This window comes from Toxotes jaculatrix, chromosome 9, assembly GCF_017976425.1.
Source record: "Toxotes jaculatrix isolate fToxJac2 chromosome 9, fToxJac2.pri, whole genome shotgun sequence".
Classification (NCBI taxonomy): domain Eukaryota; kingdom Metazoa; phylum Chordata; class Actinopteri; family Toxotidae; genus Toxotes; species Toxotes jaculatrix.
This window is the reverse complement of record NC_054402.1, coordinates 4635543-4706351: the sequence shown is the minus strand read 5'-3', so window position 1 is coordinate 4706351 and position 70809 is coordinate 4635543. Positions and strand designations below refer to the sequence as shown.

General features: G+C 41.6%; 4 protein-coding genes and 1 long non-coding RNA gene across 9 annotated transcripts in view; 3 read left to right on the top strand and 2 right to left on the bottom strand.

The window, feature by feature from the left end:
* Nucleotides 1–17089: 17089 nt before the first annotated feature.
* On the bottom strand, nt 17090–33464 carry hic1 (hypermethylated in cancer 1). 2 transcript variants are annotated; one of them, XM_041046237.1, is made up of 2 exons: nt 32947–33464; nt 17090–26398 (listed from the first exon to the last, which is right to left on the bottom strand). In XM_041046237.1, exon 2 carries the CDS (start codon nt 26379–26381, stop codon nt 24183–24185), a length of 2199 nt encoding a protein of 732 aa, XP_040902171.1. In that variant the 5' UTR covers nt 26382–26398; nt 32947–33464; the 3' UTR covers nt 17090–24182. The 2 variants fall into 2 exon arrangements, with proteins under 2 accessions (XP_040902171.1, XP_040902169.1); XM_041046235.1 differs by lacking the exon at nt 32947–33464 and adding an exon at nt 31198–31325.
* On the top strand, nt 32181–36027 carry LOC121187120. 2 transcript variants are annotated; one of them, XR_005894575.1, is made up of 3 exons: nt 32181–32231; nt 35740–35781; nt 35922–36027. It is a non-coding gene; the product is annotated as an uncharacterized LOC121187120 (long non-coding RNA). The 2 variants fall into 2 exon arrangements; XR_005894574.1 differs by lacking the exon at nt 32181–32231 and adding an exon at nt 34089–34208.
* Nucleotides 36028–42315: 6288 nt separating this feature from the next.
* Nucleotides 42316–49113, bottom strand: tsr1 (TSR1 ribosome maturation factor). Its single transcript, XM_041047211.1, has 15 exons — nt 48953–49113; nt 47924–48027; nt 47611–47839; nt 47262–47396; nt 46652–47103; nt 46383–46527; nt 45626–45807; nt 44469–44695; nt 44164–44323; nt 43963–44073; nt 43683–43815; nt 43338–43454; nt 43018–43158; nt 42823–42897; nt 42316–42725 (listed from the first exon to the last, which is right to left on the bottom strand). The coding sequence occupies exons 1-15, from the start codon at nt 49077–49079 to the stop codon at nt 42547–42549; spliced, it is 2517 nt and encodes an 838-aa protein (XP_040903145.1). The 5' UTR covers nt 49080–49113; the 3' UTR covers nt 42316–42546.
* Nucleotides 49114–51434: 2321 nt separating this feature from the next.
* On the top strand, nt 51435–64528 carry taok1a (TAO kinase 1a). 2 transcript variants are annotated; one of them, XM_041045832.1, is made up of 20 exons: nt 51435–51721; nt 54584–54833; nt 55352–55423; nt 55537–55638; nt 55746–55791; nt 55933–56029; nt 56138–56251; nt 56363–56454; nt 56666–56759; nt 56872–56953; nt 57066–57233; nt 57391–57591; nt 57722–57850; nt 58211–58447; nt 58549–58677; nt 58822–59025; nt 59192–59431; nt 59662–59874; nt 59975–60157; nt 60441–64528. In XM_041045832.1, the coding sequence occupies exons 2-20, from the start codon at nt 54702–54704 to the stop codon at nt 60978–60980; spliced, it is 3075 nt and encodes a 1024-aa protein (XP_040901766.1). In that variant the 5' UTR covers nt 51435–51721; nt 54584–54701; the 3' UTR covers nt 60981–64528. The 2 variants fall into 2 exon arrangements, with proteins under 2 accessions (XP_040901766.1, XP_040901767.1); XM_041045833.1 differs by lacking the exon at nt 51435–51721 and adding an exon at nt 51729–51919.
* A 3289-nt stretch (nt 64529–67817) lies between these two features.
* The window catches only part of paf1 (PAF1 homolog, Paf1/RNA polymerase II complex component), a 5232-nt gene continuing 2240 nt past the window's right edge, over nt 67818–70809 (top strand). The window contains exons 1-9 of one of the 2 annotated variants that reach the window (XM_041047265.1): nt 67818–68063; nt 68927–68956; nt 69080–69172; nt 69271–69392; nt 69498–69564; nt 69645–69746; nt 69840–69945; nt 70297–70365; nt 70636–70739. In XM_041047265.1, coding sequence (XP_040903199.1) covers nt 68017–68063; nt 68927–68956; nt 69080–69172; nt 69271–69392; nt 69498–69564; nt 69645–69746; nt 69840–69945; nt 70297–70365; nt 70636–70739 — 740 coding nt within the window. In that variant the 5' untranslated portion in view covers nt 67818–68016. Of the gene's footprint in view, nt 68064–68923; nt 68957–69079; nt 69173–69270; nt 69393–69497; nt 69565–69644; nt 69747–69839; nt 69946–70296; nt 70366–70635; nt 70740–70809 lie in introns of both variants that reach the window. The other variant, XM_041047264.1, reaches the window with a different exon arrangement.

Below are 70809 nucleotides of genomic sequence, written 5' to 3'. Positions count from 1 at the left end.
GGGGTCACTGGATCCGGTGCAGTGCCTCGAATCGTGTTACAGCGTTTCCTTTTTTCCTTTCGTATAAACTGTGTGGAAACAAGTGAATTACATAAAATAATAAACCAATTACGCTGTGTTACGGGATCACACGGTTGGTTATGTTGTTGTAGTTATTTGCATTTCATTCCCTTGCTCTGCCTACATTACATAATTTACATGGTTTATATTTACGGCATATTAGACCTGCATGTGAATGCGCTCGCTGTGTGTGTCGAAGCGTCTGCATGGTTGCCTTTCTGTCTGTGTTTGGTACGTGCTCCATTGACTGTCCCCGGTCACAGTGGGACGCCAGTGATTGAAGCCGAGTTGAGAGAGGGGACAGACAGAAGGAATAGAGGGGTGTGGACGTGACATCCCCAGCTGGCCTGTGACATCACTCCAGCAGGGACAGGAAGAAGGGGAGCTCAGAGGGTAGGGTACAGTGGGTGACATCAGGGCTCTGTCTGGGTCTCTTAGTTTTCCAGCTGGGTAAACTAGAAAGAGACGCCCCCCCAGTAACAACCACCCATCCGCTGACCCCTCCATCTCAGCCTTTGTCTCCAGCCCACCACCCCTTCTTGAACCCAGACTTGTCCGTGATTACGCTGACGTTCACAGACACTACCTGCCTGCTCTGACTCACCGACGTATAATGCCATGTGTTTCCTCACGCGGTCTCCCCTTTATCTAACTCTCTCTTTTAAGTGTGTGTGTATTTATGTTTGTGTGTATGTCTGCTCCTCATCCGCTCACTCTGAACTCTAATCTCTGTTGAATGTGATCAAACAACAGTGGCCCCCTGCTGACATCCCCATTGACATCCCAATACATATAGTGCATATACATAAGGGGGACTGTTTTCTTTCTATGGACCACGGCTGATACCTGTCACCCAAGTACCTGGTTAGGGGCCCTGTTTGCTCATTTTTGGCATTCTTCATATATTTAAAGGTACAACTGATGATTTTTGTACATCCAAAACTGTCCAATCAGCTCACAGTGTTAGATTTCAGGGGATGTTAGATTTCAGGGAAGCTAAAGTAAATTGTTGAACTGTAAACAAACACAGTTTCAGTTCCCTTTAGCAAATTTGTGGGATTTGATGTGTGGATTTGTGGGGGACAAACAGTTTGAATTGGAATCAGCGAAGTGAGTTCTAATTTTTACCATTTCCACCTAGTTTGTATCAATAAGCTTCAGCTGGGACATTTTTTTTTCTTATTTTGGAACAGAAGTGTGCAGCTTGATCTCATTTTTATCAAGAACTCAATCAAGATCACTCTCATAGAGCTCCAAAAAGCACACACAGGCACACACACAGAGAGACATAATGCTGTTCTGTAAGTTCACTCAGTGTGACTGGGCTGCCAGTCACACTGAGTGTTTGGCCGTTGGTTTGCACATCTCCGCTTTGAATGTGAAACACATGTTAATGTGTGGGTGGGAGTCAAGAGAATAGAGGAGAGGGTATCCATGTCTCAATATGAAAACGCCCAGTCTGTCCATCTGCAGGAACATTTAATAAGACTTGCACACCAGCAGACCTTTTTTCCATCCTCTCTCTCTCTCTTCATCTCTCCTGCCTCGCGCTCTCGTTATCTTTGATCTCTCATCTCACACGCTTTCCTATGCAAATTAAGGTTGCTGGAAACTGAAAAAAGTATGCTTCAGTGTAGCTGTGAATGTTTGCGCCTGTGTAGTGTTTCGCTTTTCACCATGCTTTCTGTGTTTGTTTAGGTGTGTAAATGTTTGTGCTATGAACTCCACTATCTGTCATATGGTATAAGATTTCTCCGGTGTGTGTACTATGTACGTTCCACCACATGTGTTTGTTTGAGAGGCTTGTTATTGTGGGGTTGAATGTGCAAGAGGGCGCTGAGTGCGTGGCAGCCTCCGACCTGCCCCCCTCAGTGCTCTGGTGTGTGTCTCAGGACTCGGCAGTGGGTTTATGATGTCTGGCAGAGAGTGTTGAGAGTGCAGATGGCAGGAGCGAGAAAGAAAATGCAGAGGGAGGGAGGGAGAGGTGTGTGGTTGCATTAATACGGTCTGCAATTCTCGTTAGCACTAATCAGGGGCTTCCTGTACCGGGAGGAGCATGAGTTCACCTTCCGAAGTACCCCAGCACCACATACGTATACACACAGAGACACATGCATGCACACTTTCAGAAAACATAATACACACCACTAAGGCGCTCACATGCACACACACACCTGCACACTACCTTTCAATCCTATTGGCTACCACCCATCCCTCACTTCCTACCCACCCTCTCTGAATACTGTAGGTCCATCTCTGTCTCTGTTTTTCTGCCCCCTCACTCTGACCATCTATCCCTCTATGATTGTTTGGCTCCTCATGCTCTGAAACTGGCCATAAAATGAGTTGGAAGGAACTGCAAGCAACTGAAAGTGGAGCTTTTTCCACTCTCGGGGTGACTTAGCATATGCTCGGAGTCACGTGAGACCACAGCGTAGAGTTCACTTTCCCTCAGAAAGGCTCTCGTCCCAACGTGAACTCTGAGAGGTCGTGAACTTCAGCTGGAGTGCAGAGGAACTGGCACTCAGGGTGGAGATCAACAAAGACAGCCTAGTTGGCATAAAGGTAGTGCAGATGACATCCTGGAATGTTGAACACAATGACGCACTAGTGAGCGGTAAATCACTTGCTGACATTGGCATATTGCAGAAAAAAAGTCTGACAAGAATCAAGTCATCTGCATGCGCACAAAGTGTGTAATACCATCTGTGACCGTTTAGCAGCTCAGAGCCTGTGTGGCCATGATGGCATGTGGAATCTTTGGGCAATATGTTGACCACAGAAACAATAGAAACAAGATTCCACAATGAAAATGTCATAAGTACCCTCGCCCCTTTTCCTCTCCCTCCTCCCATCTCTTCCTCTCCTTTCTCCCAACTTTAAAAGAGCCCCAGGGTAAGATAAATTAATGTATTTAAGATGTGGAAATCAGATATTGAAATCTTTGCCCTCACCATCCTCCCCCTTCTTCCCCTGCTTTTCCCTAAACCCCCGACCTCCCTTACACCCCTCCTCCCTGCACTTCTGCTCTCTTTAATAGAGTTTAATAGTGCACAGGGAGACAGTGTGATAGATAGACTGAGAGAAACTGAATAGATTTGGTTTAAAGTTTTTTTTTCACAGTGCACATTTTGTGTAAAATCTTTTTTTTTTTTTTTTTTTTTTTTTACTGTGCCCTGGGCTTTGCAATTGATAGCCTACTCAAAACTCAACCATTACCCCCCTCCTCCTCCCCTTTCCTCCACACCTTCCCACCCCACTGAACCCTGGCCAGCCACAGCTGCCTGACCAGATGTGAAAGAGAAAGAAAAGGAGGAGAAGGAGAGATGGAGGACAGGGAGAGGCCACCTCCTGCGGGGAATGAGGATTGAAACAGAGAGAGATGGAGAAAAGAGGGGGAGAGGGAAATTTGCAGAGAGAAGATTGGAGATATACACAATGGAAAAGATGCAGTACCATAGCTGTGAATTTAATGTGAAAGAACAAACATATAGCATAAATTATTCCTCTTTAGACAGTACCTGGCCTTGTCATTAGAGACCACCTACTCAGAACACACTAGGTCTCAGTGTAGTCAGTTGACAGATACTGCCAAATTCATTATTTCTGCAGCTTCAACACCACTTTTCACACTTTCAGTCATCACTGAAGATCAAAACAAGAACGAACCTCTTCAAAAAGCAACCACAACACCACAGCCTACGGCATTTCATAGCTCCATCAGGCAGGTTAGTGGAGTCCACATGTATCCAGGCTTCTCCATGGGCAGAGCTGATTTATGTAGCAGCTCAGAGCTCTAAGCCCTGAGTCCACGCTCACACCGTACTCCTGGGGGCTGTCTGATTAGAGATGGGGGAGAGAAACCATGCACTCACACACACCGCCATTTGGTTCTCATTACACACATGTACATGCACATCCAGAACACACACACATGCACGCTCACACATGAGCACACGCTCACAAACATGCAGATGCAGACTTGTGCAATCTCAAACATGGAGTGCCATTCCTAATTTACCTGTGTATTGTGAAACAGGGCACTGGCATTGGGTTGTGGTAATGGATAATTTGAGCAACAGTAAAATATAGAAGTGGAGAGACAAAAAATACAGCAATTCTCTTAAGAAAGAAATCAATATACTTCTCAAGCAATATTTGACAAGATTCCTGATATGAAAGCATAAACGTGTTCTCTTCCTTCTTCAAATCCACTTTGAACTTGTCACTCTTTTCTCCATCTCCTTTTGTCTTCACAGCACCGTGTTCTGTCCAATAAAATATTGCTGGCTGAAATAGTCAGTCTCCTTGTGAAAAATAAAAGTTCATTTATTTGCTGCATGCTCTGCCTCAGATGGGCAGGTAGTTTGGGAATTGCCATCAAGTCAGGGGTGTCAGCCCAATGTTGTGCATTTTCAGAAAAACCTGATACAGAATGTAGTACCTCATGCTGTTTAACACAAGTGTTAATATGAGAGGACTGTAAACACTCGGCTGTAATCACAGACCGCAGCATGTGGTCCCTTTGACTGCAATGAGATGAGGAGATGCATGTGTTTGAGGTAGAAAGGAGAGTGCCTGAGGAGTGCAAGGCTAATTTATAACACAAAATTCTGAGTTTAACAGCTGACCAATATATGACAACCCGGGCAGGGTATTTGCAATCCACCAGGGTGTCTGTTGTATTCCGGATCATGGGCCATTTGCAGCACGTCATTAAATCCTTGTTAAAAGTCTGTCCACCAAGCACCCCTACCCTTGTGCATACACTGCCTCCCTCCAGGATGGCCTGTGGATGCGTCCAGTCCTGACTCAGGCTGTGATGTCTCCCCCTCAGGGGCTCTCACCTCACTGCCAGTGTCTCAGATAACCCCCACCGCCCACCCCACCCCCAACCACCCCTCAGACTCCTCCAATCTTCACTCCAACCCCAACGCCTCACCCCAGGTGACATCAGACCCCAGCAATGGGCGGAAACACGTTACACACGTAGCTTCACCGCGCTGTGCCCTTCACATCATCAGGGACATGACGCTGGAGCTCTGATGGGTAAACCAGATGCACAGATAGACAAACACGCCTATACATACCAGACACACATTATACACATACAATAAAGATAATATATTACAGCTACAGGCCTGCTGAACATGGAGTAAGAAGAGGGAGGACAAAATTTGATTTAAAAAATTATCAAATAACGTGAACACAGGAAAATAATCTCTTTTTAATAATAATAATAATTTAAGGTGATATGGAATAATTAAAGATTTCTTGGTATTTTCAACAGTTTTAATAGTTTTCAGTGCCGATACATTTCAGCCTCGGGGCGTCTGTCAGTAAATCCTGCACTAATGCAAGAACAGCCAGGTCTGTTAATGTTACTATGACAATGTGTGTTTTTTATATCACAAAGCACCTGTTCAGGGGTCTACCGTCATTTCAGCCATGGTCCCTCGTGATCACATTCAAGTGTGAAAAGAACAATGAGGTGGACAGAAAGGGATGAGAAGAGTCTGCAGGGGACGTAGTGGAGACAGATCACGATTTCTCTCCAAGGGGGTGTCGCTGTCTGACAGGAAGTGTAGGTCAGCGCTGGACGTGTGTGTATGTGCATGTCTGTCTGTCTGTGTGGCCAGGTCCACGCCAGCAGGTCAGGGCTGTACAGCCAGCAGGAAATGACCCAAAACATGTGCATGAAGATTTAACCCCATGAGTACCGTGCCATCTTCACATCTGAGATGATAACTATCACCATTTTCATCAGAGATTTCAATTTGAGTAGAAAGTAAGCAGTTAGTAGTCTGTTTGTATATTTAAAATTATCCGAAGTAAGCAATAAGCTATCTTTATTTTATATTAAGGATGTGAGAAGGACAGTGGGTGTGTCGGTCTGCAGGTAAAGTGTAAATTTGTCACGAGGACATTTTTTAAATCACTGATGACTATCTGGCTGCATAATGACGTAACTCTTGGAAATGGATGAAGTAACAAACTGTATACGTGAGCATCCAAATACACGTAAGAATATTTGGAATACTTGAGCGGAGGTGCTCTAAATTTAGCTTTCCTTGACTTTCCCTCACCCCCTCCCAACACTTCTGCCTTCCAGTCTGAAACAATGGCCCCCCTGTGTCCCTCCCCCATCCTCCCCCACCCAACACACACACACATACCCCTTGTGCCATTATTGGATGTTCTGCCTCTCCCTGTTTAGGTGTGTGTATGTGTGTACACTTGGAGTCCATCTGGCCTCTGGAGTCCCATAAGGAAGAGCAGAATGTTTAGTGGCTCCTGTACTCGCTTCTCAATGTTGTTTCCGTGGCGATAGGGACACTGCCTCTGTGGACAGGAAGTGACTCTCAGGGGCAAAGGAATTCTCAGACGGCGGGCCCTGACTGACGTTATGGGGCAAAAATATGCCATAAGAAGCAAGCATACAACATTTTTGGACAGGATATTGCTGCCTGTCAGCAGACACGTTTACATCAGTCTTGTCCAACTCCGATTGACCTATTAACTCATCAGGTTATGTAAGCAGAGCTGTGAATGCTCAAAGGCACCGGGTGTCAGCTTCGTGCGCCTATCTGTGTGTCTTTATTCTGCTGCCACACAGTAAGGGCATGGTTGTCTACAGTAGCACACACACAGGAGTTGATGGGGTGATCTCAGGTTCATCCTGTTTTGGTGTGCGACTGCAACCTTGAAACATGTCATTTTCCTGGAGTGTCACGTTAAAAACAGACGGTCGTTATCATCTGCCTTTTGTGAGGAAGCCTCGCTGGCAGCTCATTAGTTCATCCTCTCCTTCCTTATCTGCTCTCTTCTCCTCTCAGCTAAAGTCTTAACATATGAATAGCAATTAAAATACAGCAATCTCCTTAAAGCTTATAGTATGACATTTTGAGAAATATTACTTCTTACTTTCCTGCTCACCAATTAGCACAGTATATCGTGTTTGTTGAATATGTAAACAATTTGCCAGTTTACAGAACGTTATGTGTCGAGCTGTCTTTTGGTTGTGACCAGTAACTTTCTGAAGATTGCCGAGCAACTGCTCCTTGCCAAGAAATATCTCAACATAACTAACAAATTGCATTGTTTTTACATTTTGGTGTTTGTATGCATCAAACAAACCAGATATAATATGTTAACAAGCGAGCTTTACGGCTGTTGGTAGATAGATTTTGTTGCCTTTGGACAGAGCCACAGTAGCTGTTTCCCCCTGTTTCCAGGCTTTATGCTAAGCTAAGCTAACAAGCTGCTGGTTCCAGCCTCATATTTTAATGTACGGACATGAGAGTGGAATCAATCTTCTCATCTAACTCTCAGCAAGAAAACGAATAAGCGTACGAATAAGCAACCTTAAAACAAACTATTGCTTTAAGGTTGTTAAAGCCCTCCTGTTCTACTCTGCTTATTTTGGATTGTTCCACATGATATATTTGGTATCACTGGGAAAGTTCTGTGTATTTGCACAGCATGTTTTAGTAATGACGGCCCTCACACCAAGCTACTGCTTGTTAAGTGTTTTTAAGAAAGATGCCCTCCTCTGTAACCATCCATGCTGCTCTTCCATCTCTAATTTGCTCTCATCTTATACTCTCCAGCCACTTCCTCTGTCTCCGTGTTCTGCACTCACAGTACAAACGTGTGCATGTGTGTCTGAAGCATGTGTGTCAGTGTCCATCTCTCCATGGCAGCATTCCAGTAAAACTGAGCCAGTGAGGGGTCTGTGTCTCACATCCCTCTTCAATCAAACACAAACACACACGTCCGGCCAGCCTGGCCCACGCTATCTTTCCCTGCCTCCTCGTGCCAGATGCACACACCCTGTGCTCTCCCTCTGTTGCTCTCTCCTCCTCCTCTTCCAACATTCCTCCTCTGCCTCCTCTCTCTCCTCTGCTTGCTTTTCCCCACCCTCCCACCCCCCCGTTTCAGCACCCCTGTGCATCACATTGTCTCCCAGCTCTTCATCTTTCTCCACTTCCTGTGTCCTGCTCCTTGTGCCCCTTACACCCCCTCCTCCTTCCTACCCCGCGTCTCCGGGCTTCTCTCTCTCCTCGCGACGTGACTTTTAGCACAGACAGTGGGGCCGCTGCCAGTAAACTGGGGCAGAACTGGCTGAAGATGCACACTCGCTCACAGTGATGTCCATGTACAAGTCTGACTGTGACATATTGTAGACAAGCGGACACCTCGACACACAGAGTTGTGGCTGTAGACTGATGTCTGTTGCTGTCTTAAAGCAAATTAAACTCAGACACGTGGGAAATATGATCATTTGATTTCTTCCCAAAAGTTAGAAGAAAAGATCCTCACCACTCATAAATGTCTATTAAAATTACAGCTATGTGGTTACTTTAGCTTAGCATAAAGAGTTGAAACAGAGGAAACAGCTTTCCTGGCTCTGTCCAAAGATAACAAAAGGCATTTACCAGGACCTTTAAAGCTCACTAATTGACATGTTATCTATCGTTTGTTTAGCCGAAGCATAAAAATAGCATTTGTGCATAGACCCCCTTCAGTAAGTCACTGCACCCGGCCATGAAATAGTCCAGCGCTCAGCCCCACATAAAACCACAAATTGGTCTTTTTACACTTGCATTTTTGTACAGATTAAACAAAAATAGATGTGACGTTAATTTGTGAGTTCTATAGGTGCAGGACAATGTTTTTTTTTTTCACCATTGAATATAGCCATGGTAGCTGTCTCCCCTTTTTCCAGTCTATATGCTAAGCTATGCTAATCAGCTGTTTATTTCACAGGTACCACACAGATGTGAGAGTGGCACTGATCTTCTCACCTAACTCTAAAAAAAAATAAGAATGCAGATGCTTCCATACGTTCAGAACTATGATTTAAATTCTCTTTCTTGTTGCCATGATTCCAACAAGTTTCACTGGACAACAACATGCTTTCATCTTAATTTAATATAAATTTACCCACTGTGTCTTAGAAATTATCCAACTGGGGTTTTTTTTCTTCCACTTAATACCACTGATAGTATTTATAGCTGACAAGGGCTTTGAGCTCCTGTCTCAGCTGAGAAACACTTTTTTAACACAATCGTGGGAAAGAGAGAGGAGCCCAATTTGCCTGAAGAGAGCAGCAGAAAGAAGGAAGGAGGAGGGGGAGACAAGCTGCAGCTGGTACAGGAAGTAAGGATGATGCCAGTGGAGGGCATGAGAGCAATCAACAGAGTGTTCTAACAGGAGACACCAGAACTCATTCCACACTCACACGTGGCACAGTGAAGCACAGTTGTCCAGACATGTTGCTGTGTGTTTGAATTTGTATGTGTGCATATGTGTGTGTGTTTTTGCAAAATGTTATCAGGAGGTTTAAGATGGAGACAGAAGACGTTCGGACCATCCCTCTCTCTGTGTTTACACTCAGTCTAAACAGCAGACCAGCCACTGAGGCTAATGGGGTTCTAATCTACAGCTGGATGACACACACATGTCGTCTTCTGAGCTTCTCACACAGACACAGAAGTAACCTCTCTGTGCCACATGTGCATTTACAGCATGCTCTCACTCTTCCAATGACGTACCTTTTATACATTTTACTGTATGTGAGCAGTGTAAGTGCACTGAAAAAACATCTTTTTCTGGTATTTCTTATATTATTTACATTACATTCATCTGGCATACGCTTTCTTTCCAAAACAACTCACTTTTATCACCCACATGGGAAGCAATTTGGGGTTCAGTGTGTTGCTCGAGGATATTACCAACATGTGGACAGGGTGAGCCACGGATTAAACCAACAACTTGACAATTACTACAACTTCCCTCTTCTTCTAAAGAGACATTTGAAAGATTTCATCTTTAGACATAAATGAACAGACACACAAAGGCAAACACTCGTGAACAGAGAAGCAGATAGATGCACAAATATACAAAAACACTGGCTTTCCTCTCACCTTTTGAGTTACACCCACTGTGCACACAGACACGCACGCACGCATGCACACACATGCACACAAAGTGAAAGTGATGAAGCACTTGGTAATTTATTACCCTTGTCAAACTGAACAGAATACTAATGGACTGCTTTTAAGTGTGTAACTCCACGCTGAGAAGGTAATGGACACCCTGTTCTTAACAGCTCAGTGATTTTCTGTTCTGTGACACAAGAAAATACACACATATGCACACACACATACACACAGGCGGTATGTGTGCCCAGGCTCAGTCTTTGCCCGAGAGCACGTCACCTAACAAAACAGCATCAAAGTTCCAGCAAGTCTCACCTTCACACTTTGTGTCATACACAGAACACATCACACTGCCAACACGTTCACATGAGGCCAGTCATTAAACTAAAGGTCACACAACTTCAATAGGCCTAACACACACACCCTATATGTGTCTCTTACAGCAATACACACACTTATTTGAAAACCTTCTGAACTCAATTGTTTGCATGCCATCTCATTAGTTCGTTAAACTTTTTTTGCCTCCAGGTCTGCAGAATAAAGGCTCTCTCTCTACCTTTCCCCTAATAGATAAAGATCTCACTATTAACTCTAATGTTTGGGCTGCCTGTATTTATATATCTGTGTGTATGTGTGTGTCACCCAGCCAGGCTGGCCTTCTGCCCCTTTCCCCTAAGGCCAGGCAACTTTGTCCAGGCTTGTCTGGCCGCTGCACTCCTCTGTGCTGGATGTGCAAAATTTACGATGTGAAGTCCCAGTTTCGTTTACGTGTATGCTTCTCTCTGTTTCTTCCAGCATCTGTGAATGACTAATTCATGAACTTCTTATACCACTTTCTACTATCACCATGTGCGCTGGTATGAAATGCAACTTTCAGGAAAGTTTAGCTCATATTCAGTGTCAGGTTATAGGTGCTACGGGGTTCTGATGCACAAAAGGTGACTATTTTTACACTTTTATATGTGTTTCTTCAATCTTATATTTGCATGTTTTTGCAAAGTGTGTGCAGCACCAGAAATAGCAAATGTATTGTGTGAGCTGAAGAGAAACAGGATGGGTGGATTTGTCAGGGCAGGTGCCCACATGTTAGTTAATCTGCAGGCAGGAAATTGCACTGGCATAGATACACAAACACATACATTGCCCACAATATACACCCAATTTGTCACCCAGGCCCCCTCAGCATCTGAAGCAATACTTCCTCCTCGTACTTCCCTTGACCCTGCTCTGCCTCTAACACTGTCTTCAGTTCTCTTCAAATACACTTTCATCTTAGTCACACAACCAAACCATCCACCACTGCAATAATCCTCCTCATCACTCACAACACATTAAGTCACCATGTTTAAGCTTTGCAGTTGACTCCACTTCAGCTTAGCTGTTTATTATCAAATTAAAAATTATACAAGCTAATAACATGTGTTTTAACTATTCTTCTGAAGTTTTGGCTGCCAGCAAAGGACACACGCCCTCTTGTCTGAAGCCGTCACATATTACCTTCATGTGACCTTTACTCTTTCATCAGAAGTGCTAGAGTTTAAGTTTCTAACCTCATTTCACCTTGAAGTGAAACCGTGTAAGTATTGAACAGTGGCCCTTGTTGCCACCAGTGGCAATGACCGGATGATGACACACCGGTTTCCCATCATTTCCCAACTGACTCTCTTGAGTCAGTTGCTTTAAAGAAAGACATCATTGTTTGCGGTTAAAACTAGTGTTACATTAACAAGTAGAGAGAGGTCATGAAGTCAGCAGACTGACTCAGTAACATCAGTTAAGCAGCAGCAGCATTTTTGAAAATTTTGCTATTGTTAGCGAACATTAGAATGTTAGCCACCGTAAAATGCTAACAGCCCAATTAAGGCTGTAGCAGCAAAACTCACTGACTAAATTAAATACACTGTAGATGCAACAAAAAAAGCTATAATTAATATTTTTATATATTGTCAGTGGACTAAATGACCAGGGGTCGCTCAAAGTGATGAACCCACAGATAATCAGTTCCAGCCTGTAACTATTAGCTATATAGTCTCACTTTAAGATGTGTTTTTTTCAACAAGGATCTGGAATTTATTCTCATTTTCCACATGCACAATAGAAAGAATTTGTATAAGCCTCATATCATACTAATCTGCTGTTTTTGGGGAGGGTTGTTATTTTGCTCTAAATAATCAATAGCATGTGGTGTATTGATTGATAAACTTATCCCAGAGGGAAAATTGTTTGCTACGTGGGCACAAAACTGAAAAAGTTCTCTCCTGCCAACGTCATTTTCGGTCAAAGAGATACGCCAATTTAGTTGGTAAGTCATGCTTATGGGCTTTTTTCATGGAAACTTTTCTGTCATCATCTTTCTAGAAAATGGCTTTCTCATTCTTAACACCAGAACTATTTGAATTACTGATAAAAATCAAAGATACTGGCAGCGATTCAAGAGGTCTGGAACCATGCTAAAGTTGTATTCGAACATCATGGTTCATTCATGACCTTGGACTTAAGGTCCACTTACATTTTTCCACAGCAGCATTAATATTTTTATACTATGATACTTTGGAGCAACATACTCCAACATGCAGTGTATCCTAACATTACATTATACTACAGTGTTGTTTAAGCACAACTTTTATGGCTGTTTTTGTCTTCACACTGGCCCCCTGTCTACCACAGCAGGTGAAATAGGTTGGGTATCAGGACAAAGTAATAACTGACACGTAACTTAAGTATATGCATACTTGGCCGTACAGCTCAGCTGCATTATATCTCAGCGTTTTTCAACTTGTCAAAAGCAGAACCAGCCATAACACCAGAGAATCACCAGGGAGTAGGGTTGGGAAACAAATTCACAGAAAGGAGGAGAGGGAGAGAGTACCATATGTGGGTGAGAAACATGTTCTCATACAGGCTGTTTTTCTTTTGTTTCAGCTGCACAGCCCCACCTTAAATGAGGACGGGGAGCAGGGGAGCACACTGGACAGAGGAGGAGAGGGGAGAGGTGGATGGGAATTCATTGAAGAATTGGGCATAATGTGCTCTGGGCAGTCCCCGACCCAGCTGTTTTCCATTCAGCGGGAGTCCAAGCAGTGAAATGTAGCAGGGGTGGGATAGACAAGCAGAGAGAGAAGTGGAGAGGAGGAGGAGGAGGAGGGAGACAGTAAAACATGGCGTGAGACACAACATGTAAAGGTCATGATGATGGCCATTTAAGTGGAGGGATGAGTCTGTGTCCCTTTTCTTTCTCTCCATGTTTTCCTCTTTCTCTCACAAACTAAACTGAACTATGGACTCTTACTCTGAGAGAGTTGAGAGCTGTTTTTATATGCATGTAGTTTATTCTTCTACTGATAACCTACATCATTTTACACCCATTAAGCAGTTCACAGTGTGCAGGATACACACCACTTCCTCTCTGAGGCTCAGTATGTGGTTTCTTCAGATCCAGAGGCACACTCTCATCCCAACCTGGATAAAATTGTATGAAAAGCATACAGTCGTTTGTAGTAGCTACATGGCCACATTCATCCAAGACTCAAACTAAATACTCTAGACACATTCAATCTGTCAAGTAATGGTAAATAGTAACTATTCTGCTGATCATAATAAACACTGAAAACCTTTAAAGAACATGACAAGCTGACCAGCAGCAGCTTGAGTTGTGCTCTTGAAAACATTAAGCAGACTGCAGTTTCCACCAAGCAACACATGGTAGAAGTTGTCATTCTACATATATTAATGTGCAGCTATCCTGTACATGCAGAGGTTACTGAAGGTCACTGACAAAACCTGTACCTGTCACGTTATGAGTCAGAAATATGCCAGCTTTGTACAATTTGTGCTACAGTTACAGAAAACACAGATCATTGATATCTATTGTAAATATTCAAATACATTTAGCACATAATGTCTGCTGTGTACAAATCATGGATAAAAATCAAACAGTGAGACTGTTACTTTGCCATCAGATTTTCCTACTTAAATTAGATTTTCCTAATTTTCTTTTAAGATTTTTTTTTTCTTGTTCAAAGGTTGGATCTGTTTCTGTAGCAGTGAAGTCAAATTAAAAATTCAGTTTTAAAGCATGATGGTGTAAAATCCAGTTGGATTTACATACCTTATTGCATGCACAATCAGCTGAACAATTTTTCTTTGTTTTTCTGACTTGACTGAGGTGTGACTGACAGAGGAAGTGTCTAAATGTGAGCTCAGAGAGCATGAGCTGTGGGTTAAAAATTCAACTTGAGAGGAGAAACACATGTCAGATATGCAGGAAATTAAGACGCCTCATCTTATCTCATCTCAGTTCTGTGGTCGTTGAATGAGCCCAACTACACTGATACGAAACAGTGACTAGAACTTGTTCTCAGATGCTAAAGTTTTTGACTTTTTTACAACTATTAAGCAACTTAGCAAACAATTTTACATTGATGTCATAAAATTGAAAAATGCTGCAGGAAGGTCCAGAGATCATTTCTAGTATTCCTGGAATTCAAGAGAAGTCCCAGAAGTCCAAGCATGTGCACAGACCTGAATTATGCTGGAACTGCTCTTTAATGACATTGATACACTCAATATATATACGCTCAAACCCAAATGAACACACTCCTCCTTATGTCTAGACTTGCTGCAGACGTCAGAGTCCCTCACAGTTTAAATGACTCTGCAGTCAAAACCTTTGCCCTTCTCACATCCCATCTACTGTACATCTGAAGCATTAGGTTACACAAACATCCACTCCGCTGGAAACCCACTGTTTATCTACTCTATCTGTTCATGTTTTATCCGATTATTCCTTTTCAAGGTGAAAAAGGTCTGGAGCCTCCTCCAACATATGTTGCTCACACAGACCGTTAACATCCTAAACTGTTCCATCACTGAGCTAACACACACACACACAGGCAGGGAATCACTCATACTCACATTCACACTTGTGAACATTTTAATGTGACTTGCATGTCTTACTTACACAATTTTTTTTTCTAGGGGAGAGGGAAGTGGAGGCTCTGGGGAATGGTGGGGTCACTAAGACCTGGCATCAGCCCGTGTCCCCCCTTGACATTACCAGGCTGAATCAGGGCACCCACTGCCCGACACCAGACACCTCAGACCTTTGCCATTTAATATTTGATGCTTCCAAGTGGCAGAGAGGCAAAGGGGCAGGGTGGACGATGGCGTGTTGCCAGGTGTTCTGGCTTCTCAGTGTTCACAGTGGGCACTAAGGTTTCTGACAACTGCCCCTGATTTTAGGACATTAAGGAAAATGACCCTTTTGTACATCATGGGAAGAGAGAACATGAAAGAATTGGTAAATTTATTGCAGTAAATATCCATCGCAGTTTAAAGATTGATAATCTGGTTCAACTTTAACCTGATGTATTTACTTTCTTACTAGTGCACACATGAGGTTTTTTCCTGTAGGGATTATTACGGAGTTTTCCGCTTTAGGCCGCATTTAGACTGACTTCAGCTCAGCATGGAAAAACAACTGGGATGACAAAAAGATTGATCCTGGCTCATCTTGCAACGCACTGCAACGAGACATCATCCACGGCATTAGCCAATCAAATACATGCATAATGTTTGTCTTGCAAATGTTGCAACAAAAAATTAAATAATTGTTGGTATGATAACTTTCCAAGGGCGAAAAGTCTTTATAATAATCTTGTCTTCAGCATTATAAAGAGCTTTGGAGCACTTTGGCATCTTTGGCAACGCATAGATCTGTTTCTCAAACTGAACTTCCCGGTTTATATTTTATGTCACGCCAGTACCTGAAGAACCTCAACCAATGAAGCCCCTTGCAATTTTTTACACAGAGCTGCTTTTGGTCTGAATGCCCACTTACCCCCAAATACAGTGGTTTAGATTATCCGGCTAAACTTTTGGCTTGTTTATAATCTGTCTGATTATCTGGATGCTTGGGCCCAGTAAGACTTCGTTGTAGCGATGCAGCATGTTCCGACATCTCAGGATATAAATTTAGTGTGTGCAGTGTTCTCATAACCAATAGAAAGGATCATGGCAAGTTAATTCCTGGCCTTGGAAATGCTTACTGGCTTGAAAGTCCTGGAAAAAGCTAGTAAGTGGACTTTGAGTTAATATATTTTTTGTCAAACTTCGATATGATGGCCACAACTATGAAAATAATACCCATATTGTAATAAACTGAAATTTTCCTTTAACTCAGACAAAACTGTGCCTGTGTTCCAGCTTCAGGAACAGAACGAACTGAGATGTGATGAATGTCATGCTGTTCCTTTTGTTTTCACCTACCGTTCAAACAGCACCGGGTGGACGATGCCTTTCATCACACCTGGTGAATATGATCTCGCAGGAAGCACCTTCGCTTCATGAATGTTGATGATTTACAGCACCTGAGAGGAGAAATGCTAATTTGTGTAATGTCAGGACGTAATTTGTGGGAAGTTCCTTGATTCATATCAAACGTCTGGAAGGCACTGTGATTTCTTACGTGCTGGTGATAATAAGGTGATTTTCACACAGTGGAAAAGGATGTGAGTGTGTGTGCCTGCCTGGCTGGTTTTGCTCCTGCTGACAGAGTAATGGATCTGTTCATTGTTGCATGTGGACTGTGTGTGATGTATGAGATTCATTTGAAATTCTCTGTCTTAAATGAGGCACTCACATGTCTCCATATGGGAGAATATAGACTTGAAGGCGAATGTATTATAGGAAAATGAACAGAAGTTTTGTGGTCATCGGTGCTGTGAAATGGTCTTGGTCGTGGTCTTTTGTCTAGTATTTTTCTTTTAACCTGAAACCCATATCACGCACAATAAATGTGTCAAAAACTCAAATGGTTGCTGCGCTGGTCGCATACCTTAAGTTCTGGTATGGAAGCGTCTGAGATGGGGTGAATCTATTGTAATTAAATTCAAGAAAATATAGATTCATATTAATATTGATCAATCATATCTAAAAATATATATTTGAAGGATGTTTCTATATCATAAAATTTAATTTGTGTATTATTATTATGTATATTTATTTGTCATATATGTATATGACTTGAATGTGCAAAATAATAATAATAATTAATAATTAAATAATTTGACACATGTCATCATGAATCCATTATGCAATTCATTTTATTGCCAAGTTGATTTTGAGTATAGTAACAAACAAAGAAACATGACATTTTTCACATTGGCTTTTAAAAAAAATAAAAGCCTTATCAACATGATTTAATCAAGACACCATAATTAAATGAAATTATCATAAAAACCCACAATTGAAATTTACAAAAAAAAAAAATTAACTATAAAACATTTTGACATGCAATAAATACATTCATTTCACTAAAGCAAAGTAAGATCAATATTGACATGAAATGCAGAAAATGCAAAAATACTGTTTGGTTTAATGTATTGCTTTTAATTGTTTTAATGGTATAAACTGTTGTAAAACCACAAAATGAAACACTGGACATTTTTGATGTTTCACGAACATCTGCTTCATGCCTGCTGAAATAAGACTCTGTCTTCCTCTGAAAAAATCTAATCTCCATTGTAAATTTGTGATGTATGTATTTTTTTTCCCTACTATCTGTAGCTACTACTGTCTGCGTGGCAGTTTGTGTTACTGTTGAACTTCCTTATCCCTGAACCACAACCAGTCGAGTACAACCACCTAAAAACGTCACTGTGATCTTCATTAGATCATAATCCATCATTTCTACACAAAACCTTTTTCCAAAACCAGAGTAGATGCTTTTGTGTGTGTGTGTGTGTCTTGGTGTGCATGTGCGTGTGAGGACCCTGAGGCTCTGTAACATTTTGGCACAGGTTTCAGTGTGTGTTGGGTGGAAGGCGTCAGTGGAATCGCCTTTTCTTTAATAATGGGTTTTTCTACAAGAAGCGACACTCCAAACGGAGCAGGGCAACCTAATTAAATCTGACCTAATCTGAAGCAGCAGTCTGCCATCCAGCTGTGTGTGTGTGTGTGTGTGTGTGTGTGTGTGTGTGTGTGTGTGTGTGTGTGTGTGTGTGTGTGTGTGTGTGTGTGTGTGTGTGTGTGTGTGTGTGTGTGTGGGAGTGAGTGCGTGTGATATACAGATATACAATCAAATCTTCTCCCTGACCAACTTTCACTCTTCCAAATTCCCGCTTGTTTTGTCCTTGCTCTTTGTTTGCCTTTGAATTTAAACTTCTGGAGCAGAGGTTGTACACTGTAAACACAAAGATTCAAGCCAAAGTCCACTTAGTCTGTCTTGTCTTGTCCAAGGTAGAGAAAGAAACAGCGATCCAAGCTAAACAGATGCAGGAGGAGGACATGGGCAGCCAGAACCCCCTTCCCTATTCAACTACAAAGAGCCTACTGTGGGTCATGTGCTGATTGGGTGATAATTGTAAGGTCTGGAAAGAGGATGACATCTCAGAGGGCATGCTGACATGAACATTAAAAAAAAATTGGCAATGACCTGCAGAAATTAACAATGAAAGGGGAAAAAAAAACCTTAATTTCCTCACAAGATAATTTCCTTGCAGAGGAAAATGAAATAGAGTGAGCTGACAGAACACACAAGGCAACCAGTTTTCCTTTGTTATTTACTGAAGGTTAGGACTATCAAGCACAAGCTATTTTTCTCTCTGTTTCTGGTTCTTTTCCTCTCAACCCTTCTCCCTTACTTGTTCCCTCCATCTCAGCGCATGACTTGGCTGGCGCAGCCGAGGCCCAGCTCAATTGTGCAATTTCATACATGTTTACTTTACTGGCATCTTTCTGAGCATATTTTCCCCTGAACATTTCCCCTCACATTATTCTGCATTTCCTCTACAACGATATGCTGTCTTTAATCTCCCCTTTGTAAGCCGTTTCTTGGCTTGGGGATCAGAATACAATAACGATGTCAGACTTTTTTTATTTGGCCCATCATCTGCTGTATTTTAACACATGCCACAAAGTTCATTTTGGAAATTGATCAGGGCTTAAAGAAAAAGAAAGTAGCTCTTCACATAAACATTTAGACAACTGTCTTCTTCAGCATGAAAAACAGCTGGAAGTAAGTGGATCACGGGAGAGGGGGGAGGCAGCGGGCGCTGTGGGTCAGCGGTTTGCGTTGAGTGTAAGAAGAGAGAAGGGACAGAGAGGTGAGGAGGAAAGCTGTGCTTTGAGGTAACAAGGGCGGTGAACAAGTGTGGCCAAGCTCTGCACTGGAGGGAGGAAGAGGAGGAAAGCGAAGGAAGCAAAGTGCCAGAGGAAAGGCAATTGTGGGACTTCTAGGGGATCATAAGAGTAATAAAAAATCACAATACAATGATTTTTCCAGAAAAGTGCAGTTCGGGGAAATAAATCTAAAGCAGCTGCTTGTAATAAAGACCCTTGAAAGTGTCAGATCTCTCCCTTGTACTTCACCCTGCTACACTGTGGGAAAGGCGTTCAGACATGTAGATGGACAGGTGCACTATGTGGACACGTTAGAAAACCTAAACACATACACACACACATGCGCTCATACAAATTATTGCAAAATCACTAAATGCTTGTTCTACTGAAGGCACATTTGTATTGGTTGACTCAAGGATCAGTTTATTGCCAAAATAAGGCTTGACTACTGATAATATTTGGCTGTAGCTCACATTTAAACATGAGTCCTCATAAAAAGAAATATGTACACTGGACAATAGTGGCATGTCTGTGCTCTGCTCTCATGATTAGCCACACAGATTATGGCTTTCATAACAAGGCAAAGTCAAAGTTGGTCAGAGGCTCAGATTGACAATGCAACCCGTGGAAACTACAAAGACTGTTGCTGAGTTTTGTTTGCGATGTCTGCTAAGTGCTTCAGTCCTTTTGGCACACAGCGTGAAACACAATAAATGTCAAACAGCGGCATGATTGCAGGTCATGACTATTCAGCTTGTCAGTCACATAGGTGACCTCGGCCTGCTGCCGCTGGTAGAAAGCTTAAAGACATACTTTGCATTTTTTTACATTAAACCAAACCCCTTTTTTGGTCTACACGGAGCTGTTGGAACTCATTCAGACCGTTTTTACTTCTACATTGTTAGTGTTAGAAAAGTTACAGGCCTGGGATGGTTGCCATTACATTAAAAAGGAATGAAATGGCCTAAAAAATAAAATAAAATAAAAGGATCAACCCACATCTCATAGTTAGTGGTTTGTCTGACTGCACTCAGTTATACTTGTATTCATTCACTCTCATAATATTAATTAATGTAACTAATTGCTTTAAATGTCTAGCTTTATTACTTTCAAAACATCTTCATCTAAACCACTCTGGTGGCAATGAGAGGTTTTCTGAGTTGACGTGTCGTATAAATAACATTAACAAAGGCATATGGCATAAAACCCCATGGGGTGAGTGGCTACGCCAGTAAATTGAAACAAGACTCTTCTAATTTTACTAACAGAATCAACCACAGAGCAAAAGAAACACTGCCAATTTTTTAATTATGATTTACACTGCAGTTTCTATGCCCTTCCTATTGATCAGCCCTGTCCCAATTTTTTTTAAAACATTCAAAATGTGGACATAATGTGGGGAAAATGCTGTAATGAATTCCTGTGACCAAAAGGATGCCAAAAAAATTAATCCACAACATCCTCAAATTGTAACAAAATGTCTGAATGGCTTCCTCACTGTGCAGCTCTTTAAAGGCCACAATGTCGTATCATCGTGATGCTGAGCAGAGGTTTATTCCCAAAGAGCAAAAAGGGGAAGGAAAAGAGAAGATACAGTCTACTTGTTTTCTGAATGGAGAGTTTTAGAAGTACGAACAGGCTTTCATACTGAGACAATGGCTCGTGTCCACCCTGCTGCGCTCTCCCTGCTCCTCTCCCTCCCTATTCTCCGTCTCTCTATCTGCCTCTGAGCAGAAACACAGGGCACATCCTGCTCAACACAACACGCCAGCCAAAAGTTCACTTCCTGCTCCTCAGCTCTTCTCCTTCACACCAGCCCTATTCCCAGGACATGCATTAACAGCCCCCTTATATGCTCAAATAGAATAGTGACACACAAACAGACAAGAAAATGTTTCCCCTTTCTATAGATACACAGCCTTCCCCCTCTGTCTGTCACACACATTAATGCAATGAGGCAAATTTCAAACAGTGCACATCCTACATAAATGTTCAGGCATTATCTTGCTCTTCCCTCCTGCACAGATTTGAAGTGACAGTGGAAACAATTAATGTTGTTTTAATGGCGTAAAGCAGGGAAAAGAGGAGACGGATTTTCATTTAAACTAGTGAATGTGAGGGAGTGAGGGGACTGAAATTCCCACGACCGACATCCGCATGTTCCTATGTTTTTAACACGTATGCACATGTTCGTGGACCAAGTTCCTTCTGTTAATAATGTTTAATTTAAACTGTTCTTTGTTTTTGTTTTTTGTTACAGATCTTAACAACAGAGTCCCAACACTCGAAGCATCAACGAAGACAAGCAGGCTTCCTGTGTGTTTGTGTGCATGCACGGCCTCATTCCGACTCTCGTCGAAAGTTCACCAACCTCTGGAGAAAACGGATCTACCAATATGGAGGTAATTTTCCTACTTGCCCAGAAAAGCCACTGCTTGTCTGTTTAGAGAGTTACTGTTAATACATAATGTCTCATAGGCAAAACACTACACTCACCACCTAGTCTTTCCTGTTTGTGTGGGCGAAACCAAAGACCAATGCCATCATGCTCACTAAAGTGTGGTTCAGAGATTCACAGCCAGTTACGATACTACCAAAATAACTTTGCCTTATGTTACAACAGGGGAACAGGTCAGACCGACACAAGCCTCTTTGAGGACAACACAATAGAAAATGTATACCGCATAGTAAAAATAAAAACAGAAATGTTAATATCACATGTTATCTCACCACCATAAAACTGTAACAAGAAATTTATAAACACAGAAATAACCACAGGTTTAACACAGGACCACGGCCCTGTTAATAAGAAAACTAAAAAAAAAAAAAAAAAGTGTGTGTGAATGTGTGCATGTGTGTCTGTGTATGTGTGATGACATTGTTATTTGAAGGTTTACTAAAGCTTAGCATCCCCATGCTGGGTTCAGTCCTGAGGTAAGCACCAGTTTTCACGTGCACTGCGTTCAGTTCAAATCAAAATGAAGTAAAGAAAAGTAAGTGACAGGAAACAACATGTTTGATATGATCATATGCTACAGAAAAGAAGCCCTTAAATTACTGTTACATTAAAAAAAAAAAAAAAAAAAAAAACAATCCCAAAAGTCAGGCACATTGTCTATGTTTTGTTTTTTTTTAAGCCTTTAAGATTCACTACGTCTATCACAGTGTATTTATGGCTTTAGTCTTCACATTCACCCACTGAGGTTGGCATTGGCACTATAGTGGTCAGACATTTCTAATCTGAATCAAGGACCAGTAAAAGTGGAAAAATAAAAATGAGAAAAGGGCAGCATGTTCTTTGGAATAAACATTCAAAGACAAGAATGTGCCTTCAACCCGCAACCTTTAAGTGCTCTTTTGTTTTCAAGCTGGAGGAACTGCTGGTCAGCCAACACAGAAATATGTCATTCTTTGTTTCCGCGTTTGATACCAGCGGGGAAAGGAGGAGAGGCCGGGAGACATTTGCTAGGCTTGGATATGATGTTAATAAGTGGATCAGAGGGGTAAGATGGCAGGCATGAAATGGGACATCATGCCGGCAAGCAGTGCGAATTGTCCAGAAGAAAGTGAGATTTCACAGGGATTACTGAGCCACAGCAGCTGGGGTGTGCTGTTCAGCCGTTGGCTTCCAGGGAGGACCCACAAACCCCTTCTTATGTTCATATGACTGACAGATTAGCAGCTTGCTATGTGTGTGTGGAGGAGGAGTGTATATGCGTGTGGTGTGTGGAGCACTTTTAAGGCAAAGGGCTGAGTGCGGAACTCACTTTGGCCTGTCAACAGTAGCAGGGCTCCCAGACAACAGACTACAGGGGAGGGAGGTCAAATGAGAGGTCGGACAGTGGAGCAGAGCAGCGTCCAATGCAGCATTTGACTACTGCCGCTCCACAATTAATCATCAGGCTGCTGTGAATGGAGTAATTGCTCTTGACAGTAAATGACAGATTTCTGTGTCGCTAATTCTGACCTGGTCCATGCCTCTGCTGCCTGCCTCGGCTGCATTTGTAAATATTACACAATGTCAGAGGCAACACCCATGCTTCGTCTACACCATGAGATGAGGCTACACTCATCGTGAACAGGGATTAGTGTGTCATCAGTTGGGTATGTGCAATCATGTCCCAGTTATGAGATCACAGGGCTGTGCTTACTGCATCTCAATAACGACTGAAGGCTGAGGGATGTTAGTCAAAATGCAAAGTAAATCTTTGCTCAAGAAGGGTTACACACTGAGGGTAAGGCTGATTAAGCTACCATTACCTTCAAATAGCATGAGCCTTTATCCGCACAAATATGCAGAGGAGTGGGTTACTCTTAAAAAAAATGTGGAGAAAAGTAAGCAGAGGAGACTTTACCGAAATGCTGAAGCCACTGCTCTTATTGTTCAGTTTCCTTGCGACTTGGGAAGCAGGGACATGATGGGGAAGAAGCTGGAAGGTGAGATACATAAATTGTCCAGTACCCCAAAAACAGAAAAGGAAAAAAAAAAAAAAAAAGCAAAAATATATCCTCCCATTACTTTAAAGTCCAGAAGAGTTGGCTTATTCATTTGATAAAAGTTCCGCTCAGGTCTGGACACAAACCCTGAATCTTAGTCCTTATGTGCTTTTTCATTTCTTGTACACAGATGACACTTAATAGTACACAGGTTTAGGGTCTGATTGCAATATTTCCTTGCAACAGTTTCTCTTTGGATTTCACCATGATACAAAAATAAATAAAACAATTTCATTTTGGCTTTCAATTTGTCACTTTGGCTCAATGGCTGAAATTTAAAAAAATGTTTGCATACACTGTACATAAATACTGTACTTCTTTGAGTGAGTGTCCCTTGGTCGTGGAATAGCACAGACCTCCTTTATGAAGGAGCACTTTAGGATACATTAGATGCATAGAAAGGCACTTACAGTCTACACATTTTGGTGTGCATTAGCAGACCAATTCCTTTTGGCCTGAGTCTGAGGTGCAGAGGAGATACTGAGTTGAGGTGAATGGCTTTAGAATACTGCAAGTTGTGTGTGCACACACACCTACTGGTGACTGACATTTATACGGGCCTTAGCTGGGTGAGTAGCGGTCAATGGTGCGGGTTTCAGACAGGGCCTGTGGGGGAGGGGGCAGAGGTTGGCCCAAGACATCCATCTTGTCGTGGGAGAGGCCCAGGTGCTCCGCAGCCAGTTTGGACAGTGGGTAGAGGCTCTCCATGACCTTTGCATCAGCTACCAGTTGCTGCTGGGCTTGGATGAGAAGTTCACTGGCCTTCTCCTGCTTCAGCCCCAGGTGCTCTGCTGTGTATTTACTCAGGGGATAGATGCCCTCTGCAAAGTCCAGCTTCAGTTTCCCATCTGTGGTCAGGCCCCCTCCAGCCCCACCACTACTGTGCATCTTCATGTGGCTAATGAGGTTGCGCTGCTGGGCAAACTTTCCCCCACACACTTGACATTCATAGGGCTTCTCCCCAGAGTGGATGCGCATGTGCTCAGTGAGGCGATACTGGCGGGTGAAGCGCATGCCACAGGAGTCGCAGGCGAAAGGTTTAAGGCCCAGGTGGCTACGCATGTGGCGCGTCATAGTACCACGCTGCGTGAACTTCTTGCCACAGATGCTGCAAGGGTATGGCCGTGTCAGCCAGTGGGTCTTCTCATGCTGTCTCAAAGTGGCTGGATCTTTGTAGGACTTCTCGCAGGTGGAACAGCGGTAGGGTCGGATCATCTCCCCGATGCCACCTGAATTCAGCCCCTGGCTCGATTTGGTCTCCAGATGGGACAGACTGTTCAAGCTGTTGCTGCTGTTCAGGCTCCCATAGCCATTTGTATTACTGCTCATGTTTTTGGTGCTGCTGTTATTGCTGTTTCCCATCTCCCCACCAGAGTTGCCGTACAGCTCCTCTTCTGTGTGTGTCTCCACGTGTGCATTGAGCTGCTCTGAGCTTGGGAAGCCTTTGTCACAAGGAATGCAGACATACAGATTGTCCCCGAAGCTCTCTGGCTCATAACGCATGTGGAACCTCCCCATTGGTCCGGGAGGGGAGGGACGGCCTTCACTGCTGCCTGTCTCCTCTGTGCCTGACCCGCTCTTGTCATCTGCTCCCTCACTCTCCTCCCCAGCCTTGTGGTGGTTATGATGCTGGTCTCCATTTTCACCCCCCTCATCCTCGTCCTCTTCCTCATCTTCATCTTCACCTGCATAGGACAGTGGCTCATGTTTCACCCAGCGGTAGATGTTGCCCATTTCCCTGCCTGCCTCTCCACTTTCCGTGGGGGTGTCAGGGCTGGTGGGGCATGGGTAGCGATCTGTGCCCTGGGAGCCTGAGCAGCGCAGGTGTGGAGGGTGTGGACCAAGAGGCTGGTTGAGATGGGGGAAAGGTGGAGGACTGAGGGAGGCTGTCTTGTCGGTTGACTCCATTTTTTCAGAGGGGAAGGCCCTGCCATTCGTCCCCTGCATGGGGCTAGTGCGGCCGCTCAGAGTCTCGTCTCTCTCCTCATCATTGTGAGTGTTTGCCAGATGGGACTGGCAGGGTGTGTGCTGAGACTGGGAGTTGGGGCTTTTCTTGGAGAGATCAAGGCCATAGTTGGGGGAGCAGTTCCTCTCAGGGTGGGCTGAGTGGCCAAGCCGGCCAGGCAGAACTGATTGCAGGGGCGGGAACACCTGAGTGCCCTGGGCGGAGGTGGGGGCATACAGTTCCCCAGCATGGATGGCTAGTTGACGTGGAACTAGCTCCTCTAGTGATGGTGCCCGGGGTGCAATTCCTCCTGGAGGGCAGGGCTGAATGACAGGAGTAGGAACCCTATACCTGCCACCGCTCCCTAATCCCATATTATTGGGTCCCATTTTTGGGTAGGGCAGAAATGCAGGACCTGGACGTGGAGGGTACTTGCCATGTCTTTTCATCTTCTTTTTGCACAAAGCCACTAGATCAAGCAGCTGCAGGTAGCTGGCTGCTGCCAAGACAGCCCCTAGATTGGGTTCAGTGGGAGAAGTGGGGTCTCCCTCAGTAAGGCGGCCCGTGTAGATGTAGTCCAGAATGACCCTGAAGACCCCTGGACTCACCATCTCGTGGTCGAGGTTGATGAGATTGTCATGGACCACCAGAGATTTCAAGTAGAGGCTGCTGGCAGCCAGAATGTTCTTGTGAGCTCTGAAAAGGGCGTTCTGCACCACAATGATAACATCACACAGGAAGCCCTTGGTGCGCTGGCTGTTGAGTTGCAGGAGGAGATCCCTAGCATGACTTGGAACTTCCATGGCATCCAGCATCGTCTTCAGTCCGCCACCTGCAACAACAGATATCTGTAAAAAGTCATGCAGCAGTCAGCCTTTCAAGCCACAAAAACACAAAACACTGTGTAATTTTCCACACCACAGTTATTGTTATTTATGTATTTATAAGGAATCCACGAAAAGTTATGATTTACACATCAGACTATATTAGAATATATTTGAGAGGTTTAAGTGTCAAAAAATTAAATAGCCAACAAAAACAAAAAGTCATAAAACTGTAGTACAGTTGTAATACAGAGAAAAAAATGGCCTTTGCATGGGGATACATTTATTAGAATTAATTCATTGATAACAATTTTTCTTTTTAAACATAACACCACTTACTTTATCTGCATTTTATGCAAATTCATAATTAGATTTATTACTTAATATTGTTATCTTGTTTACTATTTAATTTACAATTAAATATTTACATAATCATGTTTAATTCATCGTTTCCACTCGATGGAACGTGTGCAGAGTGCCTAATGTATGTGTAGAAAGTGCACACAGAGGCCACTCAGTAAAAACGAACCTTTGCTAAAGGTGAGCAGCTGCAATGGTTTTCTCATCATCAGAAATTCAAGTCTATGCATTCACTTCCTCTGCAGCGAGAAAAAGAAGTAAAGTCAGAAAACCGCAGATATATATTTTGTAACTGCTGGCTTCCTGATAAAGTATTCCAGAAGTGGTGTGCAGAGTTTTAAACAAAGCAAGAGATGAATGTTTCACAATTATGATGAACAGCAGGTATAAACCTGTGGGGGGAAGGACACATCCAAAAAAAGATAGGACTTTCAGCTCCCCTGTCTGTCCAGTCATATAAGGAACACTGAGCATGCAGGATGTAAATCAGCCTTAGATGATTCAGAACTTTACGTTGAGATGAGCTCCAGGAATCTAATGCACACACACATACGCACACGTACGCACACACATACACACACGTATGCACACACATTCACACACACTTAAATATCAACACTAATTGTTCCATCAAGCTTAAAATAAACTATATAAGCTGCAGGCATGAAAGACCATGTATTGTTCAATCAGTGGCATCTGAGGATAGTTTACTTAGATTAACCGTCTCAAACTGTCCCTAAGGGCTTAGTCTCACTGATGGGAAACAAGCAACTAAATAAATATCATGTCATCTGTCTGATCACGGTCTTCCTGACACCAGCTCATTCACTTCTTGTTTATTTCATTCAGTGTACTCACTCAGCACAAGAATAAGGAAGTACGAATTTTCAGAAAAGCCTGACAAGTGGTTTTATTAGGAATTCTGGAGAATCCTTAACTAAAAAAATCATGTCTCTTTTTGTCTATCAACGCACTGCCGCTAAAACTGTGTATTACAAAAAGTCAAGGTCGCTCCCTGGTACAATTTTAGCTGTGTATTTTTGTAGATGCATGTTCAGCATGAGGCAGCATCATTATCACTGCTGAAGTGGAAAATGAAAAGTTACTGCAAGTATGACATCCAGCTGGTGATCATATGGTGAACGGCCATCAATGTGGAAGAAAAATAATCTTAAGTGTAATAATTTTTTGGTTCGTTTTTGATTTTTATTTTAAGAAGTTCTGTCCTCGTATCTATATGCATGACCTATGTTATTATCTGGTCATAAATATCTTTAAAAAAAAAAAAAGGAAAAGAAAGATTATGAATAAAAAAGCAGGTATGGCAGGTTTACCCTGGATTTACGCTCCATCATGTCCCCAGTTGTCATCTAAAGTGTTTCCATTTCTGGTTTCTGTCTAGCTTTGATTATTCAACGGTCATACTTTACTACAAATTTCAACGTCGGTCACATCAAACATGTTTAGAAATGAGTGTCATATGAGGAATAGGCCAAGCAATTTCCATAACTTGCTGATCTTCTGCAGAGTCTCCATTGTATTAAGGGTTGCTCAGCTTACTGTTACCGTTGCTGGTTACTGTGCGACGCATGGTGACGTGTTGTCTGAATGTGGTCCACAGCAGCGTATTATACGACACAGTTCAAGTGCATCACGAAGCATGATGGAAAATTAAACCTTCTTTATATCCTGATTTGTAAACACAGCCTTTTTTTTTATTACAGTGTATGATTCATTTAAATCTACATTTTGCAAATTTTATAAACTCTTTCATGATAGAAAAAAATGCCATGCAAAAAGCAACATTTCTGAGCACCTGCGAAGTGTTGAACAAATTATTTTAGTGTGGTAAGGTGTTGTGGTAACAACTGTCAAGGTGGCTGTGGGTTTCCCATCAACACAACAAGAATCCCTTTTCTCATAATGAGTCTTTTGAAGGTTTACAACTTGCCTTTATAAATAGGAGAGCTCACTGTTTGATGACAAAAAGTGAAAGGAAACAGTAAAACATGTTTTAGAAAACTCTTGATCTGGAGGGCATGTGTAAGCTGACTGCATCCTGTTAGGAAGGCAGCTATGATTGCAATGATATTTAGTCAGAGAGCACATCTTAAATCAAGTCTGCTATATATAAAATATTCTTGTAAACACATTCAAAACAGTTGCACTGCAGTCTGTTTTGTTGGTTTATGTTAAACAGGCTAAATTAAATCATTTCTCAAGGTTGCACACACAGTCACAGACGCCTGAGAGAAGGTAACTCTAGTCCCTCTGGGATGCAGGGCTGTTTTTATCTGACAGCCCTCCTTTTAATGACCCGTCAACAAGCTGAAGAAACTTAAATGATGACGATGTAGTTTACGGCAATGGCATTCCGTTATTTGCATTAGATTAATATTCATTGTTCCTGTGTTTTGTCTGTTTTGTCATTTTTGTGGTTTGGGGTGAGGGGGAGACTAAACTTCCTACCTCTACATTCAGCCTCAATCACATAAACACTCCAGACAGCTGCTTAAAACATTGTCTTGACATTATATTTCCTTTCACTTCAATTTGCTGCTGCAATGCTCATGTTGCCTTGTTTATTTTAGTGCCCATTTGACCATGTTCATATAGTCTATGTTCAATTTATGAGGCAACACTGCAGGACAAAGTCAGTGTAAACTTGCAAGAAGATAATATATGTAATTTTATATGACTTCAATCCAAACTAATTTATTTTTCTGTTATTTCTGTGAGTCACAAGAGTCAAATACAGGCCAGAAACTGAGGAGTTTTACACGCATGAAACAACAGGCGGTGAGATTTACATTTAAGCGCACCCTGAAGCGCAGATGGAGCACATGCACATGTGAATAAGTGAATAAGCTGAGTTTTAGTCAGGTCAGCAAACACTATGGAGACTCAGCGTCAGTTTCCCGTCTGATCGCTGTAACTGCGAATCTAAAAATCATCACACATTAATTAAAAAAAAAAAAAAAAAAGCTAGAGGAATGAGAGTAACGCACAACGTCTTAATCTTAATGTGAACCGAGATAACAGTTTATTTAAAGATCATGTATGAGTTCATGTATTATCACATTGATATTATAATAATCGCCACTTTTATTGCAGTATTAGCAGGTTAAAGTGACCGTTTCGGTTTATAATCATTTAATTTTGTGCAGGTTTTACAACAGATTGCTCCATTTTTATTAATTTCATTTGCATGACTTACTTCATGATTTATTCTCCTGAGCACTGATTGGCGACAGAGCATACATTTATTGCGAAATTGAATAAAATTTACTGCACGAAATATATATATATATATATTTGCATTTGTCCCGTTTTATTAAGGAGCGAGATCTGAAGTTCAGGACTCGGTTTAATGTCACTGCCTAATATCTGAGTACTCCAAGTCCCGTTCTGCAGGCAAAGCATGAAGCAGTTTCCTGGCCCGGTGTGTCGCCGCGGTCCTCTCTGTCTCTGTCTCACATATTGTGGGCTACAGTAAAACCGAACCACGAGTGAATCCATCTCTCTGCGCCGCTGCAGCGCCTCATCCTTTTTACCTCTCCTTATCTCCGTCAAAGAGCCTTAAATCACCTCCAGAAACAGACCGTTTTCAGCTCACTGTACTTTAAGGTGTATCAGACAGCTGTTTCTTATACCCACTCTTTCCGCCTTTGGACCTGTCAACAGCACTCAGAAGCATCTCTTTCATGGAGCTATGTAAAATCTCGGCTTTTATAAAGGAAACCTGAAATTCATACACTAAAAAGCCCCCACCCCTCCCCACCCCCACCCCAAAAAATGTTCCTATAATATTCTGTAGTGTGTCTGTTCTCCTGAACTCAGTGGTGACATTATTACCCACAATGATGGGCCTATTTTACAACGTCGAATAGGGACTTTATGATTTTGCTGTAACTTCCTTTTTAAGTCTATAACAGCATTATTAAATAAGCTGAAGTTCCCTTTTAACAGGAGTCGATACTCCCTTTAACTTTTACAATAAATCTTAGTTTAAAACAAAAAGTGAAAAAATGAAACTAGAAGGTCAGATATTTTTTTTAAAAATCACGTTTAAAAATCAGATTTTGTAGACTTACCTAGTTTTGTACTGGGAGTTTTTTATTCCATTTTTGCTGTCTGTGACTGTTCTGTGTATAATGATTTGGAAGAGCAAAAATTTGAATGTTTTTAACCAAATCGAATTTTATGCGGAAAAAAAGAATAAGCGAAGACTTTTCGTCGACATTAAAATTAGACTTGAATTTAAAGAAAAACAAGATAGAAGGCTGCATGACCTAAAGTGCGATCTATTAATATTTCAATGATTAAACAAAATAATACCTATTTTCTTTCTGACAGTATACACTGTACGGTTCGATGAATAAAAACCTAAAGGTCATCCTTCCCCTCTTCTTGTTTGGGTGCCTGTGTGCAGCGTATCAGCTCTTACCTGCATGCCCGATGTCTTCTGCCATCCGATCTAAGTCTCCCTTAATGATCATCTCAGCAGTCTCTAGGAGTCATATCTGACGTTTCAGCTTTGAACTGCCAGCCTCCAACAAACCATGCCAGTTTTCCGAGTGCGTCTGCCAGCTCTTTTTTTATGATTATTAATTGATATGAATTTCTTGTCGCTCCTTAGGTCCGTCCTCCCACCCACTTTCCTCCCTCTCCCTCTTTCTCTGTCTTTCTGCCCCTCCTCTCCCCTCTTTCTCATCCCCTCCTATAAAAAATACGTGCTTAGACCAGCATCAGTTTCCTCCTATTTTTTTTTTCTAGTAATTTCCTTAGCTATTTTTGAGTCGGAGCAATAACGCGCACCGGGATGATAATGGAGCCTCTATGCGCCTTAAGTGTTTTAGCGCCCCGTGTGATGTCAGTCTATAATAAAACTAAAAGGTAAAATCGAGGGCAGGAACTTCAAGTGACCCCGACTTGAACTTCTCAACACATCGTCTTAAAGAGACAGGCAGCTATTGTATACACAGATATATATGTTCCATATTTATGATCAGTCAGCCCACTGAAACTTTGGAGAAGAGTTTAATGATGGAAATAACCGGTTACATCAAGAGCTGTTAAAGCTTTTCGCGTCAAGAACCTTCAAGGAAGTAGACTTCCCTCAAAAACCAAAATTAAATCAAATTCAATCTCATTTTATGTTTGTCGTTTTGTGCGCTTTAGGAATCTGTTGGTATTATGTAACCGTAGAAAAAAACAGTAAATGATGTCTTTCACCTTCCCTGCAGACCTCCCCTGAGAAAATCTGGAGCGTTAAGAGCCCCGCTGGCTTCACTTAAAGAGGACAATAAGCAATAAGCTAAGTGGAAAGTAAAGGGAGGTTTGATAAACCACTTTAAACACTTTAAAATCTCTCTCTCTCTCTCTCTCTCTCTCTCTCTCTCTCTCTCTCTCTCTCTCTCTCTCTCTCTCAGGTAATGCAGTAAAAGGCTCCCACCCATCACCTGGATTCAACAAGCCAGGGTGAGTGACTGTATCTTCTGAAAATTGGCAACACAAGGGCATAAGGGCCTTTTACGGCTATATTTAAATAATGTGCCTGGTTACTTTAAAAAAAATGGACATTTTTCTCCATGAGCAACTGATGTCAAAATAATCTTTTGATAAATAATCAAAGAACGCAGCTGTGTGCCATAACATAAAGCCCGCTATGCACTGTGTGTTGTCATTAAATGAATTGATTCCCAAGTTGTTTTTTTTCACTATATATTCCACTTCCTGCTGGAGAACTATAAAGTCATCCTAGTCTTTTTTTTTTTAATTAAAATTAATATTACTTATTTTATGTGGCTTTTATAAAAATGTAAGCGTATTTCTTTCTTTACGCCAAACATCTTGTACTGAAAATCGTCTTCACAAGACATCCAGTGAGTTGGATAATTTAAATATGCAAATAAAAGCGTTAAGTATTTTAAAACAAAAACTTCTAATACAGCCGAAGTTATCGTATATCAGATAAGCCTTAGGCCGGACATGACCATATGATCCAGATGTTCAGTCTCCGTCAGTACAAGCTGCGCCAGGAGCATCGGCTCAAAACTAAAATACATTAGAAAACTTATTGAAGTCGGATAAACTTATCATTGTAGTCCACGAAACGCTGCTCATTCTGACACAGTGTACGATCGCACGTCTGCGTGGATGGCATCCCTGTCTCTCTGCCGTATCACAGTCTTACCTCGAACTCATGTCTGGTGCTCTGGCCGCCTGTCTGCTCTCCTTTTCGGCATTCCCTCATTGAGATCACGGGCAGTTTCCTCCAGGTCCAACTCTTTCGCAAGCTCTTTTCTTCCGCGTAATTTTGCAGCCCTATCTCTCTCCCTGTTTTCCCCTTCTTTCGCCCACTTCCATACACTGAATTTCTCACGTGTTAACAAGACTATCTGACACTTCAGACTGTGTTTAGGGTCCGGTCGGACCAAAACCTGCCGGTGGAGACTTTGCGCGCACAGCGACACCCAATGGCAGTGAGTCCCACTGGCCTTGTCAAGGTGGACAGGATCTGCAGTGAGTTGGGGGCAAATTAAAAGGAAGCAAAGCCATGGCCTCTTATCTGTCAGCACCGTATAAGAAAACAGAGTAACCTATAAACCCGTTATATTGATCACGTGTTTATGCAGAAAATCAGCCTCGTTGCAAATTAAAGGTGCGTAAAAGTGAGTTGTAATTAACCTGTAAGTATAAATGTCCTTCATATTCACAAAAAATGTGTAGTGATAGAGCGAGTATTCAGATCTTTTACTTAAGTTATAGCATCAATTTCACAAGTAAGTAAAAAGTACAAAAGCAACAAAATGCACTTAAAGTACTTTTGGCACTTTTACCCCTGCAAGTGCAGTAATGTTATTTAGACTGTAAATAAGCTGTACTCCAGCCTGTCATTGCACTATAAATGACTTTTTTTTTGTTTATAACCACCACTTCAGGCTGGATTATTTCAGTCTATATAATAAAAGTAATTGAGAAATCTTCTGCAAAAAAAGAAAAATTCTGAGTGTGTATACTGCTGCTGATGGGCTTCTGTGTCAGTGAAAAAGTACATTTTTATTCTGTCTGTACGCTGCAGTTAGCAGGAATCATTAACTTGCTATAAACAATAATTCTAACTCATATTTAATCCACTGTGTTTGGACCTAATGTGCCAAACAGGCCTCTACAGTGTCTTTCTTTAGTCATTCAGAGGTCTTTTGAAAGACCACAGGTTGACATAAACGAAACTAATTATTTTACCATCACTGAGGTCATTAACGGGCAGCCGATGTGGTCCAGTGAAACACTTGCCATACTGAGGCCTGCTCGTGTTTGTTTTGATCACAACAGCAGATGACAATCTCATAAAGCATGCAGCCTCTCTTCCTCTTGAAATTATCCAAGTTCAAGGAGCTGCCGTTTCAGTGAGGTGATCCGAGCCACCCCGAGAGCCTGGTGGAGTGGAGGAAGGTATTGTCTCTCACTTCCATGTTCTCTTGATGAACTGATGATAACCTCACAGAGAGATGTATTCGGGGCTTTGCGGGAGAATAGATATGTTATATCAAGGATGTGACAGCGTGTTTCAATTCATGGTCCAAAATAGTTTTTTCCACCAAGGGAAACACATAGTGATGTCAGATGCTGCTTGCCAAGTAGGTTATGTCTTTTACACATCTTAATTTCTTTCTCTTTGAATTTACACACCTTTAAAAATATTTTGCTTGGTGGTGCTGTTTAACCTTTACAGGCCCAGGCCAAAAACATCATACTGGTGCTTTTGTATTTATGTGATCATTAGCTCTATCTGTGTATCTTACGGGTTTCAAATATTGGCTTTTTATTTTTCAAAATAACCGAAGCTATTTGCAAATGAAAAATATTTTTGCATTCCATTTAGCTGATGGATTATACATACGTAGACATCTGTAGGTTTGCATGGAAAGTTTCTGTTACAAAATGCATTTTCAAGGTAATAGCTCTTTGCAGAGCAATAATCCAACTAATTAGGGAAATCTGCAAGTGGCAGTAACTATGAGCTTACAATTGCCTCATAACCAATAATTAATACAAGTAAAAAACTGACTTAGTGTAATAACATACCTTTACTCTTTACCCCAGTAAGTAGCTTGTATTCAGGTTTTACTCAAGTCAATCTATGTCATGAGCCTTTCTGGCTTCAAGAGTCAAATCCTAGAGTGTGAATAGCTCACAAAAGCGTCATAACCAATAATTAACAAATGTTCTGCGAGTGAACATCAGTGCATAGCGAGTAAATAAAAAGGTTTTGATATGGCTTGTAATAGTGGCATGTAAGTCCATACTTGAAAGAAGGTTTTTGTAAAAGCAAGATACTTTGAAACTAGAGTTGGTAAATTTCTGTTTCTTTGTGTGTCTCTGGGTACAGCTGTTGTCTTCCCAGACAGACTTTATCTCACTAATCAATCAGCCTCCAGAGGCCTGCGCTGGACATTGAACTTCAGCCTGTCAAAACACAGTTTAACATACCGTAATCTGGAGTGCAGCAAACCTGAAACACTGAACTTTTAATGAACTCAAAAAGCCTCCAAATTGCAGGTTGTAAGCAATGATTCAATTAAAGCTGTGAGAGCTGAGCTCTGAATACGGCCCAGGGAGCCCATCCCAAAGCTGCTTCCCCAAAGACCAACATTTTGAGGAACCAGAGCTGGAGATAAGGCAGGCTGAACAGCTAAATCCCTCAGCAGTCTGCTGTCACCCTCTAAATCACACACCTTTCCCAACATTTCTCCAAGTGTGAGTATTGCACGTGACATATATTTTGCAGAAGTTTGGTGGAAATGGAAACACAATGAGAGGTGAATACCGTCAATGGCTGTAGCCAACTTTTTCAGACATCTGTGAGCAGATATGATCCAGGGTCACCATGTCTCTAAGGTCCAAACCACCTCATTTCAGTTTAGGTTTTGAGTGACAAATATTACAATCACTTTATTATTGCTCTGTTTCTGTCTGCCAACAGAGAGACAGAGCAGGACTGGACAATAGACAGGACAGTATAAAGGTAATCTTAACACCTTGAAACAGACCATCTGAGTGTAATGTCCTGCACTTTTCTCAACTACTCACACAAGGCCTTTTGTTTTCTCTTCTTTCTTTCCTTCTCATCAATCATCCCCCTTTCTTTTCCTTTTTTCTTTCCAGTGGACATGGCCACACATAGCTCCAGATGCTTGCTGTGACCGCCCCACCATACCAGACACACCCCCCTCCAGCTTCAGATTCCCCTCACCACCAAAAATTGAACGGTAGGCTCAACATTTACACACAGACCTCTCTTAATTCATTGTAATGAGCAGTTTTGCGACAGCTTTAGAGCATAGGCGTGCAAGGCATGTCATTTGAATGAGCAGAGCTGTTGTGTGCATTTGGTCGCTATTCTAGTTCACCCATCTGCTGGTGATGGACAATTATCATGCCATGATTAGAGCCAGATCCAGTTTTTTTTCACAAAGGGAAACATGTTTGAATGCAAAATAGTTTCTGGTTTTGAGAGCACTCATACCATACCATGTTTTATTCCCCAAATATTTTTGGCTATCTTGCCCTCATAAGGGTGGTATATGAGGTTGTTTCCAGTTTCAGTGTACACAGTCCATTAACTAGGCATGTGAATGTACAAGAGAAAGATAAAGTACAATAAAACTTGCAAAAATATTATACCGATTCTTTGAAAATTAACAAATCTATTATCTTAATAGTCTGACATTTCGGAAATATACTTGTTTGTTAAATGAGAAGATCAATACCACTCTCATGAGAATGGTATTGATCTTCTCATCTCAACTCTCTGCAAGAGATCAAAAAAGCTTTCCCAAAACTTTAAGCTACTCCTCTCAACTAAAAAGTACAAGAGGCTGAATCTTTTAATATACCACCCTGATGGAGGCAAGATAGCTGAAAACATTTGGGGAGCACAACATTATCTATTGAAGTTATTTAATTTTTTATTATATTAAATGCAAAATAGTGTCATGTTTTACTCTCTAATGTTTTACTCTCTTTTACTCTCTAAGTGAATTAAACTAGTTGACATTTCACGCCAGAAGAATAAATGATACCACACATATGAAAAAGACTATAAGAAGCTGGCAAAACAATCTCACCATCAAGTCCATAGTAGCTGTTCTGGAGCTTTTGATCGTATCACACAATCGTCCTCAGCTGATGGAATTTACCAAGTTGTCATGGGATTCTTGAGGTTTAAATTTCCTGTTTCGGGGCACTTTACAGAAAATAAGGAAATTAAGGAATTAAGGTAGATCATGTCATAAGACCAAAAGCTTGAATAACAGCAGCAGAAACAAGCTGTAAATGCAAAACTGACTGTATTATCACCTTTCAAGTTGATGCGATTAACTTGTTAGCAAATAGTTGCTTATTTACACGTCCAGCAGTTCCGCAACCACATCAAAGGAGTATCTGGCCACCTGTCGAATGTAAGTGCAATATTCACTGTCCTTTTAGCTCTGTTTTTAATGTCCACCAACTTCTCTGGAAAATGCCTGGCTCTTTAGCTGTCAAATGCTCCGCTATGTTAACCAGCTAGTAGCTAACACCCACCTGCTGCAGCTAAAAACAGAGATGAGAGTGAATCTAAGTAATAAAGCTGCTGGCAAGAAAACAAAAACAATGAGCTGAAAGGCACAAAAATGCTCTGTAGAGCAGAGGGAAACTACAAAGCCTGGAAAAAATTATCAGCGTGATCACCACTAAAAGTGACCACTTTCACATACATGTAGTTGTGCGATCCATGGTTCTTTTTATTTTTTTTTTCTTTTATTTACCAGCATGGCCTTGTTCGCTTAGTCCTGCAGTGTGGCTATCAATGAACTGGTGAAACGTGTGTGTGTATCTTTCTGTATGCGTGTTTGTGTGTAGGCCAGTCCAGTGTGCGTCTGTGCAGCACATGGCTGTCCGATGCATGGTCCCTGCTCCCTGGTCTCTCCTCATTAGCCTCACACAGTGCAGCCATTCCCCTCTCACCCCCTCGCCCCCTCACCTCCTCCCCCTTCCTCTCCTTCTCTACCTTCCACTCACAGTACACACAAGGGGAAGAGCGAACCTTTTGTTTTCTGTGTCCAACCTGCGCCCTTTCCAGCCCTCCTCCTTTTCTCTCCTTCTCGTCTCAACTGACTAAATCTCTTTTCCGGCTTGATACTGCTGAAAACCATATGGTGTGTGACATCATCAGGGCAGGAAGCAGGGAGAGGGGAATGGTAGAGCAGGGAAGAGATTGGCTTGCCAGGTCTCTGCGCAGTGATGTCAGCAGAAAAGCACTCTGGGAGGCCCATTTGGGGGTGAGAGCAGAGCAGGTTGGAAATTTTATCCCTTTTTTTTTTTAGATTTCACTCCCACCTGGATAATCAGGGGCTAAAGTAGGGAAAGCCGAGAGGGAGCGTACACCTTGAAGGGAACCTCGATGTGATTTGTTAACATGTCAGGTCACGGACTGTTTGCATTTGTGTGCAGGTGCTGTTGTGATACCTTTCTCCAAAAATCTCAGAAGAATCATGGTCAGAGGGATTTGAGATAGTTACAAACAGGGTCTGGGCCATCTTTAGATATCTCAGTCTCATTCCATGATGAACTTCTGCAGATCATCTGTCTACCTCTTCCTTTTAGTCGCTGGCAGTCCCAATCTGCTCACCAGGCTTTATGTCTGTCAACCTCCCCCCCTCCTGCTTTTGTTCTCTGGGTGAACTCTCCAGCTTTGTTGTGAGATCCTGGTCTCCATACCATCACTACCGACTCATCCAGCTCTCTATCAGCACACACAGAGATACACATAAACACTCAGTTAGTCACTCACACAGTCAGCATCTCTCTCCTTCACACACAAACACACATGCACTAAAATACCCTTCCCCTCTGATTAATGGCAGAGCTGGGGAGTGTGCCAGGCTAGGAGGGAAGGCAATCGAGGATAGGAGAAGAGAGGAGAGGAGAGGAGAGGAGAGGAGAGGAGAGGAGAGGCTGCCGCAGCTGTGGTTTTGGAGTCGGTCTCTACGCCCCCTTGCTGCCCCCTCTCTCCATCTCCTCTCTGGCTCCTCCAGGGACACACGCCTTGGCCAGGCCCCAGGAACCAGGGAGTCAGGACCAGGCTAAGGGGGAGAAAAAGGGGAACAAGAGAGGGAAGGAGGGATATCACAAAAGAAAGAGAAAAACAGAGCTGACCTAATATGAAAGTATTGTCAAGCAGCATCTACATAAACACGAGAGTGCATGAGATGTTCCCCAAAGGTTTTTACGAACAAAACACTACAAAGCATCACATTTCCAAAAACACATGAGCCCGTAAAAAGTTAGTTTTACTATTTGATACTAATGCTGTCATATGGTTTTATGTTGCAACAAAATCAGCACTCAGCTTTCTCAGAGTTGAAAAACACTAACTAAACTAATTTCTAACTCACTCTCAAACTCACTCATTCACATTTAGCAGGCTGCAGATACTCAACAGGGGGAGCTCTTTTGGCAGACTTGCGCTACATCACAGAGTACATGCCGATATGTGCCACCTATAGAACAGGAAAGTCATAACAGCAGCCATTTAGATATAAAGATGTAGATGTGTCAGTGTTGCCTCCAACAAGCAAGCAAAGTAGAAACTGCTCACGACACCTGCAGGCAGCAAGTTTTATAACTGCAGCGTTTTTTTAATGATTTTTTTTCTTGATGTGCTTGTGTGTGTTGTGAGAGAGAGAGAGAGAGTTTGACACTTTTACTTTCAACACTTTTACTTTATTATAGCTAAAATGAAATAATTCATGGCTCGAACATCCCTTTTTCACACTAACCTCCTAAATAGTCGACCATCAGACATGTGAGAGTGTTATCTGTCTGTGTAAATAGTTACTTGTCCAAAGCTAACTATCCCACAAATAAAGAACAGACATGTAAATTACATTATAAATGAGGAATGATGAGAATGGAAAGGCAGAAGTGGCAGAAATTATGGGCAAGTGGGTGGATGAACTTAAGAGAACAGACACTAGATGAACAGTTGTGCTCTGCACATGGGTGGGGGGCTTCTCTTTAGTAATCTTGTCAAAAGCACTAATAATAAATTCAGCATTAAGGTGTACAAAAGTGTAAATTTTTTCTTTTATCAGTAAAGATAGTGTGATTTTTCATGGCTGTGGGAGGTGTCTGCAGATGGCTCATCCTTTTTAGATTTAAGATAAGCCGGCGTTCTAGGTTTTATGCATCAACCTATGGCTTTCTTGACAGCCTGACTTAACATATGCATGATGTTTGGGTAAACATGTGCGTGCTTGAACCTAAAGTGTGATCTGCTCACCCCTACTGCCCAGGCTAGTGCGTATTTGAGGCTTATTGCCTCTCTCTCCTTTCCCCCACTACTCTCAGTGTTTTATGGGCTGTGTGCTGCGGTGCAGTGACCTCCCTCTCACCCCGGTGCCACCCAGCCGGTGCAGGATTCAGGCGCGCACGGCCCCTGCCAAAACCCCATAGCGCCACATCTGCAATCCATAAACGCCAGCCACTCTCGCTCTCCTACTCCCTCGCCCACACCGCCTCAGACTCTCACACTCCTCCGTTTCACTCTCTCTCTCTCTCTCTCTCTCTCTCTCTCTCTCTCTCTCTCTCTCACCCTTTCTCTCTCTCCCTCACTAACTTTTTATTTTAATTTCCAAATTCTATGCATCCCCCTTTTTGCATTCCTTTGACTGCTTCCTCCCACCACTTCTGGTTTTATTCATGCTGAATATCAACTGGCTCTTCCCTTATCTCTCACTCCCTAACTGCTCCTTTTCTCTCCTTCCGTTTCTTTATCCACATCCAACGGAAAAATCTCTCACCCATTATATCTTCAGTGGGAGCCAACTAAGTGTGGTGGCAGTGAACTGGGAACCACAAGACATTCTTGGTCCAAACAGCACTAAGTCACCAGCGTTCACGTCTTCTGAGAGAGGCCTGTGCCAAACACACGCTTCACTTATCGGCTGGATTCAGCTTTACCACGTCGCAGTTGGTCCCCAAACAGCTAAATGTTTATCTGTTTCAAATTGATAGTGTCAGGGAAAAATGTAGTGCATGCATCTAAATTCTGTTCCATTTTTGTACATGTGTTACTTTAAGAGCATTCTCCATCATGGGGGTATTGAATTCCCCCTCCCCTCACCATGAGCTGTTGGCCAGCAGAGCACACAGCACCCCTCCCCTCAGCCTTAACAAGATGTGTTCAACACATCACTGTGCCCTTGCCTTAATACTAAAAAAAAAGTGAAGTTTGAAATAAATGGAGTGTTACCCCAAAACTGTCCAGAGCTCCCAGCTTGCCCCCCATGGGCAATAGAGACATTCGTCTTTCTCGATTGTATTATCTTTTTTCTTCAGATTTTTCCACTGTAATCAAATGAAAATGCACAGAGTGAACTTTTGCTCCCCTTTGTTTCTTGGATCATGTTCGCCTCTCCATCCCAAAGTCTTCACCTTCTGGTTTCCCAGACATATTGGCATGCCTTTATGGTGCAGTCCCAGCAGAGCCCCAAGATGAATCATGTTGCTGCAAGCATGCAAGGGCTCAGTTTTATGATAAATATTGCAATTCATAAATCAGTGTTTTCCTAAGTAAGAAAGCAAAGTAAGATGCAAAACTGTAGAGCTTTTCAGCTTCGGATTGAAAACAACAGAGAGGTCACGATCTGAGTGTGTGTGTTGACTAGAGCTAAAAAGGAGGATTCAGGTCAGGGCAAGACCACCATGGAGGGAGGAAGAGATGTGTGTGTGTGTGAGTGTGGAAGGGTGAATACTGCTGGTAGGAGGCGAAACACTGTCAGTACTAATGCTTTCAGATGTTCACACAATTTTAGGCAGACCACTTGTAGCTTATACCTATGAATCACAGGATACAGGGAAAATAATTATTTTTAAAGCTGTTTTTTTCCTCTCTTGCCCTCACACTAATGTAATATTGGTGGCGCCATGTAGCTTAAATGGTTTAAACATATTAAGAAGTCTTGTATTTTGTGCTTTATGTTGTTTCATACTGTATTCATTCCAAGATTGGTGATTAATTAGGTCCTGGTACCCCCCTTTTTTTCTGAAGTCCAGAGACATTTTTGTGATAGAAGATTATATAAACAAATGAACCTGACAGCTGCTATTTAGCAAAATCTTAAAGACCGCAACTCGTTCATTGAGAGATTATGGACAAGAATTTTTGCTTCAAAGTACAACTTGGGAGTTCTTTTTTCTATGATTAAAGTCCCTCAAATATCACAAACATTATCTATATAATGATTTTGTCCAGGTTTGTACATTTTAATGTGGCTGCAGGCTTTGAGCCACATCTGCATGACTTCAAAGAATTGCCAGTGTAATGGGCCTGACATATGACTAATGTAAAAACTATTACTGACCTGCCAGTTGTTGTGGTAACAGCCCACGGTATTTGTTTAATCATAAAGTACTCGACACACACACAGCTACTTGTTCACTGGTACTCACTCAAATATTTTTGACCTATTTCAAACAAAGGTGAGAGTTGCTCAACAAAACAGTGAAGAAACTTTATTAATACTTATTCATCACTGCCATCTAGTGGCCAAAGCAGACTCAGCAGCAAGTTAGAGGCTATAAAGCAAAAATGGAACAAGGTGGCTCAGGAGAAAGGAGAGATACTTTAGATCACAATAGTTTTATTTATTACACTTTGTGAAAATGACACGCAGCCAAGCTGATGTAAAGTATTTCTGTTAATACATGTCCTGTGTCTTTCTTGCACTGTCATGTTGTCCTTCCACTATTCCATGTCCAAGTCGTCCATCTCCACAGTGCCCTCTCTCTTGACCCAGGGTAAAGGCAATGGCACATAGGGGTCGTATGTCCAGCGAGGATAAACTCTCTTGTACAAATTTATCAGGACAGTGTCTTGAGAGCGCAGCTGATTATCAAATACACACTTCATGTGACCATGTGTGCCTGAAAAAATAAAAACTCTAAGTCAGAATTCACAGTAAACAACAAATCCTGCCTGAAGAGGCTGCTGACACAGAGTTTTGTTTTTAATTTTTCTCACCTAAAGCCTCTTTGATGTGGCCTCTCCGACCCCACTTTGTCCGCAGCTCCACTGGCTTAAACCACATGATATCATCTGTCACAGAAATAAACAAAAGAGGAGTAAATCGTGAATTAAACCCACAGAGAAGCCAACCATTATGTAATAGTCTGTAGCCATTAATTTAAAAAAAAAAGTATGAGAACATCCTCTCACCCCTGTTAAAGAACATGTAACGGACAACTGCAGAGCGCCTGTTAATTTTGAACGGGTGTCCGCTCAGTACAATCCTCTTCAGCACAATACGCTGAGGGTCACAGCTGAGCAAACTGCCTGTAGCCACCAGGTCCTGGATGCCTAGAAAGACACAGTAACAAGAACACAAGCTCAAATGCCAGTACAAAATTAACCTAAGTGGCTAATTAAATAAAACAGTTAGACAACAGAATGGATGGTCAGAAGTTTAAAATCAAGGCAGCCAGACCACTAATGAAATCTACTTATTTTCAAGTATAAGCAGGACTTTTTCATCTCACCGTCATTCCTTTGTTTGAAAAGCAGGACTCCTGCGGGTGAGAAGGTGATAGGAGCATACACTGACACAACGGTGGGGGCATCTGGCCTGAGGAAGCGCTCCATCTTATGCTTGTCAGCTGGAGAAGAGCAGAGCCAAGTTCAACGCGCAGTTTTTCATCTACTACTGTGTATCCAGCAGGTAAATCTGTTTTAGACTTTCAGACCTACAATCAGATATATTTTGAATAGATGCAACAACAAATCCAGTTCTTTTTATTGCATGTACTGGGGGCGATTTTAACTTTTTCAGTATGAAGAAATTAAGTTTTATGTAGGGCCATGTTTGCTCAAATTACACGTTCTACCTGAGGTGTGCTGAGAGAAGATGGGAGAGGCCCTGAACCTCCGAAATCCACAGTGGAACACCAGCTCCTCTTTAGATTTGATTGGCTCTGTGTTGCTGGGGTGTCTCCTCACCAAGACATGCATCACTGACATCTGTGACCAGTGGAAAAAAAAAAATGATGAGGCCAGCAAAGTCAGTAACAGTGAAACTGTACTGTCAGTGTGACTTTGTTTTCAAATGGACAAATGGTTATGAAATCAGACACAAAGGCTTTCGGAGATCATAACTGTGGATTGTACCTTCTGTTCATGGGGCAAGAGGGACACCAACACCAGAGGTTTGCCAGACTGGACGCTCTCCATCACAGAAAAGGGGACGTCAATGATGTGCAGTGTAACATACCAGCCCACCTGAAATAAGAGGGGCAAGCAGAGTCAGTGAAGCCACAAATCAAGTGTATTCAATGAATGAAGACAGACATTCTTTTTTTTTTTTTTTACCATGGCTCCCTCTTCGTCGGCTGCAGCCTCAGCCAGAATGCGGTGGCGAGTGCGTTCAAAGTTCTGGAACTGGAAGATGCGCGAGTAGTTGAGAGGCAAGTTCTCCATGGGATCCCACGGTGAGGAGCGGAAACTTTTTAGGCCTCTATAGCGCTGAAACCTTGACACAGGACAGCAACGGGATCAAATTTAGCAGTGATTAAACTGTATAACGGAAATTATCACAGAATATGTTTTCCTTCTTACCAAAACTCACAAGAGTTGCATATTTATTTCTAATCCTACATAAAAGAGGCAGAACGGACCTGATTCTAGCCGGCGTGTCGAGGGGTGTATCCACCTCATCTGGAAACATTTCATTGGCTCGAGCTTCACGGTAGCGTTTCAGGCCTTCTTCCTCTGCAGCCTCATCCATGTGTTCGTCATAGCGATGATCTGGTCCAGCTCGCTCTGTGGAGCACACCTCTTCCTCCTCCTCCTCCTCCTCCTCCTCCTCTTCTTCCTCTTCTGAACCACAACATGAACTAGCGTCCTGAGCAGGGAGGATACAGCACAAATCTGTCTTAATATACTGTATCACTGAGAAAACATCTCAGTGATACAGCTATACTGCTTACATCTCAAAACCCTTACCAAATATAGACCAGCACAGCCACAATAAGAACAGTGTTTTAAGAAGATTTGTGTGAATGTGATAAGGAGCTGCCAGAATTCAAACTATGGGAATCCTTAGTTTGCATATATTTAAATTTAGCGCTGTTCCCAGTGTGTCATCCCCAGACATTCACTCTTAGAATATCTAGAAATTCAACTTCCATGGGAAATGTATGTTTGTCTATGGAAAATGGAAATGACTCATCAAAGAAGACCTGCAGTACAGTGCTCCCATGCCTGGCAAATTACAAGAGGAGCCAGATTCATGAGGGGAAAGCGGTCAGCATGGGGTTGATTCACAACCTTTCCAACATCCCTGCTGCAATAATAATAATCATTATCATTTGAAGTACCCTTTTCCCTATTGTTACCCTCTCCTAAATACGTATTCCTGTGTGCTAACCTTGACATCAAAACACATGCTAATAACAATTACAGATCGTAATGAACCCGTTGCATAAGGAGAGTTTCCCGACTTCTTTTCAAGCAGCACTGGAAATAAATAAATGGTCAACCACTCCCTTCGTCCAGACAGGAAGTTCTTTTCACAGGACAGGAAGACAGGAGGCTTCTCTCGGGACTCCTGCTCCAAACACTATTGTTGTGGTGTGCAGCCTGGCACTACAGCCCAGAGACAGACACTGAGAAAACAAACAGTGCCTCTCAGCAGCGAGGTGCACTGCCCGTGGGTCACGTATGCACTGCTCCGGCCCCCGGAACCACTGACACGCAGACTTCACAGCTCCTCCGCAGATTACCGTCCTCGTCATCCTCGTCATCAAATTCCTAAAAATACTTTGATGTGTACCTGAGAATTATTCTCCTCATCCTCGCCATCCATGGCCTCATCCATCATGTCATCGCCATCGTCATCACTGCTTTCTTCATACATCTCTCCATTCTCCTCCTCATCTTCATCAACAATCCACGTGGCCTGGTAGTCTGATGTTCCTTTGGGAACCTTCATTACACGTTTGTTCTTCCTGGCCTCTATACAGCAAAGAGAAATATCAAAGAAACATTTTAGTACACAACAAACTTCTGGTTGCCAGACATGGTTTTACGTTGTTTCAGGTGTCTGTGGGCGATAAAATATTGCTATGTACAATTTAATTTTAGTTTTGCTGACTGAAGGTGACACTGCAGCTCTCCAGGAGTTTCTCATGTAACTCACCATTTGTGTTTTATCTATACAATCTGTTTTAAAACCATCTTTCAAACTGATTTCAAGATGTCACATCTTGGTGTCATTTGAAACCATAATCAAGGGAAATGTCACAAATGTCAACAGCACCTGGCAGACTAGCTTCAATTGTACAAAGTTTCCTCAATATAATCGTTTCCAGTCAGTCGAAGGTTTGCCAAGATCACCTCATTTATCACAATTTGGTGTTAAGCCTGCGGTGTCAAACTATATTCAAATGTTTGATCTAGTATGGTTGCTTTAACACAAGTCAGGCCTCAAAAACTACACTGACCAGCATCTTATGTAGGCTTCCGTGTAACTTCATATTACCAGCTGTATCATTTAAAAATGCTTTTATGTGTGAATTCTTTTTCTGCACCTTCAGCTTCCAGCAGCTCTGTTTCAGTTGGCCACGTCTGCTCTCCATCCATGGGATCCACCTCAGCCTCAGTTTGCAGACTCTCCCTGCAGGATGGGTCTGCTTTCATGAGCACCCGCACCGGAGCCTCATCTTCACCTCCATCCTATGGGAAACACAGACTGGGTCAACAGACTCAAACATTTTAAAGAACAGTTTTACATTCTTGATTTAATCAATTTGAAATTTAAGAACTCTAATCAGTAAACTTTGAGTCCAAAAACACCTACCAGCATTTCAACATCTCCGCCCTTGCCAGGCTTTGCTGGTCTGGAAGTTAAGTTGAGGGGAAGAGGGTCTGATGGTGCATCAATCTGACTAAGCTGAAAGTCTCCGTGTCCACAGATGTGCACCAGTCTGTCAACTCGAAGAGGACGGCCACGGACATAGCCAGAGACGCACAGAGTACCTAGGCCAGTGGGTCCACCCCCTGTCCCCTCAGCAGGGCTGTTGGGTGTAAAAGTGACATGCTGACACAAAAGATGGGAACGTCTGGAGCGGAAACCAAGCTTTCTCTGTCTCTGAGTGCCCAGGTGTCTGAGAAGTAGAGTGGCATCCTGCTCTGAATCCAGAGGGAAGAGACGGGCATCAGGGAAACGGACCTCTGTGATCTTTGACAGAGCTCTCCTGGACTCGACCCTCTTCTTCACAGGAAGATCAGACACACCCTGACACACCAGTGCTACATGGGAAAATTTCAGGGACAGAAAGACAAGGGCTTACAAGGTGCACACCAGTGGAAAAAACTAAGTATGTACAAGATCTACAGCAACAGCAGTCTATCCCAGTGTCAATGGTGCCGTCTGAAAGCTCCAGCAGTGTGTTCAGGTATGTACCCACCATGGCTGGGGAGGCCCTGGGCAAAAAGGCAGGACAGACAGTAGTCTCCATAGCTGTCCCAGCCTTCAGTAGAGTCCAGTACAAATACAAGACTATCTGCAGTCTTTGCCATGTCCAGCAGGGAGTGCATGTCAGCTGTCCAAAGAAACCATGAGACAAGCTTCACAGTGGGAAAACAAAATGCTCATCAAAGACAAAATTTTCATGTAATATAGTGTGATGTCAATAAAAAGATTTTACATTATACCGGTTTAACTGAACAAATACCTAATAGCTGCATTTGAGTCAATTTATTTCATTTCAGTAATTTTTTTAAAGCAACAACTGCTCCGTATCACTAAACACTTACCTGTGCTGTGGCTTAAAAAGGTGAACCTTTGTTTAAAGCGTGGCAGAATCAGCCCAAAGCTGTCACTGACGCCACTGATGCACCGGTCCTGATGTACCACACCTCCAGCACCCTCACCACGGAGAAGTTTGGTAACAGCACCAGCATCGACTCCAGCGTGGAGAGACACCACAACAACCAAATGAGGAGGACCGTCCCTGCTGCCTAGACGTCGCTTCTCTGTCAGAACCTAAGCAGGTGAGGTACATGGACACTCTGCAGCATAAATTAGGAATTCAAGGATGACTGTTTTTCACGTGAAATGAATTATTACCATGTCTTTCTTATTCCTGCGCAGCTGGTTGGCTTTGTGCCTTCTGTCCATCTTCTTTTGCTCCTTCCTCTGTTTTTTGGTAAGTGCTGTCACTGACACTCTCCCTGGTGACAGCACAACAAAAGATTTTGCTATTACTTTGCTATACTGGCAAGATCCCAAGTGAAGTAAATATACAGTAAACATGTTGATGCACACTTTCAAAGGCTTATTTGGATTCTTTATTCAACAAACCTCAGTATTTGAACTGTATAAATTACAATATGCAGAAAAATGTTTAAAAATCTTCACAGTACTTTGTGGCAGTTGTTTTAAATGGTACAAAACTGCAACTAATAACTTCTTGATTTAGTTTGCGTGCTAAGGAACATTATTAACATATATCTCTGTTTAATTTCGTACCATTTGCATGCCAGGTTTAGTTTAAAATTGTGCTCTACGATAGCCTTGCAAAACAAACCATAACCTTACTGCTTCATAATTCAATATTTCAAATGCTGTTGGGTTTGAATGTGTCCCTGCGCACCTGACACCTGAGGTAAACCATTACCTATGTAAACCATTAGGTAACTATGAGCTGTCAATAAATGTGTAGTAGATATGAACAGTGTGTGAACAAGATATTCACATAGTTATGGACAGACATAAACAGACATAAACTCTAAGATTTGTAAACTGAAATAATGTCCATGCTTTTTTTCCCAACGAGTAACTATGTCTCTTATGTCAACGTATTCCTTATAGCTATAACTTGACACCTGAACGCCCCCCGCTGCTTTAAACGATAATAGGTGAACTTGAGGCACACTCCACCGGCTTAGTTACCAAGTGACACAATGTTTTCAAGACCACTGTGTAAAAAGACTTGATGTATGTGTACCACAGTTTCTACTGTCCTGATGCCACCAGTAAATCCACTGGAAAAATCAACACGTGTGTGTATGCTGAGCCGTGACCACAGCCACAAGCTAGCACAACACAGCTAACACCAGCTGTCAGAGACACGCTTTCTAATCGAGCGCGGCTTACCTTTGTTTTCTCTCTCGATTTCACCTTTCGTCCGGTGCTTGCCATGTTTGTGTTCTTTGTTTTTCTGTTTATGTATGCCGGGTCTGTGGCCCTGTTGTTTTACCCCATTCGCAGCCATTTTCGCCATGTGGGCAACTCACAGGCAGTTTACTTCCGACTTTTAGACTTTCCGGAGAGTTTTTCCTTCAAAATAAAAGCCCACGTCATAATATGTGAACGTCTTGACATTTGTGGGACACTTTTATGCATATTAGTTGCAATTATTAATGCATTATAATGCTGTTATAATGCATTAATGATAACGTTGTTATAACGTTGTTATAATGCATTAATGCATTATAACGACCTCAGTCAAAACTAAGCTTGCACCTCCTACACCTGTTACCTCATAGCAGTAAAAGTGAGCCGGAGACAGCGTTTTTCCAACATGACAACATTCACTCACAGCACTGCCATGGTTATTACCACCCAAACACCTCTTCTACTACTACTCCTGTCAGCTACCACCTGTAAATTCTTCATGTGCACCTTTTCTAGCCTAACACCATCTTTTAAGCCACAGCTTTCAACAGTTTGGAGGAAAAGCAAGACTATAGTTTGCTCATTTTAAAATTACTATGAGACACAGTTATCAGAACACCGACTGGTTTTCTGCTAGAAGAACGGTGACACAATTTTTGTCTCTGAGCCAAAGATGAAGTGTAATGAATGACTCATCTTTGACTTTATCTCTTGCCGTAACTTAAGGCACGACTGTGTCTTTTGTGCATCCTGTGTTTTTATTTCTGAAGAAGGCCGTGGTCTTGAAGAAGAAGTAATAAACAAATCAGCAATCAGAACAGGTGAAAGAGAAAAAGGGGAGGAACAAAGGGAAATTTTAAAGGGGGGAGAATAATGTGTAATCACAGTTCTGATGAGTAATGTGTCATGTGAATCAAGACTTCTTCTTTTATATCCATTTTATTTAACTGTCATCACTGACATCACTATGATTCTTAAAAGTAAATAGTGCTGATACATTTCTCACAGGAATTAAGAGCCCTCTCTTTGCAGTTAAAGCCTTATATGGCCAAGCTCTTCTGCTTTCCATTATGCAGTTTGCTCAGGGCGATATGGGCTCAAAACAGCCAAATTTACTGTTGTCAAACTAGGATCTCCATTCTTTGTGGAGAGGCTCCAAGTTGTGCAACACAGATGCAGCAGCAGTCACATGTGGCATCGTCTGAAGAGGAAACACTTAAATAGATCTAAAAACTTTCCAAAAGCCAGTAGAACTTTGCCCTTTGTTGGGGTTACAACAGACAGGTTATTGTACAGACTGAGTGACCATGCAGACAGTGATGGCAACAGAGAGAGAGCTTGCCCTTGAAGGAAAGGCTACAGGGATTTCTTCTGTACACTGTTATATCATGTATAGATCCACCAGCAGAGAATGCATTTGTAAAAAAAAAAAAAAGCTGACTATCATGCGCTGCCTGAAGGGGAAACTTGCACACTCTCTGTCTGCTGATGAAGGATTCTACAAGTATGCTGTAAAATTCATTTGTTCACCGCCGAGTCACCGCCCAAACACCAGTCTTTATGCTGCACAATGATTAATTATTTCAGAGAGTAGAAAAGTATTTAATTTCAATATTTCTCTATCTTAAGATCAGTCATACTGTGTGGCTTGAGATGCTTGCAATGTTTCTGGTTTAAATCCTCAGGAAAAATACAGTGGCAGACCTTGATGAATTCTGCGGCCCCTCAAGAACAAAGCCTACTTTCGAGGATCCCCAGGGCGAGGCACATAACACTGTTATAGTGGAGTTGCTGACTTGCCAGTGGTAGAACACTTGTATTTGCAGTGGGTAATTCCCTGGTGTGGGCCATGAAAGTACAGTCCTGAGAATATGTGTATGTGTTTTGAATTGTGTTGTAATCCCAGGACAGGATGACAACAAAATGACCTTGTGGACTTCCCCAAAATGTGCTGATGTCCACAATCTATTAAAACTACAACTGGCCAGACTGACATGAACTTTGGCCTGTATATGATTGGTCCCAACTCCTACAGATTTTGGTAATCCCCCCAATTTTTTTTTTCCCCACAAAAGGTCAAATATGTGTATAAATATATAAATATTCTCATATATTTAGGAACCAAAATGTTGGGACATTGCTGAAAGAAATTTTCCATCTTGGACATTCTGTGGACATACCCTTATGCCATCTTCAACAGACTCTCTACAAAAGTCCACCACACAACCATAAAAAAAAATTCTACTTCATGGTGCACTCATTTAAGTCAGAAATATACAGTAGCATGAAATAAACATTAGGTGATACTAAATCACAAATGGATTTTTTTTAAAAAGCGTTGTAAGAGTTCAGTATTTACACTCTTATATACAGTATTAGTGTTTTTTTAATTGTGCTCCCATGTCTCCGCCTCTGGATGTTGGGTCAGAGAGAGTTTACGGCAACAGGCAGGGCGGAACTGCTGATCGTAGTGTGCCGAGGGAAGACGGACAGTCAAACAGAGTTACAGCATATCCAAACAGCTAAGTAGTTAAATGCCAGTATGCTAGGTTAAATCCGCCGTTTTTGTAAGGACATCGCGGATACTATCGCGGCTTGTATATGGGTGTTTTGGAGGGGTTTGAACTTCCCTCACATTCTCCCCAACGTATTTTCACGAAGGGAGGCGGCGGTGGATCGCTCGGCAGCCATCTTTGGACCTGCCTTGGAGTGGGATTCGACTATTCTGGCACCCCAGTTACTTCAAGGGTGGGGATTTTAACCTATAATAATAAGCAAATTTGTATGTTATAATCGACTGACAGCGTTAAGAACCGCAAGGATTTAGCGTACGAAATTACCGCATCGGGGATGAAACGGGAAGAATACTTTTATAATCCCAAACTGTTTTGAATTAACGCTACACGACATTATCTGAAGCGCTGAAACCTGGCCTGTCAGAAGAGGGTGAGTTTCAGCTAACTAGCTAAGCTAACTTAGCAAACATCACACAGGTTAGCCTGCTAATTTAGCAGTTTCTGACAAATGGCTCTTAATGTTGGTGTAATTCCACATCATCCGTGCAGTTATACCGCTCTTCACACAGTAAACACGCTGCGGATATTGCTTGGATTGTTTCAACATATGACACGTAACTTAGCTTAGCTAACGTTAAGTTTGGTGTGCAGCTAACATCACAGGCAACGTTGGCCAGTCTGATTTGTTTGCGCACGCCTGAGTGTTTCTAGGTCTCCACATTTCAGACTTGTGTTAATTTGACTTTCTTGTGTGACAGCGGAAACAGCTTTTGGAAAGTGACAACTTCCAGTAAATCCCACTAAGTGCTCTCTCTAATTCCATTTGTGTTGTAACTCCAGTGAGGTGTTACCTAGCCACAGGTAACTTAGGTTAAAACGCAGAAGGTAAGGCTAGGCTGTTACCACAGTAATGATAGTTGTGGGTTTGCTTTAAAGCAGACCTTGGTTATTTAATTGTGGTTTAAAATGTTTTAATAGTAATAACACTACTGTATTTACAAGTGTCTACCCCTCCTAAACTCTGTTTAGGCCCAATTGCCACCTTACTCTATTAATGTACTGTAATATAGACCCGGACATAAACACACATTTGCTAAAAGATTGTAGTCTTTGGTTTTCGTTCTTTGACATGGGTGGTAAAGATAAAGGAAACACTGCTGACTGACGGAGTGTGATTCTATGTTTTCATGTTATGGGTTGTGGAGTGCCAAAAGGGAATGCCTTCACTGACCTACATTCTGATAAGTTTTAATTGCATACTGATTCCTAATAAGTGATGTGTGTATGTCTAAAATTACAATGCATGCCTGAAAGCATACCATTGTTTTAAAGTCAAGAAAGACAGATAATCACTAGCCAAAATGCTCACCACGGCCCAGTCCTACCTCCCTGTAGCTATGCGAACAGGAAATGCTGAGAAATGCAGTGCAATGAGGGCATACATTGGGAATTCCAGCCCTCCAGCTTTGTTGTCCTGTCCTGCTGCATTCTTGTGCATGTGTGTGTGTGTGTGTGCTAGTTGGAACGCAAGAGTGTTTTATGAAGGTATCAGTTATCATCACTCACTTTTGTGCTCACGTGTTCACAGTTGAAAATGCCATCATGAGATATGACAACAAAGCTCATTCAAGAGCCACAATGTAGTAAAGAACAATGGCAATAAAGAGGCACAGTCCCACATGGTAATGAGGCTTTATTTCAGGGTCGTGGCTGCATCTGTGTGGAATAGTGAGTTGTTCAGTGTTGTTGTGAGACAAAAGATGTCTGCTTGAACTGGGGGCTGTTTCTCCCAGGCTGGGAAAGAAGTCTTGTGACTCTAGCGTCAGCTCTGCATCTGTTTGCAGCTGATCATCTGAGCCGCATGTACTCAGTAAACTTTCCTCAGTGATCTTTTACAGTCTACATCTGTATTACAGAAGTAAAGCTGAATAACAAAGTATTTATTGGGAAATAGTTTTTCCCGACAATGGAGATGTGGACATAAGTTATATTTTGTTCATTTCTGTAAGTTTAAAGGGTGAGTTCACCTAAAATAAGTAAAAAGAAACAGACAAATGAAAAATCCCACATTTTCCCTCAAACCCCTAGTGGCATTTAGTCATGCGGATAGTTGATTTTATATGGTGAACTTCTGAGATAAGTTTAATTGATGCTACTAAATTTAATCTACACAGCTTTGAATAGTTTCAGTATTGTTTGCATTCAGAGGAAAAGAGTTCACAATGACTGGTGACAAGCTCAATGAAATGCCCAATACATTATTTTTTGGAAGGGCACAGAGATTGTGTGAGCACCACAAACAATTTATCTTCATTTGGATGTTGTGGCTGTGGATGTCTTGTTAGGTATCGATTTTTTTGTGTTGGGGGGCGTTTAGTGTGTATGTGTGATTTTGGTGTGCAAACTCTTAATCACTTGTTAGAGGGTTACATGGTATGTTTGAGAATGTGTGTTTACCAAGCGCTTACAGGTTTAACAAGTAGTCCTATCACTGGAATGCTTTGTTTCAGTTCAGGCGTCTGTCTCACAGTGAAGCAGTGTGTTGTTACCTCGGTCTCTTTGTCTGTGCTGGTTCTTTGTATCCTCATCACATCTGTCTGTCTACATACCAGTCACTGAAGGTGTGAGGGGAGGTTGTCAGGACACAGCCCACTGATTTCCTTACTGTAGTTCCTGTTACTATGGAAACAGGAGACTTATCTCTTGCTACCTCAGGATTTCCAACTGGCTATTCTCCACATTAGCATCTGACATCCATGGTTCAGTTTGTGTTTAGCGTAGCCTTCTCTCGCTCAGGTTAATAGACTGTGCTGTACCTCATATGGAAATAGAGAGCTGTGATTTTTAAATGGAAATTTCTCTTAGATATTCTTTCACATTTTGCCTCAACGTCACATCATAAGGTAGAGAATGTAGAGAATGTGTGTATCTTGCCCAAAAACATCCAAAACTGCTTTTGCAGCATATTGTATTTGTATGAATAATGAAGCTCTGCGATTTATACTGGGGACACATGTATGCATTAGGTTATATCACTCTACTACTGTTGCACTTTTTTAATTGTACTTATTTGTGTTTCTCCTTGTGCTTCTAGCTGTGAACACATATGAGACCACTGTCCTGCAGATGAGCCATCGGTGGGGGCTTTCAAGTCGCTGTCGCAGACCCAGATAGTTGCTGGCGGCAGCGGCATTGCCCCCTAGCTCCCCATTATGCCCAACAGCAGTCGGGCGGGGAGCCTGAAGGACCCCGAAATTGCTGAACTCTTCTTCAAGGAGGACCCAGAAAAGCTCTTCTCAGATCTACGTGAGATCGGACATGGCAGCTTTGGTGCTGTATATTTTGTGAGTATTTCACAATATAAGGCTACGGTTCACGGGAGAGCATCACTTGTAGATCCTTTTAAACATTTCAGAATATGCCAGCTCTGTTGTGGTGATACTGTGACTGTTTTTTTTGGGTGTGACTTAACGCTTTTGTACAATGATTTAGCTAAAATGGGTTATACAGTTGCTGTAATTTGGATGTTATGCCTGAGCAGTAAGAAATATTCACTGCTTATGTCAGTTAGCTTACTGAGAATTGTATCTCAGGTCCCAGTTTGTTGTTGTTCTACAATGTCATGTTGCCCAAAAAGCTACATTGAGTCTACATAGTCTGAATTCTAATGTGGATCATGTAGTTGAGTCTCAAATACTGATTGTGTTGTCACGAAGGATTATTGATTTAATAATGCAAAAACACATTTGCAGACATTTAAGCTGGCGACATACAGGCGAATACAGAGAAAATGAATTATTATTGGTACAGTTATGAAGTGAAGATGACAGTCACACCAAAATACAATATACTTATCATTCAGGCACGGGATGTGCGGACGAATGAGGTGGTGGCCATCAAGAAGATGTCATATAGTGGAAAGCAGTCCAGTGAGGTACGATAACTTTCATCAACCTTTATCATGTTGATAGGCAGTGGCTAAAATGTTTACTCATTACTGTTATTTTGTATGTTGTTATAGTGCTCTGCTTTTTGCTGTTTTCACAGAAATGGCAAGACATAATCAAAGAGGTGAAATTCCTGCAGAGGATACAACACCCAAACAGCATAGAATACAAAGGATGTTACCTACGAGAGCACACTGCTTGGGTAAGATTCAACATCAGTGTTAATGATGATGACCACACTGTATTACCCACTGATTGATAAAGAGGAAAAAAATTAATTCACTCAGAACACTCTTTATTTCATTGCAGCTGGTTATGGAATATTGTCTAGGCTCTGCTTCAGATTTGTTAGAAGGTGAGTTGAAAACCTTTAAAGTCATCATCTTTGCATGAGGCTGCATGTCTACGAACAGAGAGTGTAGTCTCCTTTTTCAACTTTGTCCTTGTTACTTTTTTCCTTGATTTACTCGACTGTTGGTGAATTTATCCCTTCCAGTTCACAAGAAACCTCTGCAAGAAGTTGAAATAGCTGCAATTACCCATGGTGCTCTTCAAGGGTTGGCTTATCTTCACTCCCACAACATGATTCACCGGTGAGTGTCTCAAGTGTTCAGGAGCATGCTGGGCACCAAGTACTTTTGCCCTCAGGCGTTCTGTCTTCCGTGTAGCGCTGTAATCATTTCTTCTTATGTGCTTAACAGAGATATCAAAGCAGGAAATATCCTGCTGACAGAGCCAGGGCAGGTAAAACTAGCAGATTTTGGTTCTGCCTCCATTGCCTGTCCTGCCAACTCTTTTGTTGGGACTCCATATTGGTAAGCTACAAAACACATATATTAAATGTTCTTCTCAGAGTAATTTAGTGGGCTTTTCATTAAATTGCCATTCACATATTTTTATTGTGCTGTGTGTGTTTGTGTTGTCAGGATGGCCCCAGAAGTCATTTTAGCTATGGACGAGGGTCAGTATGATGGAAAGGTGGACATTTGGTCTCTGGGAATAACCTGCATTGAATTAGGTACGGTCATTGTTGCATATGGCCTGATATACATTTAATATTTGTTGTTGCATTGCTTGCATTCACACATCTGTTTTTATACTTTTACATTCATTTCGTAGCCAGCATTAATGTTTGTTGTTTAATCAGTCAGAAACTGATTTTTTTTCCCTTGTAATTTCATTTTGGTTCACATCTGACTCCTTGGTGTGACCTGCTACTTGATTTGTAGCTGAGAGGAAGCCTCCACTGTTCAACATGAATGCAATGAGTGCCTTATACCATATAGCACAGAATGAGAGCCCCATGCTGCAGTCTAGTGAATGGTGAGTTCAGATTAAAATTTTTAAGAGCTGGTGTATTTAGATCTTAAACAAAATGAGTCTACAAAGTAACCACAATGGTATCCCTTTTCTGCATTTCACCTCTCAACTTTAGGACGGATTATTTCAGAAACTTTGTAGATTCTTGCCTTCAGAAATTTCCCCAGGACAGGCCTAACTCTGAAGAGCTCTTAAAGGTATGAATCAAAAAATGACTATGACATATGTTATGCTTTATGGTTCATCCTTTAAACCACATTAGAATTCAGGATTTTAATGCAAGGGGTGTTTTCTGTGTCCTTCCTCCAGCATGCGTTTGTCCAGCGTGAACGACCAGAGTCAGTTCTAATAGACCTGATAAATCGGACTAAGGATGCAGTGCGAGAGCTGGACAATCTGCAGTATCGTAAAATGAAGAAGATCTTGTTTCAGGAAGCCCACAATGGCCCCACAACTGAGGCACAAGATGAAGAGGAGGTCTGTCATGTGACTGTTTCAACTGCTGCTAACATGCATCTCTCTTTTTCTTTGTCATCTCCAGTTTAACGAGGCTGTATTTTATAGTGTTGTGTCAGCCTATACTTATAGAGGTCCTTGTTGTAACCTTGTTACCGTCTGCTGTGTGTATTTTTAGGAGCCAGAGCACAATGTGGGTAGGACAGGTACAGTGAACAGCGTTGGGAGCAACCAATCCATTCCCAGTATGTCAATCAGTGCCAGTTCCCAGAGCAGCTCCGTCAACAGTCTAACAGATGCAGGCGATGACAAGAGTGAGGTGGACATGGAGGGAGACCACACAGTCATGTCCAACAGCTCGGTCATACACCTCAAACCAGTAAGAAGTTCAGGTTCCACTCTGTTCTGAAGCCTTGTCTTATATAGTGTTCACTGTTAAAGACTGGTTATAGTAATTCTTTTGTGTTGGTAATATGTTTTTCCTCTGTGCATTTCTGTGCCCCCGCTAGGATGAAGAGACATATAATCAGGAGTCAGAGCCTAACACCCGGCCAACTGAGCCACAGTCACCACCTGCACACACTCCACGGCCAAAACGAAACCGCGAACACTTTGCCACTATACGCACAGCCTCAGTGGTAACGACATAGTTATTGTATTTTTAAAATAACTGCTTGTATACCTTCTGGAAATTTGGATCATGTTAGAAGGCAAACATCTTTTAACATATTTGATCATGAAATGCTTTTACTTTAAGGCTGGAAAGTAGTTAAAGCAGTGCTATGATCCAGCTTGAAACATTTATGCTCTTGGATATACTTATAATAATTATAATATTATGAGTATGTCTTATATGAATATAATTGTCCATTTTCTTATATTTTCTTAAATACCTCACTTTTATATTCATATGTTTGCCTGACATATATATTGTCCACTCCTAACTCATTCATTTCAGCCGAGCAATATAATGAGAATCTGTGTTGTGTGTTTGCCAGCTCACTCGCCAGATTAAGGAGCATGAGCAGGATTCTGAATTAAGGGAGCAGATATTGGGCTACAAGCGCATGAGACGGCAGCACCAGAAACAGCTGATGGCTCTGGAAAACAAGCTGAAAGCTGAGATGGATGAGCACAGACTTCGTCTAGACAAGGAGCTAGAGAACCAGAGGAATAGCTTTGCCCAGGAGATGGAGAAACTGATCAAGAAGCACCAGGCCTCAATGGAGAAAGATGTATTCTTTCACCACGTTTATGTGTTCAATAAGATTTACCATTTACTCTGGCTAATGTATTGCATAGATCGAACTGATTATGATGTGCATTTCCCCGTCAGGCAAAAACCGTTAGCAATGATGAAAAGAAGTTCCAGCAGCATATCCAGAGCCAACAGAAGAAAGAGCTCAACAGCTTCCTGGAATCCCAGAAACGGGAGTACAAGCTTCGCAAGGAACAGCTGAAAGAGGTAGAGAAGGCCATTTGCATTCTTGCATCATACGTTGACCTCCAGGAGTATGCATTTCAGCTCACTTAATATGAGCAAATAAATATCAATCAGTACTATGAAGTCAGTTCTACCACTGTTATCTGTAATCTTTCTTCCCTTTAGGAGCTGAATGAAAACCAGTCAACACCCAAGAAAGAAAAGCAGGAGTGGTTGTCCAAGCAGAAAGAGAACTTCCAACACTTCCAAGCAGAGGAGGAGGCAAATTTACAGCGCAGGCAAAGGCAATACCTTGAGCTGGAGTGCCGCAGGTTCAAACGGAGGATCTTGATCGCTCGCCACAATGTTGAACAGGACTTAGTGCGAGAGGTCAGTACTCTCTTCCTACATTTTACTGCTGCGGTCATATGGCAGCAAATATTGATTAATTACTTAACAAACTTAAATTGGTCCATTAAGATTTTTTTCTGAGTTATATTTCTTGTGTGACAATCTCATCTCTTTGTTGTTTGTCCCTGCATGTGCAAATAATTAGGAGCTAAACAAGCGTCAGACCCAGAAGGACTTGGAACATGCCATGCTTCTCCGGCACCATGAGTCCATGCAAGAGCTGGAGTTCCGCCAGCTCAACACCATCCAAAGGACGAGGGCTGAGCTGATCCGCCTGCAGCACCAGACGGAGCTCACCAATCAGGAGGAATACAACAAGAGGAGGGAGAGGGAACTTCGACGCAAACATGTTATGGAGGTTCGCCAGCAACCCAAGAGCCTCAAGGTTAGAATAAGCTTGTGAGCATGCATGTACGATGAATATTCAGTAGACACATTAATTTCACTTACAATGATAAAAAAAAATTAAATAACAGTTCTACTGGCTTGAACTGAGCTTGAAAATATTATTGTACAAACCTGATATAGAAAATAAGCATTGTTATTTGTGTCATTCAGTGTTTGCTTTTAAATATAAAGAAATACATAACTGAATCACTTTTCTCTGCAACGTAGTCCAAAGAGCTACAGATCAAGAAGCAGTTCCAGGATACCTGTAAGATCCAGACCAGGCAGTACAAAGCACTGCGGAACCATCTGCTGGAGACCACACCAAAGTCAGAGCACAAGGCTGTCCTTAAACGGCTAAAGCAGGAGCAGCACCGCAAACTTGCCATCTTGGCAGAGCAGTATGACCACTCCATCAATGAGATGCTTTCCACTCAGGCGGTGAGTCTGGCAGTGCCAGGGATGTAGAGTCCTAAAATTGTCACGGAAGACCATGACCATGAAGGCACCATCCATATTACTTGATTTTATCTGTCCTTAGCTCCGTCTGGATGAGACTCAGGAGGCTCAGTGCCAAGCCCTACGAATACAGCTACAGCAGGAACTGGAGCTTCTCAATGCCTACCAGAGCAAGATCAAGATGCAGACAGATGCACAGCATGACCGTGAGAAGAAGGACCTGGAGCAGAGGGTGTCACTCCGAAGGGCCCTGCTGGAACAGAAGGTTGCCTTCTATAAATTATTCTTGTGTGGAGATTTACATTGGTCTGACTACTTATTTATGCGCACAATACAGGGCCCGGAAACTGAAGTAGCTGATTGGAATTTTATTGTTTACACTTGTGCTTTTCCTTGTCATCAATCAATTTTTCTGCCTTTATGTTCTGATTTTTTGTTTTCTAAAAATGCTCTGCCGATGGATGGGTGCCACAGTTAATTGTATCTGCTTACTATAAAAGGCAATCAATGATGTTGTTAATTACAATTTTTGTTTCTTTTTTCCGTAGATTGAGGAGGAGATGCTGTCCTTGCAGAATGAACGCTTAGAACGAATCCGGAGCCTGCTGGAACGTCAAGCCCGAGAAGTTGAGGCTTTTGACTCTGAGAGTATGCGCCTGGGCTTCAGCAACATGGTGCTATCAAACATCTCCCCAGAGGCCCTTAGCAATAGCTTTCCAGGTGCTTCAGGGAGTTGGAGTCACCATCAGCAGCGCCACCCAACTGGGAGCTCTCAAGGGCCACACTGGGGCAGTGGCGGTTCAGGCGCAGGCTCAAGCCACCAAGGCAGCCATCACCACTATCACTCCAGTCCAGGAGGGGCATCTATGCAGCAGGGCTGGGGGCAGGGCATGCAGGGAGGTGGGGGTCCACCACCTTGGGGCCATACATCAGCAGGAGTCCTGGTCTCCCGCAGCAGTGGAGGTGTACAGAACAGCCCCCAAGGAATGGGGAGGACATCCTCAGGAGGTCGTAGTGAGCAAAGCATGAGCAGGAGTACCAGTGTCACCTCTCAGATATCTAACGGGTCACACCTCTCCTACACATAGATCCCCTGTCAGCCGTGGAGTCAGAGTTTGAGTGTAGAATCCAACAAACACAGCAGGACAGAGTACTGGCTGAGCTCTGCTGCTCTGTCTTTCTCTGTGACGCTTCCCCTCCGTTTCTCCCGTGTACAGATGTGGATGTGTGATTAAATAAATGTTGCTCAGGTCAAAAGGGCTGGAAAAGGCACAGCCCGTCCTCACGGCAGTTTATCGGCACACATACAGATCCTTAAATTTATGTTACATAAGCAGTTTGAGTGTCTACACATAATACTCCCATTTGTTTTTATTTACAGCTCTCTCCTATGGAATTTTTAGAATATATGTTTTGTGCTATTTACAGCCATTGCTCTCATTTTGCACATGAAACACTGTTAAAAAGCCTTTGACGTGTTAACTGTCCTTAGAAATGTGGTATCAAACAATCACAGTTTTGTTTAGGACCCCCCTCCATGACTCACCCAATTCATTTTCATTAATATACTGGCCAATTTTCTGATAGCATTTAAAAAATGCAGCAGATCTAACTAAACAAATTTTTTTTTTTTTGCTTTGCTGTTGATATACCAGCCTGCTGTAATGGTCATTGGGATAAATTAGATATATCCGTTTGTTCAGTAGTTTTATTCCACCTGATATTCTAGTCATCAGCCAAAATGAGACTATACAAATTCAGAGCCAGATAAACTAATCTTAAGTGTTTCAGTCTTATGCTACACTATTACAGTGCCTTTTAACCTCTTGATTATAGAAATCAGTCTCAGATGTTTATAGGATAATACTTTAAATTTCATCAACCATTTCTAATCAGTGCCAGCGTATGTTTAGTTCAGTCTATTTTAAAATCTGTGATTTTAGTTCCAGAGGTCCCAGATACTTTTCTCAGATTATTATATTCACTGTGTATGCAGTAAACTTGGTTATAGTCTAATAAATTTTAAGAAATAGAAATTTAATTTTGCATATCAGTAACTATAATATTAGCTCTTTAGAGTGGTGGTACTCTAGGGGTGAACTTGGAAACCTCTGCATTACAGAGAATGTCACAGTGCACGTTGAGAGGAGGAATTCTGAGGGGGGAAACAAGGAAACTCATTTGCCTTCAAAACAATCCTACTATTGATCTGTTGATTTTTATTAGTGCCTTTTAAAACTGCTGCCTTTTTCAAAGCACTTTATACAGCTAAATATATGTAAAATTAATATCTGACTTCTTTAAGCAAAGCACCTGGTGGATGAGTGTTTTGTTGGTACGTATGTTGTTAAGTTGAGCAGTCAAACTAACCTGTGCTGTGATTTTTAGGAGCAATTTCCCAAATACGGACAAGGCCTAGTGTATGGCAACATATAGTATGTAAGTGTAAGCATTTCCCCCCCTTTCTGCAGCTTTTACTGTGTTTTGAATGTGTGTTTGACTAGCTGTTGTTGGTTTTCTCCTCTGTGTGTTACATGCTGAATTTTGAATGAGTAGAGGATGTGCGGATGCTGCAGACTTTTTAGATATGTTTTGGCTACAGTTTCCATAAAACAACTCAGTTGAGCTAACTGAAGAGAGTCCATTATGTGCAGGCAGGTAGCGTAAAGTAATAGTCATGACCATGACAGCAGGCTTGGCACTACTAAAAAACTAGAACTAGAACACTGTTAAAAATGTTAGAGCCCAGTTAAGTAACACTAAAAATTTAAAGGGTGCTAAGTTAGAAACATTACACCATTTCATCAAAACCCAGGAACAAGGGTGACTGAATCAAGCACACACTCACATGATGACATTGAAGCATATACATGTTAATATAAAATTGAGTCAACGCACACACTGGAAAAACGGCCAAATACAAAATAAATGTGGCAAAAAGCACTTAGATATTCCTTTGATAGCTCTAGCAGTTCCTATCTGAATAATATCTTTCTGCTCACTCCCTTCTCTCTGGTTGATAAAATATCACTGGAGAAGTCGGTGCCCTTTTAACCTTTTAACAGTTTCTTCTCAAGTAAGGTTTTCCATTTCCATACAGAGAATTTAAAAACATTTTGTTGAAAAGGCCTTAGAGGATAATTATCCATAGAAAATACAGATGTATGCTCCCCTGAATCACAAAGCTGGAGTTAAATGTTCATATGTGTATATTTTATTAAAGAAAACATTTAAAAACTAAACTCACATTTTAAGAAAATAATTTCTAAAACTAACTTTATTTAACTGACAGAAAACATTGATATTAGCAAACCTTTCATGCTCAAAGTTTAAGTGGTGTTGAGTTGTCTGGACATAGCTCATTGGAAGATGTTCTTGGTTTTGTGTACAGAAACAAAATGCCTCATATGCATGTATTTGCTGTCATCTCCTTTAAATGCCACTTATTTAGTCACCTGGCCATCTCTGAGCATTGTCGCTGCAGAGTTTGTTCTCCCCCCACTCTGCGCATGTTTGAACAATGTCCCTTTTCCACTCTGATTCGGAGCCAACTTTGCAGATGCAGGCTCTTTCTGAATGTCATACTGTGATATAATCCTATCACATTTGAGGACACAAAAATGCTGGGGTCTTTTTGTTAAATAGGTGGGATTTCAATTTTCCATGTGTATATATCCCACCTAGAAAGTATGCATTCTATCAAGTTATATATGGTTTGGTCCCAAAACCTTTTTTTTGCCAAGTGACTAGTTTCAGCTATTGTAACACTACAGGTTACATTCATCATTTCTGATTTATTAATATTTGATAATGGGGAATGTATTTATCATTTTTGGAATCTTACCTTAAGTCAAAAGCCAAGGCCAAGCGTCTGAATGTTAGGCCAATCGAACCTCACATACATGCCAACCTTACGTTTGTATGCACAATTTTTGTTCACTTTTATGTCAGTGTTGTGTGTGAGGGAGTCTGGATATTGTTGTCAATCATTGTCAGTCATAAGACCCTCTCCACCAACCTTGATTTTATTTGTTATTTTAATTTTTTTTTGTTTTGTTTTTTTAAACTTTGATGTCAAATTTTGTTCTACTGACTGAAAGCATATGGGATTTGGCAACAGAAAATGGCGATCCTTTCTATGGTCAAACACTGTGCCATACCTGAGTTGCCAAGCCCAGATACCACTGAATTGTCTCATCTCCATGGTTTTACCAATCATTGGGCTGACGGCATGAAATGTGTGAAACAAAAAAAGAAGTTGGTTCTGGTCTAGTGCCCAAAGTAAAAAAGAAAAAAGAAATAAGGCTTGAAAAGATGACTTGGTGACAGGCAAATTATGAAAAGAGATTGCATTTCTTTGAAGATGTCAGTATTCTTCTTTGGCACATTACCACTACAACTCATAACCTGTATTAAAATGTATAGATGGTGGAACTTGTTATTGAATGTCAGAGAGATTATGAAGATACTACATAAGAGATGGTAAAGTACTAAAAGTGGATTTAAATTGTGTAAAAAGATTCACAAAAAATAAAAATAGGATCAAATTTACTATTTTGTTTGTATTATATTTACCATTGTGTTGGCAGAGGGATATTGAACAGAAATCAGCTGTAATAAAGTAATTTTAGTATAACTCGCCGTGTGTGTGTGTGAGTGTGTGTGTTTTTGGACCTCACAACATTATTTTGCTGCTGCACCATTCACAGTGTAGAGGATTTCAGGAAAGGCGTGACAGGACCTCTAAAGGTCCGTGAACCACAGCTTGGGAATCAATCAACCAACGCTATGTAGTCGCAGAAGCGGAAATACACACAACGTGATGTGTGACGAGCATTGTAAACAAAAGTGAACGTTTAGCGTTAGCTAGCTTGGAAAAGGAATGCCGTCTCAAGAGTCTTTGACTTGAGTAAGTAAATATTTAAACAATAATCAGTATACTTTATTTAGCGTTGCATGCTTCAGTGCCGGCCCATTTAACAATATGGATATTTAACAAATGTTAGCTGTAAAATTTAAGTTGCACCAGTTTATTCCTCTCTCCTAACCTCATCGTGTTTACATTGAAATCTTTGTGTTAACTGCGAATGAAAAATGAATTGCGCATAATAATTTAAATGCAATCATTAATGTTAAAGACTTTATGTAATGATTACCTGAACTAACTACACAAACGATGCTTTGAAACAAGTAGCCGTTAGCTAGCTAACTGGCTAACACAGCTACTAGTAGCTCGACTTTAGCTAGCAAACTAAGTTAGCCATCGTTATTATTTCTTCAGCACTAAATGTGTTCCCTGTATCTACAACACTGACCAGCAGCTGTGTAGGAATTACTGCAACGATACACAAACTTAAGTAACGTCGGTGATATTATGTTTGCTATGTGCTGTAGAATGAATAATCGTCGACATTTAACGTTAGCTAAAATGTTTGGGCACTGATTTGCTAATAGTCACAGTATACATGGCAGCAGCAGAAGATGTCACTTATTTCTACTGTACGTCTGTTGTCTGTTGTCCTCACAGAGCTCCAGGATGTTGTGTGAAGTCCTGCTGTCATCGCTATGGTTCCTGTTTGTGATCTTCTGGGTTGAGACAATAAGTGTGTGGCTGTTTCTGTCCATGTTCTACCAGGACCGGGCATTTTACCACTGGGGAGATGGGTAAGAGATGTTTTTCCATGGTTAACCTTTTTGTGTGCAGCACATATTCCTAATTGTTTGTTTGTGATCAAACGAAAAAAAGCAAAACATACTTTCTCTACTAATTGATATATATAGCAATTCACTCATATTTATACCTTTAGCGTTACTTTTAATATTCTGAAATTATTCCTAGAGTTTCTACAGTGAAGTACTTCATATATTGTCCTGATGATGTTGCTTATAATTATAACCCCTGATCTGGTTATCCAGGATCACCAATCTTAGGCTCAGAGAAGCCGGGTAATCCAGAGAGAGCCATATTAAGTTGAATGTGTTTTGTGGTGGAGGCCCTTGATCTAAGAGTTTGTTTTCCCCTCCAGCATGTCTTTGTCAGCTAACTAACTTGGAAGTAATGGGAGAGAAGGAGAGAAGGCAAAGTATCATCTCTGTTTCCTTGATAAGCCCCAAAATTAGACCATAAGAGTCCTTCAGTCTTGTCCTGAACCAATGGATGGAAAAACACTTAAGAACTAATGGGCTATGTCCATTATGGAATCAGTGTTGGGTGTACCCAGTTCACGGGTTAGTGAGCGTAATTTTTTAATGGAACCATTCTTTTGATGTTGCAGGGTGTTTGCAGATGATCCTGGACAGATGATATACATGATGAGCAGGTATGAACTTTGCTTTGACCCTGAATAATGAAGTTTATAATATTTTGTTTTCAAATATGAGTAGCATGTGTCTCTAATCTCTTGTCTCTCCCCACAGAGTTGATACCCGTATGCAGACAGAGATGCAGACCTGAGACAGAAAAAGATCAAGAAGTTCACTGGAAGACACTCATTAGAGGGCTGTTGCAGTTATGTGACACAGGAACATAGATTAAAAGCATTAGCTGTTTTTCCTTTGCACTGACTGCCTTGTACACTGTTGTGCACAGCCCTTGTTAACATAGGTAAATGTAAGCCCACTTTTAATAATAGGTGGTGGAGAGGTACAGCATGAGTGAACGCACAACTAAGACGTAGAGGAATGTCCTCAGTGATTGATGTATGTCACCTCCACCAATGTAACATTTATATTTTCACTTTCAGATATTTGGGAAGCAGAGAGAATGTAGCAGAAAAATGCAATACAAAGGCCAAGTTCAGTGCATCCTTCTTTTATTTCTTTAAACTCCATTTTGAGACTTGCACTGAGATGATATTTTGATCTTGCTACCGTTCTATGCAACTACAGTTGCTGCCCGCAGCTAAATTTGTGTTTTAAATATCAGATTGCAGTAAATCTGTTATAATGTAGGCATATGAATGTTATTAACAATTATCAGATATTTTGGTGTTTGTGTGAGGGCGCAACATTTAACAAGGAGCTAATTTTGAATTTTGGAAGTGGTACTTGAGTTTTAAGGGCACAGGTCTCAACCCAATAGACAAATGGCTATTAAGAGTTCATAATTTGATAAAGGATTTTTATATTTTTCACCCTAAGAAACTTCATCCACAGTAGTACCTACAGTAAACTGGAAACAAGAACAACATTATTTGAGTGTGAAGATTCATTATTAACATTGGAAATACGTCTGCTTTGTCCACTTATTGGAAATTTTCCAGAGCTTTCAGCTTCATCTTGTGGCCTTTATCAGTGGATGGATTTTGCTCAGTTGTCGTGTATCTCTATTCCGATGTGAGACCACCTGTTATTACTTGATTGACACTTTATACTGAGGTCACAAGTGCAAACACTCCATCTGCTGATTAAGATCACAAGATAACACTAAAAGCCCTGGGAGTGAACCATGTGTTAAGATGTTTTGGTTTTTTTTGTCAGAACTGAGAAACAAAGAATTGTGTGTGTGTGTGTGTGTGTGTGTCTAAAGAGAGAAAAGTGATAGTGGTAAGAGCATATCATATGGGAATCCTCTCTCTTGAAACAGTATGTCAATGTTATATCCCTTAAATGAAATAAAAGTGAAATTATACTTTAAAAATATGTACCTCTTTGCAAGCCTGTAAGATTATTGGTCTGCCAGACATTTTTGTATTCCCTCTCTTTCTTAAAGGTTTTGCATTTGAACAAGACCAGCAGATAAATTTGGTCTCCCTTTGTAACTGAGACAGAGAATATCAGTCTTGTTTTGTACGCTAAATAAACGGGAAGTATTTTTAAGCACGAGTTTTGCTCATAGGTTTTGCTGAATATATTACACCAGGCCCAGTACCTCACATGCCAGGCCAGTAGGGGTCGCTCACAAACAAAGCGAATCCTGTTCAGAGCTGGGACTCAGATGCACCACCGGGTCGTCATCCTATTCTGCTGGGACAAAATAAAAATGCATTGTGATGGAAGTTATTTTTAACAGTTGTATCTAATTTTGTTTGTGCCAAGTGTTTCGGTTAATAGCAGGCGTGTTTTTGTTGATTATTTGTGCAATCAAAGATCTTCGCTTTCAGTTGTGAGCAGTTTGTCATAAACATGGCTCCAACGATTCAGACTCAAGCTCAACGAGAGGACGGACACAGGTAGTTAAAAATGCTTTTATAAGTTTCTTAACCCAGCTGGATCTCTGCATTTGACTTTTTTTTTAAAATTAACGTTAATGTTAAACCAACTTTGAGTCCGTAACGTTCATTACGTTTCTCAGTTTTTATTTGTGTACAACGTTGGCTAACAGTGCCACTTTGCTAGCTAAGTACACCAGCAAGCTCAACGTCAAGTTAACTTATGCTAACATGCTTGCGAAGGTAAATAATCCTATCAATTAGCGTCAGTTAACTAACTTAGATAAGTGAATTGGGTCATTCCGTACAGTTGTTGTAACGTACAGTTGAGACAAATAAAACGGCTGACTTTGTGTTAGTGGTAGTGTAAGCTAGCCAAGGTTAGCCCGTCTAAATGCTAGCAGCTACGTCTGTAAGTTGACGGAAACAAGCACCTGGAGTCAGCGTGAAGTTAATTAACTAATGCACAGAAAAGGATAAAGAACATTTCACTCTTCTCTAAAGATATTATGGATTCACTCCACAGTGCACCAGTATGTATTTTACGTTTTATTTTAATGGTACCAGTTAAATGCAACATTCATTGACCGCATTATCACGTACAGCAGAACAGTCTTATTTAACTCAATGCAACAGCTTTGTTCACTCAGTAAATGAAGAATATTTGCAAAAAGGGAATAAACACAAAGGTGTAGTTCTTCAGTGGTATGCGAGCAGTAGAGATACGTGGTTTCTTCAGTGACTCTCAGTATAACAACGTGTAACATTATCTGTCCATCCAAGCACTGAGAATAACACAGTAGGACATTATGGAAGGTTTTCAGTTTAACTGTAGTTTATGAGAGATGGTAAAAGTTTTGACAGACTGCTTTCTCTTTCAGTAGACCGTCCTCTCACAGAACTGTCCCAGAGAGGTGAGTGGATTTACCACTGTTTTGTATTTGCTGTCATGTACTGTAAGTAAATTAGGCTTCTTCGGTGAGGTATGTGAAAATGACTGGTTAACCACAACTGAATTACTTCTGTGCCCACAACAGGTCAGGAGTTGTCTGTCGTGTGAAGTACTGCAACAGCTTGCCCGACATCCCTTTTGATCCCAAATTCATCACATATCCATTTGATCAGCACAGGTAAATACAGACACCAGTTTGTCTCTACATTCACTGACCGTGAAGTAAAGACTTATAAACACAGATACATCTTAACATTTGTCTTTTTGCTGTGGCAGGTTTGTACAGTATAAAGCCACGTCTCTAGAGAAGCAGCACAAGCATGAGCTCCTGACTGAGCCAGACCTCGGGGTCACCATTGACCTCATCAACCCAGACACCTACCGCATAGACCCCAACAGTAAGTCTTCTGTTGTTATCACATGCCAAATTCTAATATACATTTATTCAAAGACCATCTCTATCGAATGTATGTGTAGACTGAAATGATCTTTTAAATTGTCAGTATTGTTGGATCCCGCTGATGAAAAACTGTTGGAAGAAGACATCCAGGCTCCATCCAGTTCAAAGAGGTAAGTCTGCTATATGGGCAGCTTGATGTAAATTTATGCAGAGATGTTTGGTTTACACCTTTTATTTTATTCTCTCTAAGGTCACAGCAGCATGCCAAAGTGGTCCCATGGATGAGGAAAACAGAATATATTTCTACAGAGTTTAACAGATATGGAGTCTCCAATGAAAAAGTGGAAGTCAAGTAAGTTATTTAATACTTTTACCTCAAAATCACCTAATAGTAGAGAGATCTATGATTTAATGGGTGTGTAACCTAGGTATGTTTTGTGTTTAGGATCGGTGTATCTGTCAAACAACAGTTCACAGAAGAAGAAATCTACAAGGACAGAGACAGCCAGATTTCTGCTATTGAGAAGACATTTGAGGATGCACAGAAATCGGTGAGGGAGCACATTACCATGCTGGCCAGATCCTTTTGTTGTTTAACATCCTTTATATATGAAGCAGTACAAAGAGTAACATGGACAGTAGTTTCACACTGGCTATTGAAAGACTTCATGGGCTTGCAGCTCCACTTATGGGCACTGTGCGAAAATGTCTGCAACTATTAGAATGATTAAAACATTCTCCTCTCTCTGCTATGGCTGTAGAGGTGCTCAGTACAGTGGAATACTGTTGATAATGGTCAGTTGTCAGATACAGATCAGCACATTATCCAAAATGGGCAAAATGGTGAGGTATTTGAAAAATGAGCTATGCTTTGTAAACATTCTGCTGTTGTTTCTCTCCAGATTGCACAGCACTACAGTAAACCCAGAGTTACCCCTGTGGAGATACTGCCTGTGTTCCCTGACTTCAAGGTGAGCTCGCTACTTAACAAATAATTTCACTCAGTTTAATGACCTTTGGTGTCTGTGTGGATGATTTCAAATGACATGCCATATGCACTGTAGTGGAGAAGTGCAATGAGGGGAAAAATAATAAACACTTCACGGTAAAAATACAGCAAACTTGCATGTAAGGGTAAAAATCTGTCTTTGCCCAAATGCCTTGTATTTTGTTGTCAGTTTATGGTACTTTAACTGGCACTTTTGTATACACCTCCTTGTATACACTTTCTCTTTCCTCAGATGTGGATCAACCCATGTGCTCAGGTCATCTTTGACTCTGATCCTGCACCTAAAGACATATCAGGACCAGCAGGAGTGGAAATGATGTCTCAGGCCATGATCAGGTGTCTACAAAATGTCCATTGTGTGGACGTGTGTAGCAACTCTAGTATTTTTGCATAAATACTAATTTAG

Excerpts from the sequence above, each read along its gene's own strand:
- hic1 (XM_041046235.1), bottom strand. The coding sequence starts at position 31,249 with ATGATCATTAAGGGAGACTTAGATCGGATGGCAGAAGACATCGGGCAT. Across the intron at positions 26,399-31,197 it reads AGAAGACATCGGGCATGCAG|GTGGCGGACTGAAGACGATG; the intron begins GTAAGAGCTGAT and ends CTGTTGTTGCAG.
- taok1a (XM_041045832.1), top strand. The coding sequence starts at position 54,702 with ATGCCCAACAGCAGTCGGGCGGGGAGCCTGAAGGACCCCGAAATTGCT. Across the intron at positions 56,030-56,137 it reads TCCCACAACATGATTCACCG|AGATATCAAAGCAGGAAATA; the intron begins GTGAGTGTCTCA and ends TGTGCTTAACAG. Across the intron at positions 59,875-59,974 it reads AGATGCTTTCCACTCAGGCG|CTCCGTCTGGATGAGACTCA; the intron begins GTGAGTCTGGCA and ends ATCTGTCCTTAG.
- tsr1 (XM_041047211.1), bottom strand. The coding sequence starts at position 49,079 with ATGGCGAAAATGGCTGCGAATGGGGTAAAACAACAGGGCCACAGACCC. Across the intron at positions 47,397-47,610 it reads CTTTTTAAGCCACAGCACAG|CTGACATGCACTCCCTGCTG; the intron begins GTAAGTGTTTAG and ends TTCTTTGGACAG. Across the intron at positions 44,696-45,625 it reads ATGAGGAGAATAATTCTCAG|GACGCTAGTTCATGTTGTGG; the intron begins GTACACATCAAA and ends CTCCCTGCTCAG.